This window comes from Nannospalax galili, unplaced genomic scaffold (assembly GCF_000622305.1).
Source record: "Nannospalax galili isolate Female #2095 unplaced genomic scaffold, S.galili_v1.0 scaffold592, whole genome shotgun sequence".
NCBI classification, from domain to species: domain Eukaryota; kingdom Metazoa; phylum Chordata; class Mammalia; order Rodentia; family Spalacidae; genus Nannospalax; species Nannospalax galili.
In genome coordinates this window covers 1183193-1245986 of record NW_008331650.1, presented here as the reverse complement: position 1 = coordinate 1245986, position 62794 = coordinate 1183193, and the positions used below count along the sequence as shown (strand labels likewise).

The 62794-nt window shown below is 40.5% G+C and overlaps 1 protein-coding gene across 2 annotated transcripts; it reads left to right on the top strand.

Annotated features, from left to right (window-relative positions):
• Window positions 1-10836: 10836 nt before the first annotated feature.
• Window positions 10837-39268, top strand: Lyplal1 (lysophospholipase like 1). 2 transcript variants are annotated; one of them, XM_008826803.3, is made up of 5 exons: window positions 10837-10987; window positions 15567-15666; window positions 25287-25456; window positions 37441-37556; window positions 38326-39268. In XM_008826803.3, the coding sequence occupies exons 1-5, from the start codon at window positions 10894-10896 to the stop codon at window positions 38563-38565; spliced, it is 720 nt and encodes a 239-aa protein (XP_008825025.1). In that variant the 5' UTR covers window positions 10837-10893; the 3' UTR covers window positions 38566-39268. The 2 variants fall into 2 exon arrangements, with proteins under 2 accessions (XP_008825025.1, XP_029416325.1); XM_029560465.1 differs by lacking the exon at window positions 10837-10987 and adding an exon at window positions 11010-11268.
• Window positions 39269-62794: the final 23526 nt, after the last annotated feature.

Here is a 62794-nt window from a genome sequence, read left to right as displayed (position 1 = left end):
TTTTTATGACTATAGCTCTGTAATACAGCTTAAAATCTGGTATAGTAATCCCCTCCCCCCGGCATTGCTCTTAGAGCTCAGAGTTGTTTTGGCTATCTGAGGTCTTTTGCGCTTCCACATGAATCTTAGGATTTTTTTTTCAATTCTGTGAAAAATGTCATGGGGATTTTGATTGGCATTGCACTGAATCTATAAATGGCTTTTGGTAGGGTGGTCATTTTCACAATATTAATTCTTCTAATCCATGACCATGGGAGGTCCATCCATCTTTTGATGTCTTCCTCAATCTCTTTTTATAAAGATTTAAATTTTTAATTGTAGAGGTCTTTAATGTCTTTGGTCAGGATTATTCTGAGATATTTTATTTTTTTTGCAGCTATTGTGAACAGGAGTGTTTCCATGTGCTCTTTCTCTGATTGCTTGATATTGGTATATAGAAAGCCTGTAGACTTTTGTAGTTTAATTTTTTAACCTGCCACTTTACTGAACATGTTAATAATTTCTCGGAGTTTTCTGCTGGAATTTTTGGCATCTCTTAGATATAATATATCATCTACAAAAAGGGATAATTTGATCTCTTCTTTTCCAATTATTACTTGTTTAATTTCCTGCTCTTGTCTTATTGCTCTTGCAAGAGTTTCAAGCACTATGTTAAAGAGAAGTGGAGATAGTGGACAGCCTTTTCTGGTTCCTGATTTCAATGGGAATGCTTCTAGTTTTTCCCCATTTAATATGATGTTGGCTGTGGGTTTGTTATATATGGCTTTAATTATGTTGAAGTATGTTCCCTCCAGTCCAATTCTCTCTAGGACTTTGAACATAAATGCATGTTGAATTTTGTCAAATGCCTTCTCTCTGCATCTATTGAGATGACCAAGTGGTTCTTGTCTTTGAGCCCACTTATATGATTTATGACATTTATTGACTTACATATTTTGAACCATCCCTGCATCTCTGGAATAAAATTGACTTGATCATGGTGGAAGATCTTCTTGATGTGTGTCTGTATGCTGTTTGGAGTATCTTGTTGAGAATTTTTGCATTTATGTTCATTAAGGATATGGGTCTATAGTTTTCTTTTCTGGTTGTATCTTTACCTCGCTTTGGTATTAGAGTGATGCTGGCTTCATAGAAGGAATTTGGAGGTTCTCCCTCCATTTCTTTCTTTCTGAATAAATTAAGTAGTATCGTATGTAGATTTTCTTGAAATGTCTGATAGAATTCTGCGGTCCTGGGCTTTTTTCAGTCTGGAGGTTTTGTATTACTGTTTCAATTTCTTTTTGTGATATGGGTCTGTTTAAGCTGTTAATCTCTTCTTGGTTTAGTTTTGGTGGTTCCCATGCCTTTAGATATCCATCCATTTCTTTTAGGTTTTCAAATTTAGTAGCATATAGGTTTTTAAAGTATTCCCTTATAATGTTCTGTATCTTTCTGGTGTCTGTTGTGATGTTTCCCCTTTCATCTCTGATTTTGTTGATTTGGAGGTGCTCTTTCTTTTGGTTAACTGGGCTGGGGGGTCTGTCAATCTTGTTTATCTTGTCAATGAACCAGCTCTTGGATTTCTTGATTCTTTATATTGTTTTGTTTCAATTTCATTAATTTCTGCTCTGATTTTTTGTTATTTCTTCTTGTCTGCTGGGTTTGGGTTTCATTTGCTGTTGGTTTTCAAGTGTCTTGAGTTGCCTTGTGACATTTGTTCCCATTGGCAGATCATGAGACTGATGCCTAGAGCTCGCCACTCCCTAATTACCACCCTTGAGAGCCCAAATTGCAACACCTAGACAGACTGGGTCATGTGGTTCCCAGGAAACCAGGCCCCATAAGGAAACCAGAACCTAAGTAACCAGAAACCCATTATGCTAATGAGGTGTCTGACTCATGATGTCATGATAGGACACAGCCCTGCCAAAGATCCGAGTTGTAACTTCTTGATTGGCCCCCTCCCCTATATAAGCTTGTGCCCTTCTACAATAAAGTAGATCTGCATCACTGAACCTGGTCTCCTGTGTCTGAATGCGGCTCCACTGACACAGTCTCCTCACCAGGCTTGGGGTCAGGGACTGGGCAGAAGTAGAGATGATCAGAGGCAGCGCTGGGGAAGCAGAAGAGCGGCCCTAGCACCAGGCGAGCAGAAGAGTTGCCTCAGTGCTGTAATGAGCAGAAAATCGACCACAGCTTGCGGCTGCAGCAAGGAGTGAAGGGCAGCACCTCTGCAATCAGGGGCAGCGCCCAGAAGGTGACGCCTGTGCAACTGCAGGCGGCACCGTGATATCGGAGGCAGCACCCAGGAGGTGGCTCCCCTGCGATTGGAGGCAGCTCCTGTGGGATCAGAGGCGGGGCCCAGGAGATGGTGCCCGTGCACTCACAGGCAGCGCTGGAGCGAGCAGAGGCGCGGCAGCCAGAACAGCACCCAGCACCAGAAGAGTGGAGGGGTGGCTACAGCTGGCAGCGGCCAGCCACAGTGCCCCAGTATATGGTCAATTTTGGAGAAGGTTCCATGGGGTGCTGAGTAGAAAGTATGTCCTTTGGTGCTTGGGTGGAATACTAAGTAGATGTCTGTTAAGTCTATTTGATGTATGATATTGTTTAATTCACATGTCTCTCTATTAACTCTATTGACCTAATGGAGACAGTGGGGCATTGGAGTCCCCTACTATTAATGAGTTGGGATTAATCTGGGTCTTAAAGTCCTGTAGTATTGTTTTAATGAAGTTGGGTGCACCAGAGTTTGGTGAATATATGTTCTTGGTCAATTGTTCCTTTGATAAGAATGAAGTGGCCCTCTTTATCTCTTCTGATTGGTTTTAGTTTGAAGTCTATTTTGTCAAATATTAGAATTGCAACACCTGCTTATTTTTAGTGTCATTTGCTCGAAATAATTTCTTCCATCCTTTCAACTTAAGGTAGTGCCTATACTTGAAGGTGAGATGAGTTTCTTGAGGACAACAAAAAGATGGAATTTGTTTCTTAATCCAGTCCACTAGCCTGTGTCTTTTATCTGGAGAATGGAGACCATTGATACTTAGAATTATTATTGAAAGTGATATTTAAAGTTATTAATGAAAGATATGTATTCAATCCTGTCATTTTTATTTCTGTTCACATTCTTGATATAGCTGTGCATTTCCACAGTTATACCTTCATTGAATTTTTTCCCATCACCCCTTGTGTATAGTCGCTCTTTCTTCAGTTCTTTGTATTGCTTCAAGAACTCTCTGAATGGCTGGTTTTGGGGACATGAATTCCTTCAGCCTATTTATGTCATGAAAGATTATTCTTTCCCCTTTGACTATAATAGACATTTTGGCTGGGTATAGCAATCTGGGTTGGCATCTGTGGTCATTTAAAACTGGGAATACCTTGGTCCAGGCTCTTCTGGCTTTCACAGTTTGTACTGAAAAGTCAGCTGTAATCCTAATGGGTTTTCCTTTATATGTGACTTGTTGTTTCTCTTTTACGGCTTTCAGTATTGTCTCTTTGTTTTGTCCATCTGGTCCATGTCATTATCTTGGGATTCTTCTCCTTCCTGTATGCCTATGATTCGTAAGTTTGGTCTTTTTATGGTGTCATACAATGCCTGCATATTCCTTTCTTGTAATTTCTTAAATTTTTCATAATCTTTGCTTGAGTGGTCTAGTTTGTCCACTTTATCTTCCAGTCTTGATACTCTGTTTTCCATTTCATGCATCCTATTGGTGAGGCTTTCTCCTGTCGTTTCTAATTGGCTTACTGAGTGTTTCACTTCCTTCTTCTTTTCAGCCCGAGTAGTCTTCAATATTTCTAACTCTTTTCTGAATTCATTCAAAAGTTTATCCCTATCTTCCTTTAGTTCTTTGATTTATGTGTTGTTTAAATTCACTGAATTCTTTTATCATGTTTATAATTGCTCTTTTGAGTTCCATGTTCTATGTTATTTCTAGGGGGCTCTCATTGTACTCCTCTAGAGGACTATTGGTATTTGGTGGGGATATGTTATTTTGGTTTTTCATGTTATTATTTTTTCTCTGTGATTTTGACATGTGAATTTCTTTTGTAGTTTCTGACTCTTCAAGTTTAGTTCTGCTTCTTTTATTTTTGAGCTTTATGTGTCTTTGTGGTTTACTTTTTGGGCATGAAAAGCTGGTTCCTCTAAGCTTCCGGTTCTCTCTTTTGATATTGTATTGGAGTGGCCAGATTGCTTTTGTCTTCAGGAGTTCCCACAGAGGCCCAAATCAGATGAGGGTTAGATGCTCTCAGGCTTTCTCCTAAGGTCTGGTTCCCTCCAGGAAAGATTTGGCCTCAGGAATTTGGGGATTGGACTGGCCTGGAAGCCAGGCCCAGGAAAGATGCTGGTCTAGGGCAGCTACTGGCCATGCCACCCAGAGATACAAAGGAAGATGGGGGTGGCAAGCATCCCCAATGGCTCCTGGGGACTGCACTGAGGAGCTAGGTTGGTCTGGATGCAAAGGATCAGGAAGAGGAAAGGTCAACCCCAGCGTCCAGGTCCAGGAAAGAGGCTGGGGGGTCATGCAGGCCCAGGGAAGTAGAGGGAGGTGAGGGAGAGGCCAGGCCCAGAGTGCTACTGGGGACCCAAGAAGGAACTGAGTTGGTCTGGATGCCAAGGATCAGGAAGCAGTGGTGGTTCCCCAGGTGTCTGGGGTGCCAAGACAAGGAATGGGACATAACCCAGGCTAGGAGGAGAGACCAGCAGGGGAAATGGGAGGGTGAATGAGGCTGGGGGAGTCAAGGTACGGAGGGCAGGATCAACTCACCCCAGAGAGAGAGGCCTGTGGATTGTGCATGCCCCGGGAAGGAGAGGGAGGTGAACTTGACATAATTTTACAAGAAAGTAAAATCTTTAAAAGCCTGGTCTGAAAAAGGAAACATGTTAATTTGACCTCACAATAAATCAAGAAGAATTTTCAAAGCTGCTTTATTGTCTTAACATAGATTTACAATGTTGTCCATAGACCAGTTATGATACAAGTACACCTATGCACACACACACACACACCTTGAAAATAGTCCACTTCTGAATAAAATGCACTTTCTTTTGTAAAATCACAAAGATTATTTTCATATCATCTATTCTTTCTTTAGTCTTCTTTTAAGTTTTAGAAGCTTGGTGTCCTAGTTCGTTTTTCCATTTCTGTGACAAAACCCTCTGACCACTACCAATTTAGGGAGGAAATGGTTTATTTATCTTACATCTCCCAGGTCACAGTTCATCAGGGAGCCCAAGGTAGGAACTCAGGGCAGGAATCTGGAGGCAGGAGCTGGAGGACAGGTCATGGAGAAACTTTGCTTAGTGGCTTGCTCCCCTGGCCCCTGCTCAGCTTGCTCTCTTATCCAACACGGGCCCATATGCCCAGGTGTGCCACTACCCACAGTGGGCTGGGCCCTCCCACATCACTCAAAAATGAAGAAAATGCCCCACAGACATGGCCACAGGCCAGTCCAATGGAGGCAATTCCCCAATTGAGGGTCCCTGAACCCACATGTGTCAAGTTGACACTAAAGCTATCCAGTACAATTGACCCCTTGCCAACTTTACACACAGACACATCACTATTAAATCATAAGCTTTCCAATTTTTATCCCCAAGACACAATATTAGTATTAATATCACAACATAAGACAGTACAAACTTGAACACCCCCACAGTCCTTAAATAAATCCAAACACTTAAAAGTCCAGTCTCTTTTAAAAGTCTCTTAGCTATGGATGGGCTTCTGTAAAATCCAAAACAAGTACTGTCTTATTTCAATAGGAAGAATAGGGCACACCTAAGCAAAACCTAAGTCCAGCAAAGTAGCTCAAGGCTGGACATCTGGGATTTACTCATGATCTTCTGGGCTCCATAGGGTTCTAGAAGCTCCACTTCTCTCACTCTGCCGTCCACACACACAGCTTGTCTCCCAGACCCAGGCCAGCTCCATTCCATACCTAGCGCTGCCCTTGTTGGTTGTCCCACAGTCATGGGATCTCCAAAAAGCTGGGGTCTCCACTGAAACTGAGGCTATACCTTCACCAATGGCCTCTTCTGGCCTCTTGGGGTGCAAAGCCTCAGATTCTTTCCATGACTCCCTTCAATCCCGGGGTCTTCGCTGCAACTGAAGCTGCACTTTCACCTATGGCCTTTCCTGGCCTCTCATAGTGCCAAGCCTCAGCTGCTCTCTGTGACCCCTTCACACTTTCAACACCAGAACTGTGCAGGAGACTCTTACACATTACCAAGTCCTGCTTCCAGCTTGAAATAGAGGTGGGAGTCCCCTCTGTGTGCTGACCCTGAGGAAATACCTCCCAGAAGACTCCACCACAGTGATGCTGGCATCTTGTTACTTACAGCTGAGTTTTCAGCCCCAGCTAACCAGCATCAATTGTCCCAGGAAAGCAAAGGTTTTGCTTTAGGTTCTGGTCTCTTCTTAATCACAGCTGACTCTTCGGCCCCAGCTGACCAGAACCCACAGATTCTCAATTCAAAATATTACAGGAACAGCCCTGATAGTCTCTGCTTCCCTTTGAAGCTTCACAAGCCAGGCCTCCATCGTCTACAACTCTTTCAGCATAACTGTTCCAAGTTCTACAGCAACAAACTCTGAGCACCCAATGACTTTTCCAGCCCAAAGTTCCAAAAGCTTCCACAATCCTCCTTATAACACCAAGGTCGGGTCTGTCACAGCAATATCCCACTCTCTGGTACCAGTTTCTGTCCTAGTTTGTTGCTCCATTACTATGACAAAACACTCTGACCACTACCAATTTAGGGAAGAAAGGGTTTATTTATCTTACATCTCCCAAGTCACAAGTCATCAGGGAGCCCAAGGTAGGAACTCAGGGCAAGAACCTGGAGGCAGGAGCTGGAGCACAGGCCATGGAGTAACTCTGCTTAGTGGCTTGCTCCCTGGCCCCTACTCAGCTTGCTCTCTTATCCAACACAGGCCCACCAGTCCAGGGATGGCACTACCCACAGTGGGCTGGGCCCTCCCACATCACTCAACAATCAAGAAAATGCCTCACAGACATGGCAACAGGCCAGTCCAATGGAGGAAATTCCCCAATTGAGATTCCTTCAACCCAGGTGTGTCAAGTTGACACTAAAGCTGTCCAGCACACTGGGGCTGGAATGGTTAAGAGCACTGGTTGCTCTTGCAGAGGACCCAGGTTCGGTTCCCAGCACCCACATGGCAGCTAACTACCATCCATAACTCCAGTTCCAGGGGATCTGACACCCTCTTCTGACCTCCGTGGGCATTGCACGACACAGGTGCACTTACATTCGCGCAAACAATACACTCATACACATAAACTAAAAATAAATAAAACATTTATAGTTTTAGAAGTCACCATGGGAAGAGTGTAGCGCTGAATGTGTGCATTTTTTCCACAGTCCAAAAATCACAGAATTCTAAGGTTGTCAAGCCTAGTTGAGAAACATGTCCAGTGAGACTCGGTGTCCTGCCTCCTGGAACAGCTGTGCTCTATGCACTGGACTGGAAGCTCCTTGCTCCCATTGTAGCATTTTACTATTCCTAGACATATAGAGCCATAATAAATGAATGGAGCAAAGTATGGAAGTTCAGCTGCCTCCTCTGACCTCCACAGGCATTGCAGGACACAGATGTACTCACACACATGCAGGCAATACACTCATACACATAAAAATAATAAATAAAATAGTCAAGAAATGAACAACCCAACCAACGAAGAAGACAAATGCAAGACTTACAAAGGAGGAAAATAAGAAATGCAAACCTGTGATGTTTGTGGAACGGACACAACCTCACAGAACCTCAACTATTTGAAAACATAAACTGCATTTTCCTCTAAGCAGCTACACCGTCAAGCTTTTTGTGAAGAGAACAGGTGTGCCCTAAAGAATGTCTAAAGACACAACAGAAAAGGAAGCTAAACTTGGACCTTGGATGTTCAGAACTGTAAATTTTGAAAATTAGAAATATTTTGGCTTTTGTTCCCTTTTTTGTACTTGCCTTTTCAGTTTAGAAATAAAGTTATTAGAAGGGGATGCATCAGAAGTGGACACAGACCATGTATAAAAGCTAGGCTAACAGCATACAAAGCTAAAAAGAAATTAGAAGATATACAAAGAGTAAAAGAATGAAGGAACAATCCCTTCCCAAGTCAACAGGAAAAGACCCATCATAAAAGAGGCAGGCAGCCTGAGACCTAATTACATTTCAAAGTATGACAATTCCACAAAAGACACAAAGCATCCTGTTCAACAGTATGCCTACCAGATGGCATCTCTAAATATAGCAACAAAAAACTTTGTTGTTCCATAAATAAAGATGAAAGGAATAACAACAATGGTCCACCACTCAAATCGAAGAAAACAAAGGAGGTTTGGAAGAATCTGGTTCAATGGAATAGTGACAATGAATCTGAGACAGGTCAAGTTCCAGGTGAAAAGCCAAATCCTAGCTGGAAGGTAGGAATCCACTCCCCTCTTCTACCTGTTTTGATTGATGTTCATTCACTTGTAAGAACAGACTAGGCACTAACAGCAAGCCACGTGAGGAAAGTCAAAGAAACTGGAGTTCTAATGGGCCACGATTCTAAAAGGCTACAGTTTGGACTCCGGAAGGTTGGTTAAAAAATACATAGTTGGTGTTCTAGTTTGATTTCTGTTGCTGTGATAAAACACTCTAGCCAAAAACAACTTAGGAGAGGAAATGATTTATTTTGGCTTACACTTCAGGTCACAGTCCAGCACTAAAGAAAGTCAGGGCAGGACCTCAGTCAGGAACTTGAAGCAGAAACTGTGGAGGAATGCTTCTTGGGGTCTTACTCACAGGTTGTGATTAGCTAGACTTCTTATACAGCCCAGGACCACTGCCCAGGAAATGGTGTATCCCACAGTGGGCTGGGCCCTCCTATATCAATTAACAATCAAAACAATCTCCCACAGGTATGTCCACAGACTCATCTCATCTAGATAATCCTCAGCCGAAGTTCCTTCATCCCAGGTGACTCTTGGTTGTGTCAAGTTGACAGTAAAAAGTAGCTAGGACAGTTGGGATATGCCCTGGCTTTACTTTGTGGGTCAGGTTGTGATTAACAATTAAGAACCTAGACTCTGGGGTCACACACAGTATGTTAGTCAGGCTCTACACGTGACTGGCTAGCTAGTCTTGAGACAAGTTCCTTATCCAGTGTGCTAAGGAAGGCAGGTCTAGAATCCTGCCTTCTATCAGGGTACAGCACATCACAGCCTGAGCCCCTCAAAGACTTTACTCTGGGAAAGCTCAGCTGCAGATCTATGAGCTCTAGAGAAATTACCTAGGGTCACTGACATATCTCAGTGGATAAAGGCTCTTTTGCCATCAAACCCGAGGGCCTGAGTTTGATCCCCCGAACCCCTATGGTGGAAGGAGAGAACTGTCCTAAAAGTTGTCTTCTGACCTCCACACATGTATTGTGGCACACATGTGCAGCCTCATGTACGTACACACACACACACACACACACACACACCACATATCTAAATAAATATAGAAAAATATTCTAAAGAAAATAGAACTGACTGGGTTTCTTTTTAATCTAGCTAGTTCATGTGATGTAGAACAAACCCCATTAACAGCATTAGTACAGAACTGTGAAAGCATGAAGCCTCTCCTAACAACTAAGAATTGCTGGTGAGCAGTTTAGTCACTCAGGGCAGAGTGAATACTTAAAACAAGTAAGACAATATGTAGTTCCTTAAATGCTCTGGATATTAACATGAAGGAAAGGTTGGTTGTTAAAACACTTGAACTTCTGATAGGTTGTTCAATTTTACATGAGGAAAGAGCCACTTGCTGAGGCTACAGTCCTATTAGTAAAAGTTACTTATGTTTGGTCCTCTATGCAAGAAATAAGTTCATTTTTTTTTCTGGTATCACAATTTTGGTGGAATGTACACAAAATAAAATTTATTATTTTAACCATTTTTAAACATACAGTTCCATGGTATTAAGTATATCAATAATAACCACTGTCCAGAAAACTGTCACTATCCCAAACAGAACTTTGTGCTGATTTAATAATGTCTTTCCACTGCCATCTGTTTCTGTGGTGCCTTTATGAATCTGCTCATTCTACAAAGGGCAAATGGACGGAGACAGTCAACGTTTGTCCTTCTAATCTGGCTCATTTAATCAGCACAGCGTTTTCAAGGCCAGTCTATGCTATCCATGAATCTGAGCTGCCTCCATGTCAAGGTGAATACTCACTCATGAATTCCTTTGTTGATGGGTGCTGACACAGTTTCATCTTTTGCCTAGCCTCAGAGTCCCTGTGTCATTTCTTTTAGGATGTGCCTGGGAATAGAATTGGTGGATCATAAAATTCTACATTTAATCCCACATTCCTTCCCACTTCCATCAGCCGTGTACAACGAGCCCAGCTCCTACACCGCTTCACCAAGATTTATGTCCCACATTTTTATCACAGGTATCCTACAGACTATGAAGCTCTAGCTCATTAAATTAGATCTGTTAACTATTTAAGGAAAAAGAAAACACAAAAAGAAATTATTATATGCTTTGTTTACTCTATATGCAAAAAAGCTAGGAACATCTGTTGTGAGCCCCAAAGTGGATGGTTATAAAAAAATGTGATTATAACTGTTAAATTTCAAATGCTGTAATACTTCTCCAACGGGGATACAGCGAGTTTTCAAATTTCAGTTTCAAACCTGCAGCATATCCTCAGGATAGCTTGTTCATCAAAGGCGATGGACTTGGCAGGCAGGATGCCATTCTGCGCACACCTGAGCTCAGGGTAACCCCACATCGAAAGGCTTACAGGCCCCGCCGCGCATGCGCACCCCCAGGCGGCCCCAGCGCAGCGCCTGCGTGCGCATCCCCGCGACGTCTGGAGGCGGGGCTGGTGTCTGGGCCTCTGAGTTCCGCCATGGCTGCAGCTGCCGGCTCTGCGCGCTTACGGCGCTGTGTGGTGTCGCCGGCTGGGAGGCACAGCGCCTCGCTGATCTTCCTGCACGGCTCAGGTGCACGGCCGTCTCTGGTCCCCGTCCCGCTTGCTGCATCCGCAGGAGCGTCCTCCTCTCTCCCCTGGCCCCTCCAGAGCTCCCCAGTGCAGAAGGCCCCCTGCGCCGGGGTGGGGAGGGCAGCTGTCGCCTCCCGGGCCTCCCTGGAGCTCTTCCTCTTCCTCTGTGGTCATCACTGCCACCTTCTGGCGTCCCTCCATTGTGTCCTTGACCCCTCCACCCCCTGCAGCTGGGTGCCCAGGGCGGCCCTTTCCACCCCACTCCTCTCCCCAAGTTAGCGGGTAAGTCTCCTCCAGACACATGGATCGACCAGTTTCCAGGTCATGGCCCTTGCCTGCCTTCACCTGTGTCATAGACAGTTGACCTTCTTTGGATGAGTTTACGGGGGGAGGGGGCGTCTCCTATTTGGCACTGCGCAGGAGCTCCGGGGCACCTGCCACCTCACCTCTTTATGTGCTGCCATCTTAATCCTCGTTTCCCTTTTCACTAAATTTCTGTGGTAAGAACAAAGTCAGCTTAGTCCCGGGCTCGGGGACTGCTTCCTAACCCCTCATTCTGTGGATCGCTGTTCTCATCTGTAATTACTTTCCCCTGAGTGCCTTGTGAGCACCCTTACGAGAGTACCCTTGTTTTAATTCTTGCATCCACAGTGCTTGGCTGGCCCAGGGTAAGTTCTCAAGAAGACAAAACAAAAATCTTCTTCCTTTTTTTTTTTTAAAGAAATGATATCCAGCCCATGTCCTCAGGGGGCCTACCTAAATTTAAAAGGAAAAACAAGTCAATTAATTAGAGTCATGAGAGCACAGGACATCACAAGATGGTGCATGACTTACTGCCTAGAGAAAAGTAAGGGAAGAAAAAAACATTGTGGTTAGACATTATTAAGGCATTTGGAAAGTGAAGAGCTGGTCAGATTTTTCCAAGAAAGTGGTATTTGAGCTGAGACTTGTGTAGGCTAAACATGGAAGGGACTGGAAAGATACAGCATTCAGAGCCACAATGGGAGATAATGCTCCTCATTTGGAAAAGGAGGCAAGATGAATGCAACAGCCTGTCCAAGTTCACTTGCTATTACTGTGGGGCCAGGGAAGCTGGAATTTGAACCTACATTTCTCTGACTCCAGTTTCTGGGTGGGAAGGGGAGGAAGACGCTGAGACCCTGAACTGCAATACATCATTTTGGAAAAAGGGTCATGATGCTTAAAGGGAAGGACTGATGGATTATATTTAGAAGGAAGGCTGTGTAAATGGCTGCAGTACATCATAAAGAGGCAAACTAGTGGGACTATTCAGAGGATCCCAGGAGTGTTCACTGATAAAAGTAATTCTGTAGTTGTACTATAGTTTTGGAATAAAGTGCTTTTAAAACACTAAAACTTGGGGCTTGCAGAGATGACTCAGCAGTTAAGAGCACTGGCTGCTCTTGCAGGGGATGTGGGTTTGGTTCCCAGCACCCACATGACAGCTAACAATCCTCCGTTAACTCCAGTTGCAGGGCATCCAGCACCCTCTTCTGATCTCGGCAGGCATTGCACAACAGAGGTGCACTTACACACATACTGGCAATACACATAAAAATAAATTTTAAAAATATTAAAAAAGTACTGTTAGAGGAATCAAAGTAAATCGTAGCTTCATCAACTTGGTTCAGTCTTCCAGATTAACTCACTTGGTTGTTTTTCTCTTGGGGACACTAGTCTTAGTCCAGGATGTATGCCTTGTACTCACCTCAGTTAATGTCTAGCTTGTGAGGCTCATCACAGCCCACACCACATGTGTCTTGTTAGTAGTTTTTCTCCCTATGTATTTTCTTCAAGAGATGACTAAGTTGCATTTTCTTGATGTCACAAGTAACCTGTGTCACTAAACATAGTGGACATTTTCAAACTTCCCCTTACTTGAACTGTTCTGCTAGATCCTTTAGGTTTCTTTTGTTTGTGGCAGGGCAGGGATCGGCTGTTTGAGACAGGCTCATTCTGTAGCTCAAGCTGGTTTCGAACTTTCTGCTTCAGCCTCCTAAGTACTGGGGTTCCAGGTATGAGGCAGTGTACCTGACTCCTGATTTCTTTTGCAAAGCCTTCCTCCTCTACCTGACCATTAATGGTGGGGTTCCTCAAAAGTTAGTCTTAGGTCTTCTCACTAAATTTTTACCCCCAAGGTGTAGTCTGAAGCCCATAACTTTGTTTTTACCTATAAAAATGTCTGCCTCCATTTTAGACCTCCTTTGAGCTCTAGACCTGTTCATCCAGTTATCCAATAGCATTTATTCATTAATCTTTTCATTCAAGAAATGTATCGCTTGGCCACTGTGTTCAAGGGACTAACTGTTCTCAGCTCTGAGCATGTGGCAATGAACGAAACACAAAATCTCAGCTTTCGTGAGCTTACATGATAATGGAAGAGATAAATACTATCGTAGATCGTACTGAAGGCCCATGAGGCAGTTAAATTCAAAGAGGTATAGAAAGTATTAAACTGACATTTTGAATAGATGATGAGGGTAGGCCTCATAGGATAATCGCTCAAGCGGCTGGACTTAGGGGAGGGCATTGCGTCTGTACCGGGTTGAACTGTTCTAAGGGAAACAGGCTGAGTTAGGTTTTGGGCTAGTGTTCATTGGAGAAGAAGAGGTAGACAAGATGGACACAGCATAGAGGCATCCAGCTCTGCAGAGCAAGGGTTCATAGGCTCTGCTTCCAGTCACATAAGCCTGTTAGGATTGGGGAAACAAAATTTCATTCATTTTCCCTTTTTCTTTTTTTCTTTTCTCTGTGTTTTCTAATGACTTGTTAAAACTGAAAAATTCATTCTTAGCTCATGGTCCGTAAAGACTGTAGGCTGGACTTTTGTCCTCCTCCAGGTTGGCTGGACTTCAGTGAAGTATCCACCAGTGACCCATGACCCCTCATAGCTAATCTATTGCCAATTCCTTTTGTGTCACACAAAATATCTTTTGATTTTTCTCTGCATGAATACTGCCCTAATCTAAGCATCTGCAACCTGAAGTCTCTTTACTGAACCTCTGTTGCAACTCCCCCCATCTTCACACAAATTCAGAATGTTCTTTTAGAATCCTGCCACCCTGTGCTTAAGTGGCAGGCTTGTCTACAGACCCTTGGGTTCCTAGTTACTAGTTTACCTTCTCATTCTCCCCTCGTAGGATTTAGGTCTTACCACCCTGCTCCTTTCTTGGTCCAGCATTTGCTTACCTCTGCCTTGGTTGATCTTTGCTTGTTTCTGCACATCACTTCTCACCCCTTGTAGATTTTACCTCAAAGCCTTCAATTACTCTATCAGATACCCAGCCTGGGTTGGAGCCTTTGTGTGTGGGTGGTATACAAACAACTTAGTGGCTACAGCCAACAGAAGCTTGCCTTGAGAGCTTTCACTCTAGTGTTCTGGAACTTGTTAGCTAGATCCATTCTGAACATAATGAACCCTTACAGCACCAACTGCTTCCTCTTCAGTGGTTACATTTGTCTTTCACATTTGTCTTGTGGTTACCTGACTAATGCCTGTTTGTCACAATGAACTAATATTCCCATCACTGCCACGCTAGCAGAGAACAGAGTCCTGCCCAGGAAGAGTTACTGGAGAGATACTTTAGAATTGATGTCTTAATGAATTGATGGGTTAAAAATTTCAAGTTGGGACTGGGGAGATGGCTCAGCTGGTAAGAGTACTTTCTGTGCAAGCGCGAGGACCTGAGTTTGGATCTCTGACACCCACATAAAATCTGTGCATAGCCACACATTCATGCCACTCCAGTGCTGCTGGTGGTAGGGAGAGACAGTAGGATCAGCCAAACTAGCAGAAAAGGACAACCTCCAGGTTCAGTGAGCGGCCTTGTCTCAAGCAGATAAGGCAGAAAATTATCAAGTAGGACACCTGATGCCTTCCTCTGGCCCCTGCATGGTGCACATGGTCATGTAGACCCCCCCCACACACATATAAAGTGTAAAGTTGTGAACTTTACAGTTTGCTCCTCTGTAATACCTAAGACATAGATGTCCTTTTCATATCACTTTGCAAGCATTAATGCTTTCGTGATTCTTGATGGTTTTTTGGCTTCGTGTATTTAATCACGCCAGGTCATCTGAACCTGTCAACACAGTTAAAATATGATTTCTCCAAGTTAAAAGTAGACCGAATACCCACCTTTTAATAAGTTATTGTGTTTACCAAGAAAATTGTGTTATGTTACTCCAGCTACAATGGTGTAACAATCACAGTAGGATTTAAAACAATTTTTTAAGAGTACAATGAAAAATGAGTAAATATCAGATAAAAATAATTCTTCCTTAGAAAAAAACCTATTTTTATTATAATTGAAGGAAACAAAGATTCAAGTAAGGAAGGTCTTCCAATTGGTTAAACAATAAACCCTACTAAGTAGCTAATGCCTGGTCAGTTAATCTGTCTTCCCACCTTAGCCTCTCACCTTTTTTTTTTTTTTTTTTTTTTTTAATGTGGAGATTTTTTTGAATTCTTCATTCCAGCCTCCATGTGACCTGAAAAACAGACTGCTTTCAAATGTTACTGTGATGTTTATCTTACTGTAGCTTTTGTGATTCATCAGGTGATTCTGGGCCAGGACTGAGACAGTGGATCAAGCAGGTTCTAAACCAAGATTTAACATTCCAGCACGTAAAGATTATTTATCCAACGGCTCCCTCCAGGTACACAATGATTCATTTCACTTCTCAGTATAGTGATGGCATAAGGTGTGTGTGTTGTGTGTGTGTGTGTGTGTGTGTGTGTGCCAGCTAGATGTTTTGATGTTTAATTCTGTATATAAGATTCTTAAATTGGGGAACTTGCCCCACCTCAGGAACGCAGGAATGCGTCCTTTACTTTGAAGCTCCCCTCTTTGGCCAGTGATTGCCAGGTGAGTAACTGTCCCTCTGCGAGGCATTCCCTGCAGCTCTGGCTATACTGTGCCCCAGCCCATCGGCCCACAGTTTGCTTCCTCTGACCCTGACCCTGTCCATTTTCCAGACTCCCTCCTTCTTCTCACCCCCCCCATGGAAACTTAATCATATCCACCAATAAAATTTTTCTAATAATTTAGTTCAACCAGAGTTTATAATCCCTGGAAAAGAGTTTTGTGATTCTCTTTCCAAACTTCAAAAGATGTAGATATAATGTTAGGCTCTTTTCAGTAAAGCAGAATATAATTGTGGGACAGATTACTTAACCAATATTTAGATTATGTTTATGTATTTATATCATGTATCATCATGATAGGACTGGTGTAGATTGGAGGGCAGAAATTGCTTTCTCTAAAGAAGCATGCATTCTGTCTTTTATTGTGAGCCTGTGCTTTAAACTGGATTTGCACACTTCCACATAAGCAAAATCGTGCGCATTATACAACCTAACCTGGTTTCTCATTATCCGTTCTTGCTTTGTTTATATTATGTACTTACACAATGCTTGACTTTATTGTCTCTGTCAATTTAGTATTAACGAGGAAAAGAACCAGGACTTCAAGGAAATGAGTTAAGAATTTATTTCTCTCCTTGGTAGACTTGAGAGGTAGAACAAAAATTATAATGCAAAATAGATGATTCAAAAACAGTTACTATTTGAATGCAATTAAGTTTAGAGGTTTGGTATATATAGTCAGACCCACTGACCAATGGATGCTGTTTGTGCTGGGAGGTGACTCTCCTGGCAGTGAACTGCCAATTTGTAATTGGTTTCTAGATAGGTGGAATTCGGAGGGAATTCTTATATTTCTATGGAAATGTGAAGGATGGTGTGTTTCAGTCTACATGTAAATTGACTAAATAATAAGACTTTGAGAAACATGATTCTAAGAATTTAATATTTTTTTCTCTTGAGTTTCATGCATCATTAGTAATTGAAACATGAATTCTGGGTCTGTGTTTCTCAAACTTCAGATCAGAAGTATTTTATAGAATGAATACCCTTAATGAACCAAGTATTAATTGTGGCAGCTTACGCTGGCCTGCAGTAATGTGTTGGGAAGTGTTCCTTCCTCTCCCTCTTGAGTTTGTATTATGACTTTTTTAAAAGATGTTTAATAACATTTAGAGAAATCACCTGAACCTGAAGCTTTGTGTGAAGATATGGATAATGAATTTAATTTTTTTTATGAAACTAGGGTTTTCAGATTTTCCGGTTATTTTTGAGTTAGTGTCAGTGACTTATGTTTTTCAAGGAATTTATGTCTTTGATCTAATTTGTCAACTTCTTTGACATGAAATTTTTCATGATATTTCTTTTTAGTGCTTTAATGATTCCTGTTTATGCATTTTATTTCAGCTAACATAATAATATTTTGTCCTTCATCTTTTGAGGAGGGGTCGTGCTCTGTTTTGTCATGGGTTGCCAGTTTTGCTCATCCTTCTTAGAACCAAGTTAGGCTTTGCTTTTTTCTCTGTTTGGTTGGATTTTGGTGATGGAGTCTTACTGTGTAGTCCAGGCTGTCCTGGAACTCAGGATCCTCCTGTCTCTGCCTCCTTAGTGCTGGGATTTCAGGAGTTTAGCACTTTATAATACCCAGCTCTGTTTTCTCTCTTACGTTTAGGTTTCTGTTTCATGTCTATCTATTCATAAATTTCTTTTCCTCTCCTATTAATGTTAGAGTAATAATTTCTTTGTAACCACTACTCTAGCTGAAATAAATCTCCCTAATTTTTCTTTAGTTTTATTTATACTGGAATGGTCTTTATCACCTTCATGTTCCCAGTATTATTTGGTGTAAAAACCACCTCAAGCAGCGCTTTTATTATGGTCACAAATTTTGTGAGTTAGGAATTCAGAAAGGGCACAGTTGTGGTGACTCAATTCTCTTCTGTTGTTTTTGGGGCCTCTCCTGGGAAAGCTGGAATATTGGGTGTGGCTCAGGACTTGTCTTCTGGGGCCTGAGTCCCTCATCGGCAGGCTTACTCACATAACAGGCACTTAATGTTGGTCATTAGCTGGGACCATCCTGCTGTCTTCCCACTGTGACATGTATGTTGGACATCACCCTTTGGGGTCTTTTGAGTGTATACATGTATGTGTGTATGATGTTTGTGTTATTTCTATGTGTGCATGTGGGGCATGTGGATGCATGTGCATGTGGAGGCCAGAGGTTGAACTCACGTGTCTTCCTCCACTCTCCACCTTAATTTTTGAGACAAGAGCTTTCACTGGATCTGCCTCTCATTGGTTGGCTAGACTGGTTTGACCAGTGAGCTCCAGGGACCTGTTTATCACCCCCAGACACTCCTGGCTTTTACATGGGTGCTAGGGGTCAGGACTCAGGTCCTTATGCTTACACAGGAAGTGTTTTGCTGGTTGACCCATACCCCCAGTCCACCCTTTGGAATTTTGAGCTTTGTAGTATCATCTAGGCAGATTTCCCAGAGCTGATGTCCTCAGAGAACAAGGAAATTGTACTGTCTCCAAAGACCTAGAGTCAGTGATTTCATAGCTAACAGAGAACAGCTCAAATTCAAAGAGAGTATGGGGGCTAGAGAAATGGCCTACCTGTTAGGAGCACTGGCTGCTCTTGCAGAGATCCCAGGTTTGGTTCCCAGCACCCATATGGTGGCTAACAACCATCTATAACCCCAGATCTAGGGGATTTGACACTCTCTCTGGCCTCTGCCGGCATCGCAGACCAAACACTCATAGACATAAAATAAAAATAAATTATAATTCTGGCACATTTGTAACCAGCAAGCTATTGGAACCCTGTTGGAAATGCCCGTGAATTTAGGGTTGCTGTAGATATCTTACAGCTGCTGGTGTCTAATTTCATTTTGCTGTTACCAGCTAATGTTTCCTGCACAATTTCAGTCTTTTGATACTCACTGGGGGGTTTTATAGCCTAATACACAGTCTGTCATGGTGAGTGCTCTTGGGAATTTTTTAGGTACAGAGTTTATAAAAATATCAGTAGCTCAAGGTGGTTGACAGTATTACTTAAATTTTGTAATATGATTTTGAAAAATATAATTTTGAAAGTAATTTAAAAGTAATTTTGAAAAATACTTATTCTCAGTATTTTTAAGTGCTTACCAAAGAAAGAGTTTTTAAATCACCAGCTATGATTTTAGATCACTCCATTCCTCCTTTTAATTCCATCAGTTTAACTTAATCTGTTCTTAATCTGTGTTATGAAGTGCATGTGGGATAATTATTTTCCTTATTACTACCTACCTTTCTTTTACTAACTGGTCATTTTTAATTTCTGATAACATCCCAAAGTGTAATTTGCTCAATAATTATATAGCATGCATCAGCTTTCGTGTGCTTATTTTAATTATTTTTCATCTCTTTACCGTGTTTTTATTAGTGTACATAGTGTACCTCTGTATTTTTACTTTTAGGCTGTCTACATCGATTACATTTAACGTGTGTTTTTTATAGACACATAGATGGGCTTTGTTTATTTCTTCAACCAATCTGGCTGTTTCTGTCTTTTAAATGATTTTTTAGCCATTTACATTTAATGTAACATTGAATTTATAGGTTTGAATTTAGATCCATTGCTTTTTTTCTCCCCTATATTCTGTTTACCTCCTTTTTGAACTATTTGAACTTCTTATTCAATTTAAATTATCCATTCCTTTTCTTATTGTAGTAAGACACAATACATATTGCAAACATTTCCCCATCTTAGAGTAAATTGTACCACTTTAACTGAACCATAGAACTTCCAATTACATAGGTCACTTTTTTCTCTTCCCCCTTGTATTTATCTTATGTATTTCATCTGCATATGTTAAAAACCACCAAACAAGGTTATAATTTTTATTTTTCTATAGTTATATATACATTAAAAACATAGAGGGGAGCAGTGATCTCTTGTTTCTATAATGGTCTATCATATTTTGATTAAACTGAATTACTGTTTTGTTTATAATATTCTTTTTCCTCCACTATAAGTCAGCTATGCAAAAGTGTAGTAAGTAGAAGTCAACAACAGTTTTCTGTGCTGATTAAAATGGGAAATATAGCTGTATTTTTTCATTATGTTAATTTGACCTCTGTAATTAGAAGTAACTAATAAAGATTTTTATTTTTGTGACATGTTTTAACTGTATTTGAAATTGCTATTAGAATTTCCATTAAAAACATAACAAATATTGGCAATCCATTTATAATTGTAATGATACACTTTCTCTTGGTGATCTAAAGTTTCCAAAACTATTCAGACTCGTGTATATCTGTACTTTTTTGCTTCACCATCTTCCCACACAGTGTGGTTACTTATAATTTTCAGTAAATATATACTCTAAAGTAGGCTTAGCTACTTTTAAATTTTATTGATATTTTTACATGTTCACGTGAGGGGCACATTTGTAAGAGTGTGCACATGGAGGCCAGAGGTCAACCACAGGAGCCTTCAGTTGTTACCCACCTTGCTCATTGAGCCAGGGTTTCTCATGTCTGACTGGCCAGTGAACCCCAGCGATCCACCTGTCTTCACATCCTCAGAGCTGGAGTTACAAGTGGGCTCCACCATACCTGGCTTTATTACATGGACTCTGGAGATGGAACTCAGCCTATGAGCCACTTCCCCAGGCCAAGTGAAGTCCTTTTTGCTTAGGCATAGTAAACTGTGGATTTATGAAACACATCAGGAGACTGCCGGTCAGGACTACTAACAACAGTTATTTTCTGAAAATAATTTGCGTCTGGTAAGCTTTTTAACTGGTATATTTAAATATTGCTTAAAACTTGTTTTATTGGAACTGTGGTTTCTTCTTTAAGCAACAAAAGAAATTATGTTAGGTCTTTTATATGTAGAAGTCAAAACTTCAAAGGTCAGATAAAGTAATTTTATATACTCTGCTGTTTCTTACTGAAATAAACCACACTAAAGTGGCAGATGATTATTGATATCATCCAGCAAATGATAATGTAGCACCCACTGTGCGTCAGGTTTTGTTCTTGACTGTGGAAGTGATAGGTTTTGCCTTTGGGGAGTTCATCTACAGACTAAATATAAAAGGGAAAATATTATACTTTCAAATAATGCTGAATATGAGACAGTTGAGTAAGGTATTGAGACGGAGTCTATGTTGCAGAGTAGAGGGGCCATGGGAGTCAGTGAAACTGCTCTGAGGAGGGGACATCTGCGCTGTGACCATCAGTGGGAGCTCACATGCAGAAAAATGGGAAGAGTATTCCAGGCAGACAGAGATCCAACGCAAAGCTTCACAGTCACTATGGAGCTGCTCCAGTGTGACTGTCCCAGATCATGCTGGGGACGTCAGGACACTAGGACAAAGCGGATAACCAGAACCAGAACCAGACTGTTATCTCATAGGTTGATATGATCTCTTAATTTTTAGGGGCACACAGATCAAAACAAAACTGGTTATTAAGTGGAATGTCTTCTTATTTTTTTAAAAAAATGAACTTTGGACATTTCTTCTAGTCTAATAGTTTACCAGTGTGGAATGGGTTGATTGATTGATTGATTTAGGAGTGCACAGATGTTCTTTGCTGAACATAGTTGTTTACTATGGTAATGTCTGAGCTGTTTTACACCAGCTAATAAAGTGATTTATTTGAGGAAGAAAGTGAATGAATATAACACGTGTGCCAGGTTTTTTAGCTGTTTAAAAAACAATCTTTTATGCTTTATTTAAAGGTTATTCTAACATCTTAGGAGATTTATGTACTTTTGATTTTTTTTTAGCAAAAATGTTTGAAAGTCTTTGTGTCCCATTAAATTATCCTGATTACTCCTTTTGAACAGAAAATTTTAATTTTCTTAGAGAAACAAGGGACCAAAAAGCTCCAGATGAGTAAATTGGGATTTATGTTGGGGTCTTACCTCTGTGGAGCATCTATCTAAAGTCATTAAGTGAGGCATTGCCAAAGGGAAAATAGTTAAGTCAGTATCATTTTTTTTCCATTAATGGCTGCGTTCCCAGAATGATTCACATTTTAGCCTATGATGTCATCCTTATTTAAGTGCTTAGACAGACAAATAAACACTTAGAGAAACATCAGAGGCAATTGGAAGTGGGGAGAAGTGCCTCGACAAGCTAGCCATCTGATTGAACGTAGAGCGGGTGTTGTATGTCCACTCTTGAGTAATCCCTTCACTGTGATTTCAGTGACAGTTTAAATGCAGCTTGGGTGTTGATCTTGTCTGATATAGACTGTGAGGAAAGCACCTGCTTTCCTGTGCAGTGGACTTGGAAGAAGTTTGCCTTATGTGTCAGGGACCCCACCTGTCTATGAAAGGTGCCTTTCTCCCTCCTTCCCTCTCTTCTCCTCTTCCATACAGTTACCTGTTCGTATTGAATAAATGAATTTGAACCCTTAAGTCACACTATATATGAAAAAGTTCCCTCTAAATTTAAGGCGTGAAAGTAAAAATGCAACAAAGCCATAAGATAACTAGAAGGCTGTATGTAAAAACCTATGGGTTAGGAAAAAGTTCTTCAATCCAGAAAACTGGAAATTTAAGCATTGAATGAAGACGTATCAAATGTAAAGTCTTTTATCTGGTAAAAGGGATATTTTGTATGCATGCCGATATGCAAGAAATAAATTTGGGATAAAGATACTTGAACACAAAAGACAAATATTTGCTAATACTATACAAGCATTCTAAATTAACAAGAAAAAATCAAACCCCAATAGAAGAAATAGCAAATGTCATCAGTCATTATTTTCATTTCTTTGAAATTTTAGAATAGGCCAAATTAGTCAATACTGATAGAAACACTCAGTGGTGGTCTGTGAATTGCCTATAAGGGGTCAGATGGAGTTTCTGAGCCAAGGGATTGCTCTGTGTGGTTGTAAGACGGTGGTTGCATTGTTAAGATTATTATATATACATACATATATATGAATACTCTTATACATGTTAGACCTCAATAAATTTGATTTTAAAATTTCAGTCAATACATTTAAATGTTGACACTTTAAACTCCATTAGCTCTAGTTCCTTCTTTGTGGTAAAACCATAACTTTTTGGCCTTTATGGAAACAACTTAGAAACATGTATTACAATAGAAATTGTACCATTTAATCCAGCAATCCCAATTCTTGATCTCTGTTCCATAGGGATAATAGTCCCACTACATAAAAACATGCATGTTCTTATTGGCTAGAATCTGGGTTCTAAATGAATGTGCATCCGTGGGAGAGAGGGTAATACAATTGGAAAACACCTTCATCCTAGAGGATAGAATAACCATGTGAATCTGTTGGAGAGGAATGTAGGCTGGTGGGGGAGGGAATGGGAGACGGACAGAACTGCATAGTGTACATGTATGAGATTATGAACAAGCAACGTCGACTGATGGAAGAAGAAGGAAAGACAGGTGAGGATGTCGGACGGGTGTCCGTGCCATGCTGAAGGAAAAGAACCTGACACACGTAACAAAGGCAGGTGGGCGTTTTTCAGCTTTGAAAGGTAATCTTGCTCCAGAGGGAAAAAAAGGTCTGTAAGGTTATTTTTTTAGCATATGTGTAAAGAGTATTGAGAGAGATATTTCCTGATCATTAACTGTTCACCTAATATGGAGAATAAGATTCGTAAGGGAACAAATGAAGAGATCAGTGAAAATTAAAGATTTATGTTTCAGTAGCTAACAGTATATATGTATATATAATACCACAGCTTTCAGGTTTTTATAGGTATACACGGTCGAGAACACCCAGTGTTTATGCACAGACAGAAACACTCAGCATATGCACTAAACATTTAGAAAGCTTGTTGCAAAGTGATATTTAGCGCATGATTCTGTGTGGGAGTCAGCAGAAGCTCCTCTGCGGGATTTTTGTTAGATTTGAGTCAGAGCACCTTTCTCGTTTTAAGGTCTTTCAGCTCCTCCAGAAAACTTTCCAAATTTAGTCTCTTGACTCTCAGCCTCCCAAATTGAATATTCCCTTATTTTCGAGTAGCCTATCAAAATGGAAAAACAGTGGCGAGCACCACCCATTGGCTTGAAGGTCCCCATGATGAGCACAAGCTTTTTCAGGTTGCTGGCTGTACTGCAGTTCACCTGGGCTTTTCAGTGGAGATGCAGAAAGTGTGTTTAGATCTCAGCTGGGGTCTGTAGCCTCACGCTTCACTTCTTTAAGCTACACGTTTCATGCTTTGACCTCCCTGGCTTTGGAGACTTACATGCTCAGTTGAATCTGAGATGGCAGTGTAGAAGGGGTGTGGATGTATATGCCCATGTCTGTGTGCTCAAGGAGAAAGCGATTGGTTTAGATCCTTCCAGTCACGATGGGTCTTTTGTTACTGGCCAGCTTTGCTATGGCATGCTTACATATAAAGCAAACCATGTTTTCAAAAATTAAGAAAAATAGAGCTTGCCCAGTGATAGGTAGCATCTCTGGTCCGACTCCCTGTCCCTTACCTTGGGCAGCCCTTCTCCCATGTTTTTTCAATGGGATCCCCTGCACTTCTTTGTGGTACCCTGAAGTGTCTCCAGGATTTTCTTCATTCCCCTTTGATTTACCTCTGCCAACACAGAACCTGAGCACAGAACCCCTTAACCGCATTGTAATTGTTAAAATGGTATTTGTAACACTCAGATAACATACATGTATATTATATATTAAATTAGCATTGTGCTGCAGAGCTTTGATATAGATAAATGGGCTAAGATTCATAGCACTGTAATTGTCCTACCTCCTAAAAATAAAAGTTCAAGGGACAGGTGAGATGACTCAGAGAGCAGGGCATGACACCAAGCCTGAAGACCCTGGTTTTATCCCTGGAACCCACGTGGTGGGAGGAGAGAACTGACTCTTGGAAGTTGTGCTCTGACCTCCACACAGCATGGGTTGTGCCTCTCATTCATTCATAGATAGACAGACAGACAGACAGACAGACAGACAGACAGATAGATAGATGATAGAATAGAATATGATAGATCAGATTAGTAGATAGATGATAGATAGATAGATGATAGATAGATGATCGATAGATAGATAGATAGATAGATAGATAGATAGATGATAGATAGATAGATAGATAGATAGACCTCTCCCCAACAGATAAACTCTCCCAAATAGATAAGTAGACAGATAGACCGATCTCTCCCCAATAGATAGATTGATAAGCCTCTCCCAGATTAATAACTATAAAAACTAGACAAGTAAAGATGATGAGTCGACTTTAGTATATGTTAATAGAGTAAATATGACTTGATGTAATATGCATGGGGCATTTCTCCTATGAATTCTTTAGCATACAACTCAGAAAAAAAATAATCAGTTTAGTACAGTAATCTTTAAGAAATTAAAGCAGCCATTCTAATATTCTTTCCTCTCTTTTGCTTTTGTTTGTTTTAAACAGGCCATACACTCCTTTGAAGGGAGGAATCTCCAATGTGTGGTTTGACAGATTCAAGATTTCTAATGACTGCCCAGAGCACCTTGAATCAATTGATGTCATGTGTCAAGTGCTCACTGGATTGATTGATGATGAAGTTAGAAGCGGCATCCAGAAGAACAGAATTTTAATAGGTGAGGCCTTAAACATTGGTGGCATGAATTTTTTAATTTGTGTAATTACATGCATCAGATTTTTATTTTGCAGCATTCCATAGAAGTACTTGCATATTGTTTGACCCATTCACAATTTTAGACAAACTACATAGTAAGATTTTCAAAACTATGAGAGTTGTAAGCAACAGCTCCTGAAACCTTCCTTGATTCTCTTTTTCAATAGCCATTTATCTTGCCTCATCTGTTTTTTGGGACAAAGTATTTCTTTATAACCAAGACTGCCCTCACACTCCTGATTCTCCTTCCTCTACCTCCCATGTGCTGAGTTATAGGCCTGTACTACCATGCCCCGGGTATTTTGCCATTTTTAATGACAGCTAAAATTCTCCTAGTTTTATTTTTTACTAATATTATTCATTTCAATTTAAAAATATTTTTATTTAGCAGTGCTGATGTCTGAGCATTGAACTACTCTTGTATATCGATTGCAATGTCAAATTTGTGACAATTAAATCTTCTAAATGAACAGTAGGACATTTTGTTAAACTTGTCTTAGTGAGTCGTGTTCCGAAGGTCATATAAGAACTTTATGTAAGCTCTTTAGTAAATACTTTTTCTATACTCATCAGATACACAACCTAACAAAATTTCCCGAATAAATACAGTAATATATAGAAAAGTGAAATGAGATGCACAGAATGTGAATTGATATAGGACATTTCGGTGAAAGTTGCATTTGCAAATGTAACCGATCTGTAATAGCTGTATTGGATGATGAAGTTAGAAAGCAAATTAAATATCTCCACAATGTGCCAAATCACAACAAAACACATGCCGAATCTTTTAGAGACTGGGTTTGAGTACCTTACTACTACCCATGTCCTCGGTTGTCCACTGAGGTTCTGAACTGTTGGGTGAGTCATTGTAGCATAGTGTGGTGAATGGGTCCATTCTGTCTGCTCACCTTCCATTTCCACTGTAGTTGTTAAGAGCCTGTAGCCTCCAGTCCAGCACATCCCTCACCTGCGTGATCCTCATTCTCCTTACTTTTGTCTTAGCCTGTGTTGCTATGGTTAGCATAGACGTGCAGCCCCACTAGAGATGTGCACAGAGCATTGTGGGAGACCCCAGAAGAGCAGGGGATGGGGCCCCAGCTCAGCCCAGAAGCTTAGGAAATGGAAGACAGCACCAGGCACAGTGTAAACCACAGGTCTACAAGGGGAATGGTCATGTATTATTCCTTTTAAATTTTCCCCTGAGGATCTATCCTAAGGCCTGGAGCAGAGTACATGCTCAGAAAATCTATAATGAACAGTATGGCCTAATCAGTAAACTGGTGACTTAAGTGACCACAGATGACAGGACCGTAGAGAAAGAGGCTGTTAGAGGCTGATGGGAAGATGGCGGCAGCGCTTGAGGGATATGAATTGCTAGAATTTTAGCAGTTGCAGTGTGTAGGTGTAGGGCATGAGACACATGGTGAAGTAAAAGCAGGTAAAGGAGCACCTATTGTTTTGGTCTGCCTGGCGTGAGCTGCCACAGAGTTAAGTATCTCTCTGACTGGGAAGGCCTTCTGACTATTAACCCCAAAGTACAAGACAGTAGAGCTCGGCGGGGTAGTGGTAACACCAGCGTGTCCAGGACTGAAGGCCACTCTTAGCTCAGCCATCACATATCTCCACACATCCTGCACAGCACAGGTAATAGAACTTGTCTGTTTTGTAGGGGGATGATGCTTGTGTTTGGCTCATTCTAGGCTCTTAGCAAATCTTGTTCTGTCCCCTCTTGACCCTATTCTGTAGGTATAGAGTCTTGTATTTAATTAGAACTTTGCTTTGGGGAATTCATCCAAAAGGAGGAAAAGTTGTAGATGAGAAACCAGTTCTTGAATTTGTCACTTAAGATAATGGAGCCTGAAGGAGTATGGTGACAGAAGGACAGGATGGATGAGGATGAGCACTGCAATGAGATCTTTGTGAGAACCGTGAGGAGTGCTGTGAATCCTGTTCAGGTGGATGCGTGTTGAAGAGCTCGGCACCAGACACGATGCCCCTTGTTTCTTGCCAGGTTCGGGTGGACGCATGTTGAAGCGCTTGGCACCAGATGCTGACGCCCCTTGTTTCTTACCAGGCTTCTTCCCACAAGTCTCCAGATCTGATACTCTGTCTATATCATTTTTCGGTGTTATGGAGACAGTGGACTTTGTTAGGGCTGGATAACCAGTGAGCATTTTTAATCTAGGTTTACTCCATGTAAAAATCCATGGTTGGGGCTGGAGAGATAGCTCAGCAGTTAAGATCACTGGCTGTTCTTGCAGAAGACCTGGGTTCAAATCCCAGCACCCACATGGCAGCTAACAACTGTCCATAACTCCAGTCCCAGGAGTCCGACAGCCTCTTCTGACCCCCACAGGCATTGCATGACACGGGTGCACTTATCTACCTGCAGACAATACACACATACACATAAAATAAAAATAATAAATAAAATTAATTAAAAAAAAAAATCCATGGTTATGGGGGCTGGAGTAATGGTTCAGTGGTTAAGAACACTGGTTGTTCTTGCAGAGGACCCAGGCTTAGTTCCCAGCACCCATGTGGTGGCTAACAACCATCCATAACTTCAGCTCCAGGGGATCCAATGCTCTGTGCCTGACGCTGGTGCGCTTCCATACATGCAGGCAGTACATTCATACACAAAAATAAAATAAAGCACGCTTTAAATCCCAGCACGTGGGAGACAAAGGCAGATGGATCTCTGTGAGTTCGAGACCGGCCTGATTTACACAACGAGTTTCAGGCCAGCTGGGGCTACAGGAAGATCCCGTCTCTAAAAGATAAATAAACAAACAAACAAACAAACAAACAAATAAATAAATAAATAAATAAATAAATAAAAATGTAAAAGTCTATGATTTAATTAATTAATTTAAAGCCCATGATTCTTCCATTAAACTGAATCTTTTAAAGATTTCTTAATACTTTTGAAAAGCCTTCCACAGTAGAATTATACAGTATCTGTCCCTACCACCTGTGTTAGAATGTCTTCCTTACATCTGCATTGACTAAGCCAGGCATGCACATTTTTGCTAAGGATAAGTTTAAACAGGTAATGGTGACTAGTTTTAATTTGCATTTCATTTTCTCTCCTCCCAGTTATATTTTAGTTTCCCACTAAAGGCTTCACTTCCAACAGAATCTATTAGATCTAATGTTTTTTCTACAATTTATTTTTATATTTAATATTTTGTTCATCCGGAATTTAGTTTCTTTTTCTACCATTACAATGATTGTTTAAATTATTTCCTGTAGCAGCAAAAGAAATGTTAAAGATTATCTTATGTGTAATTCTAAGCCACTTAGTCACCAAGTCAGCATTTTATCCAGGTTCCTTCCACTGTATCGGAAAAAGATGTGTTTGTGGAAGGGTTATAGATTCTCTTCTGCAGTTATAAAATTTGAAATTTATAATGAATCCATAACAATATATAGAAAAGTGTGAGTAAAAAATCTAAAATTGAGAAAGAAAAGGTATGTCTTTAGAATTGTCAGATGAGCCAGGTAACTTCAGTGAAATGTCTTTCCCACCTTGAGAGACAAAGAGAGATCACAGAAATGTAGCTACAGCCCTGTTGGTCCCTGTTAATTATCTAGTTCATTTTTTGACCAGCTGGTAAAAGTAAGTCTTTTGTAAGAGCGCTATGTAGAGGATGCATGTCTCATAAGATGCACATCATTCTTGACTTCTTGTACTTGGAAAAAATCAAGCTGTATCAGCCCCCTCTGTGTGCTGGATTCTTCCCGTACATTAGTCATTTATGCAGGAAGCATGTGCCAATGTACCTCCACATGAAGGCTTTGTTGTAGGTGTTTGAACTGCTGATCTAGCTGAAATCTCTCCTATATTCAAAAGGTACAGAGGTGATTCAAAATTATTTGTACCTGCAGCCTCTGAGCCAAGAACACCCCAGTGGCAAACACACTAGCACAGCTGACAGCACGTAGCACAGGGAAGAACTCAGCTCTGCGCTTAGACTCCTGACTTCCCTTTTGTAGGTGTACCGGTCTCCATAAGTTCTGTGTCCTGGATGGTAGTTGGATGTCCCTGCCATGTGGAGCTCAGATAGTCAAATGTGCCAGTTTATAATGAAATACTTAGAAATGTATCCAGCTCTTACTGCTTGAAAGTTATCAAAACAAATAGTTGTAAGAAGGTAGAAAACTCTAAGATTTGAGAGGAATAATATGAAGGTAGTAGGTAAAAAATCGTTCTCCTCACTCTGTGTGGTGGTCATTAGGGCCTCGATTTAACATCAGATGATTTGTGTTACTAGCAGCATGCATGTCTCAGATTACAATTGTAACCTTTGAAACTTTGTAAAGAACTAATCTAGATTTGATGCACATGACAGCCTGTTCTTTCTGTGTTTAATTTGGAATGGTGCTGTTCTATTCTTAAACTCAGTGTTAGAAACAGATCTTTGTATTGACTATGCTCTGTCACCTTTTCCAGGGAGTCTGTCTTAGGATGAAATGATATTTACACTAAATGTTATTGTAAGTTGTTGATAACAGTGCTGCAGTATTAATGCCTCAGGAAGTCTAATGGGGATGGAGCAGGCATTTCAGAAAGCTTAGACACACTGTACATGGAGGGCTGATGAGTATGCAGGTTAGACCGTCATGTATGAGGCTGATAAATGTGCAGGTCAGATCACTGTGCTGTGAAGAGCTGATGAATAGGCAAGTTAGAACATTGTGCTGTGGAGGGCGCATGAATGGGTAGGTTAGATCACTGTGCTGTGGAGAGCTGATGAATGTGCAGGTTAGACCAGCAGGAAGGTAGATGTACTGGAGGAGTGCACTCATGCAGCATTGAACAACACACCAGGGTTTAAGAATGCAGGAACAGAATTGTACTAAAGAAAATTACAGTTCACTGTGCAGTAGGCTATGAAAAGTCTTCATTTTCCAAGTTTTATATAAAGAACACGCAGTTTTATTAATAGAAAATATTAATGCACTTCTGTTACGAAGAACAAAGGTCAAAGTTTCACTGTGCATGCCAGAATGATACACAGAGCAGTCAGTGACAAATATCCCGCAAGTGTTCCCCGGGGATATTTGTGGATCCTCACATGGTACATTCAGAACATGAGAAAATGTTTAATTTATTAAATGTTTTTCATACCTATGAGTCTATGAATGACATGATAAACAGAAGCACATGCATGGCATTGCTCACTATTAAACTACTTTCTGAAAGTTGTCTGGATAGTCTGGCAGAGCAGGGTTAAATCCTGTACTACGAAACCATCAGCAGCATGAATTAGTGCCGTCCTCCTCTGGTATGTACTGCAGGTGCCCTGTACGTAAAATATAAGCATAGTTCATAGCCAGCATGCTCTCTTGAGTGATACAGTCTGCTTTAAAACTTCATCTCCTTCTATGGTTTTGGTAAAGATGAGAAATCAAAATGGGGCGAGGTTCCGGTGTACATTGTTGCCACTCAGAAAGCCTAGAGGATGACGAGGCTCATAGTCAATGCTCGCTTAGCAACAATAGCTTTTACATGGCCGTTATATGTCAGTCTTAGTTTAGATAGTGTTTAAATCATAAAACTCTCTTTCATATGCATCTCTGTTGTCTGAACCTTGCAACAAGCAACTTGGGATATGATTGATCATTCCACAAAGAAAGGAACTGAAATTCAGAGATTATTGATGACCATAGGTGGAACCTAGAACTCAGTCCCTCCATGGAGACCAGAACTTCCTACCATGATCAGCATCCATTTATGACCACTAGGTGGTGATAACTTGTTAAGGGAAAATATTGATATAATTTAGGTTTAATTTTGATCTGGGATGTACAGAATCTGACAGTGATATGAACAATTGATCAGAATGTTGATTATATGAGCATATTGTCCGGATTTTGTAGGAGGGAAGAGCAAGTGCTTATGGGACCACACTGAAGTTATGTGGATGACCTAATACCCATCATGAAGGGAACAGTTAAAGCAATGATGGTCTGTTCATAAAATTCAATATTACACAACTATTAAATACAGCATCCATACATAGAAGACTCCCAGTGAGTGCATATCCATTTTGAAACGGTAGATTTTAACTTCTTATATATGTTTTGGAATTCTGTGGAAAGACTTCCCAATCAGGAATACGCATAACAAAGAGGAAGATATAATGTAGAAAGAAAGTGTTAAAATCAATATTAAAAGTATATTACATTTAGGTTCTAAGAATGCAAACGGCCGATTTTCATTATTTGTTCCTCTATGGAGGAAATACTTTAGAGGATGTGGATATATTAAAATATTGATGTTATAATAAGATTTAAAATAAAAATGAAAAATGAAGGGGCGGCTGGATTTCCCAAGATGAAGCCTAGCACCACCTTCTGGTTACCTATTCCTGAAGCACGCTGGGAGCTGGCATTTAGCATGATGACATTCTTCCTTTAATTGTGTGTGTGTGTGTATGTGTGTGTGTGTGTGCGCGCGCGCGTGTTTATTAGTTAAACCACTCATGATTCTTTGAACAGATATTCAGATCTCAAAGGCTTGGTTTGGACTCATCCCTACAGTTTTCTATAGAAAAGTATAAACATTTTGTGCATCTTATAAATTTTGTAGGAGTAGAAATACACAAATAAGCAGTTAATCTGAATTTGGATATTCCCAAATCTTTTGAGCATTTATCACACTTAAGTTTGAACAGTAATTAGAATATTATATCAATGAAATGGAAGAACTGAAATTTGGGGTGGTAGCAGATTTTATTATTTTTAAGATCTTGTTCACTTGATAAGCAAACTCTGTTTTTTGCCCCCTGAGGAATATGCTTTGAGATAGAGTGTGTTAATTTTCCTAGTATAGATTTTTTTAATAGATTGTTTCTGTTTTATTTTATATAAAGAGTTCATAAAGCCAACTTTATTATTTTTAACATGTTTTATTCAGCTTGTTAATCTTAAGAGTATGTTAAATTGTTACCTCTTAACATTTTAAATGCTTCACCAGCAACTATAAACGTCTATTACAGCCATTACCTACAATGGATTTACTATTTTCTATTTACTTACTGAATACTATATACCATGTATTGGAGTTTAGACTCCAAAATGGAAAACTGAATCAAATAACTGGTCCTTTGTGTTCACTTTTCTTCTTTTAGGAAAAACACACAAAGTTCCTTTTCACAGTAGTGTCCCATGCTGAGGATGACTGTCAGTCAGTTAGAGAGGAGCTCTGGATTACCTCACAGATTGTAAATGAGTAAAGGACTTGCATTAAATCTTAAAATAGTAAGACTTCAGTAGGAACTTTTTCTTCATTGTAATGTATGAAACACGTGGGGTTAAATGTTTACACAATACCTTTGTGTGTATTCATAAAAGCACTTCGTGGGTGGGCAAATGTCTTCTTTTTCTCTTTTCTCTTCCTTCCCTCCCTCCCTCCCTTCTTTCTCTCTTTCTTTCTTTCTTCCTCTCTTTCTTTTTTTTCTTTTCTGTCAGGCTAGTCCCATCAAGGGCCGCTGAAACCACATAAAATCACTAGATTTTTTTTTTTTATTCAATAAAAATGAAATGTTGGAAGGCACTTGCTATAATACAATTTTTGGGTTTTATAATCAAACCTATTTTGGCCTGTAAGTCTATGTTACTTACACTTTATCTTCTATGACCTTTATCTTAGCCTCATAATTATCTTTTTATGAGCTGTTTGCTGTAGAGGAATTGAGTTTTCATACCTGTTTGCACTGGCACAACTCAGGTCCTCAGTGTTCAGCATAGATGCCACCGAGGCATGTGGCCCCGTAGCTTCAAGTTTAAGCTCCTTCATAATTAAATAAAATTAAAATTTACTTTCTCTGTCACATGAATTGTACTGTAGATAATCATGAGCAAAGTTGAAGTTGAGCAGAAATATAATTTAAGCTCTTAAACTTCCCGGCAAAAGCATAGAGGCAGGCGGGTCCCTTTATATCATGACCACATGTTCTCTTACCCATTATACTTAGTTTTGAGTTACTTACCACAACACCCGTGATTATCAAACATCTAATTTTATGCCATAAGACCACTTAAATTAGACATGTGATGAGATTTTGTAGTGGGTCTGGGATTGAGTCTCAAATATTTTTGAGAAGCCAAATTAGAATGCTTGGGCAGGAGCATGCCAATCATCCAGTCCAGACTGCCTTTTCTAGATGGGGTCCTTGTTACATAGTTCCAGTTGACCTCAAACTCACACTTCTCCAACTTTTCCCCCGAGCACTAAGATGACATGTATGTGCCACCACATCCCACTAAGAATACAAGTTTGTGCCACCACGTCCCGACTTCAATGCTAGACAGTTTTTTAAAGCTTTGCTATCATATCAAATTAAATTTGCAGAAAGCGCAATTTCCTGCTGATATATTTGTCTCTTGCAGAGGTACCATCTTCAAACTCCAGTTTACATTAGCTTCATTTGTCCAGTGGCTCTTTAGGAAGCTCCTGCTGTGTGCCTAGCCCTGTCTAAGCATAGGGAGATCTTCAGTCTCAGGTGAATGGCAAGTCCTTGTGCTCTTCACTGAGAACTTTACTAAAGTGTCAGGAGCAGTAGTGACTACTACACATAGTGCCTGGTTGTACCTTTATGTTTAATAAAGATCCACTTAATCAGTTCCATCAAGAAATTAAATGCTAGGAAAAGTTCCTAGTATGATTGACTAGGATTCCTTCTGTGAGAGAATATTGCCTTGCTACAGAGAAACTGTGAGATCCAGGTACGGCTTTAATTATTGCCAACATGGTGAGCTAGCTCCTTCCCCTCCTTCTCGGCCTCACACTTCGTCCAAATCCCAGCTCTCACATTCTGTCTTTTTTGTCTTTCTCTGTCATAAGTGCACACATGCACACACAGAGCCATTGTTAGAGGCTTAGTTTATGGTTCACGTTGTGTTCACCTATACAGTTTGGCAATACAAATGGGTAAGGAACAGAGGAAGAGGTGAAGGAGGTGAACACTTTCCAGATGGATCTGTGAACTTTTGGGAAAGCCGCAATTGTGTTCTGAGAGATGTTGACTCATTCCTAAGCTACAAATGGGTTTCTGTATTTATTCTAATTGTAAACTTGGAACGCCTTTGAAGATTCCAGTTTTAGAGCTGATTGTCACACGTATTTGAATGCTTGACGGGAACCTTTGAGATCATCTACTCTAACTCTGTAATCTTGCTACAAGGTAAGTCCTAGATATTAATTCATTTACACAGACATTCAGGCAAGATGCCTCAGAGGCAGAGCTCAAAGTGAGGTGCCCATGTTTTTAGACTTGTCTTCTTTCTATCAATTTTAAGCTAGAAAATACTGTTTATGTCTTCATAGTAATGAAAGAGCTTTGGAAATTATTCCTTTTATCATATTATATGTAGTTTCTAAAATGTCAGTTCTAACAGACTTGTTTGGGTTGTTTGTTTTTGACATGGGGTCTCATGTGATCCAGGCTGGACTTAAACTCCTGTTCCTCCTGCCTTCATCTCCTATGTGCTGGGATTACAGGAGTGTGCCACCACATCTAGCTTCAATTATATGCCACCCTGTGCCAGGAGCTGTACTCGCACTGGGCATGTGAAGATGAGGCTGGTTCTTGCACACGTATAAAAGGAGGGCAGAGACGCTGCTCAGCGGCATGAGCAGGCCACCGAACTGTTGGCTGGAGAGTCATTTCTAACCCCTGAGGGTTTCAAAATCTAGAGAATGACAATGTATTCAGTAAATCAAAATGAGAATTTTGCCTCACACCCACATGATAGTTGCAGTGTAGAGAAACTTCAGAAGAAAGACTTCTGTAAATAGAACTACAGCAAAATAATAATAAAATAATGAAGCTTAGAATTTCTTCTGCATCTGTGGTGAATGTTTAAGTACCAGATATACTCATCTGGTCTGTGGTGAGCTCCTCCTATGCAAATGGGACACGTCCAAGATTTATTTTTGCACAAATTCACAGGTAAGATAGCCTGTTAGCTTTTATGTCCCAGTAAATTTGACATGCTATTGTAAGATATCCATGTCCCCTCTCCCCCTATCAAGCTCATTCCTGAGCCCAACTTAGATGCATCTGCATCTGAGGGTTGGGGCGGGTCTGATGAGAGATCCTTTAAAATGGTTCCTGTCCAAGATGGGCCACTGCTGCAGATGATTATTTCTTATTGGAATGTTGAAAATTGTAGGTGTAGAAACTTAACTGGACATGGTTATTATTTACAAATTATGCCCTTTTAAAAAAGAAATTTTAACTTTGTAGTCTGCTGATCCTCTTTCATATATTTGTATCCTGGGCCCTAATTAATAACAACTGCCTTCCCCAAGAGGAAGAAATCATTTTTTAATTGAAGTCAAAGGATGAGAGAAAGCACATTAATCTCTGTTGTAAGAGATCTGGATTCCCAAAGTCCTTACTCTGTATCTAAAATTAAGAGTAAAACTTTGAACAGGTCACCCAATCTCCTTGGGCCTCCGAACACTTTTATGTATAAAGAAGGATCTTGTAGGAAATTCAAATGGATGGTCTCTGAAGGCTTGACTTTTTACTCTGCTAAGTGAAGTAAGCCAGTAGGCTGGAAATGAGATCTGAATTGTGTACCAAAGTGTACTTTTCAAATTTCTGCAATATATGTGGCCACATGGTTTACTTTCCTTAAATATTTTTATAAAATATAAATGATGCCTTTAACTCTTCTTCAAGGCTACGATGCCACACCACACCGAGTCTCTGACCTCTGGCCAGGTGTGGTGCTGGCAGCTTCTCCGCTGTGTCCCAGCATGCCATCTCTAATCTGTGATGACATGTTTCCTCATCAGAGGGCCCCTCATTAAGAGGGTCTACATATACTTTAATATGCATATTTCCAGTGACTAACACAGTATTCTGCACATAAGGACAGTAAAACTCAGGAGTCTGAGGCAGAATGATCATGAGTCCAAGACCTGCCTGGGTTATATAGGAAGACCCTGTCACAACAAACCAAGGGCTGGAGAGATAGCTTAGCCCTGGAGCACTTAAAGATTGTTAAGTAAAGAAATGTTTTCCATATAGGCAGGTTCGTTTATTCTGTCCTGTCAATTTTCAAAATATCATAATCTAAAAATGCTCACTGTGTTAGTTATTTTTTGTTGTTGTTGCTGTAAACACCATAACAAAGGCAATTTATAAAAGGAAGAGTTTATTGAGCTTAGGTTCCAGGGAGATTAGAGTCCATCGTCATGGGCAGGCATGGCAGGAGGCAGGTGGAGCAGACAGCTGAGCACTCACAGCATCAAGTAGGCACAGGGAGCAGAGAGAGCCACTGGACGTGGGGTGGGCCTATGAACTCTGGAAGGCGCCCTCAGTGACTGCTTCCTTCCAGAAAAGCCACACCTTCTGAACCTCCAAAAAACACCACCGACTGGGGCCAAGTGTTCAAATACTTGGAACATATGGGGGACATTTCTTCCTAAGCGCCATACTCACCATTTTATCATCATTCCAAATTCAGAGCTGACTAGGCATCCTTTACGTGACGGACCCTAGAAACTCAGGACCTTGCGGAGCTCATGGTTCAGCAGAGGAGACAGGCAGGGGCATGGCGCTGACTGCACTTGTGGTGAAGGTTACTGTAAGTGAAAACTAAACAGACAGACAGAAGTTTAAATCACATTTGTACTATGACTCATATTTTGACTTATGATAAATATTTTTTCTTGGCAAACGTGATTTCTTTCTTAAGTCCGGCTCCTTTTATAACATCTCTTTACCAGTGATGTCATAGATTATTACTCACAGCAGGATTTGGTCTGTGAGACCTGAAGGAGACTAAATTTCTTTTGAGCACTACACCTCTTTCATGTCTCCCAGTGTTTTTCCAATGTTTGTCAAGATTAGCACACACCTCTCATTCTGAAATACCACGTACATTCTGCCCTTTCATTTAAGTGTGTTTTGCTTCTTTCAGGAGGATTTTCTATGGGAGGATGCATGGCAATGCATTTAGCATATAGAAATCACCAAGATCTGGCAGGAGTATTTGCTCTCTCTAGTTTCCTGAATAAAGCATCTGTTGTTTACCAGGTAAGTTCCAGATTTAAGAAGCAACACACAAAACGATGTGGAGCTCAGATTTATTGAAACTAAAGTCTCTAATTAAGCAGTAAAAAGTATGAACAGTTCATCAACCCTGGATTCATGGCTAAACAAATCTTGTTGATTCCAGGCAGTCCTTAATGTTCAGGAAGTGCTCCATGAAAATAGTTACAGAGAAACGATGTGTATGTTCACTGTATATGTGTCTATGTGTGTCTACATCCTTTATACAAACTAAAAGTGTGGATGACTACTACAGTTAGATTCGCTCATCATAAGCTACTCCCAGAATCATTCAGAAGGCTAATACCTGCTTCCCAGCAATCTTCTAGTTTATGCAGATTATATCATAATAGATTACATCATAATAGATTACATCATAGCACCACAGCCCCATCACAAGAACAAGTAGAAGTGAGAAAACAAAATAAAAATAAGTCAGAACCCCGCGGTCCCTGTGGGTGGGCCTGGGCTGTGTTCTTCTCCCTCGTGCTCTCTGTCATGAGAGTCTGCCTTCATGCACCACTGGGTTTCTTGAGGAAATGCTTTGTCCACCTGTGAGAGAACCTTCATGGAGGAAGTGCAGGCCACACCCCGCACAGCCCTCAGCAGCCTACAGGGAGGCCTGTCCAGGCCATCAGTGCGGTCTTCACACTGTAGCACATCAGCATCCTCTTCTTGACCGAAAGGAGCTTCAGGAGAACCCGCCTTTTCCTCTCCAATCGCCTGGGTGGACCTTTCGCATCTTTCTCCCCAGGCACTTCAGGAAGGTGACAGCATGCTTCCTGAGTTATTCCAGTGCCATGGCGTGGTGGACAACTTAGTTCTTCATTCTTGGGGTGAGGAGACAAACTCGACTTTGAAATCTCTCGGAGTGAGCACCACGTTCCATAGTCTTCCGGGAGTTTATCACGAGCTCAACAAGACTGAGCTAGAAAAACTGAAGTCATGGGTTCTTACAAAGCTGCCGGGAGAGATTGAAACACACAATGAGTGAATTGTGACTGACATATGGGTAATTTATCTTACATTTTCTTTTTTATTTGATTTTCATAACATTTAAGCTTATATAAATGGCAATGTATGGCATTTGTTTTTCCACTCAAAAATTGTTTTGCAAGTCATCCATGTCACACATGCCAGTAGTTCATTTATTGTTGCTGAATAATATTCCAATGTATGGATGGACTGCATATGTGTATCCCATTCACCATGGACTTGGGTGGCTTCCAACGTGGGGCTATCATAAACAAAGCTGTTTTGAATATGTAAACATCTCTGCCTAATTCCTTGTCCTCACAGTGGAATGACTGGGTAACTGTGGCATAGGTAAGTATGGAACTTTGCCAGAAACAGCCTGTTTCCCGCTGTGCTTTTCAGTCAGCAGCAGTGTGCTCCAGTTGTCCGGTCGTTGGCTAGGACTCAGTCTAGGTAGTCCTTCATTTTGCTGGTTCTGGTAGGTGCGTGGTGGTATTAACGTGGTTTGATTTTCATCTCAGTGCCAATGATGTGAATCAATCTTATGTGCTCTTAAAAAGCACCAACTCTCGGTGTGAAGAAAACGTTTTCTGGAGTATGTTCACATCCTTGTCAAAAGTCAGCTGACTCCTCTCAATCTGATTCTGATTCTCTTTGGGAAAGTGATTTTTTTACTACCAAATTATAACAACAAATAAAATAGTAAGGAAAAATTTACTGAACTTTGTATTTTTTACTTTATTATTATTTGGGGATGTTTTATTTTCATTTTGGTATGTTTTTGAGATAGGGTCTATCTCCATTTAGCCCCAACTAGCCTAGAACTCACAATGTAGATTAGGCTGGACTTGATCTCATAGAGATCTGCCTGCCTCTGCCTCCCAAGTGCTGGGATGAAAGGTGTGTGTCTGACCCTATTATTTTTTTATGTGTATGAGTGTTTTGCCTGCAAGTGTATAAGCATACCACATGCATGCAGACCAACAGAGGCCACAAGAGGGCATCAGATCCATGGAGTTAGAGACAGTTGATAGCTGCCATATTGGTGCTTGGAAATGAACTTGGGTCATCTCCAAGAGCAGCCAGTGCTCAACTGCTGAGCCATCTCTCCAGCCCCCAACTTATGTATTTATTAACTACTGAAATGCCTATTTACATAAAGAGTAATATGATCTTATTAAAGGTAAAATTAGTTTAGATGAATATCTGTGCATTGTTTTTCAGATAAGCTATTAAATAGTTAAAGACCTTTTAAGTACTTAAACAGTCCATCTTAAAAAATGCAGTATTCTGAACCAGTAACATTTCAGATAAACATGAAAGCTTTTGGTGAAATGTGATTTAATTTTTCTGACCACTTTCTTTAGATTAGCATTCCATAAGCTGATACTTCAACACCAGACATCAACTTCCAGTAACCACGTGACTAATTTCACAGAAGAGAAGGCAGCCTTTCCTTTGGACTTTAGGTATTAAGTCCTTTTATCATGTAACAGGGCTGTGAGAAGTGGATCTCTTTAAACACTTCAAGAGCAAGCCAGGAGAGATGGCTCAGTAGTGAAGAGCTCTTAAGTGCTCTTCCAGAGGATCTGAGTTCAGTTCCCAGCACCCATGTTGGGTGACTCACAGCCACTTCTACCTCTAGCTTCCTAAGGGACCTGAGAACCTCTTCTGGTCTCTTTGGGCACCTGCACATATGTGGTTCATACATACACACACATGTGCATGCACACACACAAATAAATCTTTAAAACTTCCAAGATCAATAAACATTCAGGTAAATTAAAAGAGCCTTTTAATTACTGTTTAATATTTTTATTGATTTGAGAATTTCATATAATGTATTTCAATCATAATCAGATCCCCCCTTTGTACACCCACCTTCTACACACCCCCATTTCCTGTCCTTTTTATTATCTGTGATTTAAAAGGACCTATCGAATCTGTTTTCCAAGTGCTCCTGGCTGTTGGTCTTTCTCCTGCAGTCTGGTCAACCTACCAGATGTCACGCTAGTAAGGAAAACTGACTCTTCCATCAGTTGCCAATAGATCCTTGTATTAGTCACTTTTCTGTTGCTGTGATAGAAACACTGACCCAAGCAATTTATAGAAGGAAGCATTTATTTGAGCTTACAGTTCCAGGGGAATTATAGTCCGTCGTGGCAGGGAGACATGGTGGCTGGAGGTGGCTGGAGCAGGAGCAGCAGAAGCTAAGCTCTCACATCATCATGCAGGCACAGGAAGCAAGAGAGGGACTGGAGATCTGGCAAGGCTTAAGAACTCTCTAAGCCCACCCCCAGTGGTGCTTCCTCCAGGATAGCCACACTTTCTAAAACCTCCCAAAACAGTGCCATCATCTGGGGACAAAATGTCCAAATACTTGGAGCCTATGGGGGACATCATTCAAACCATCACAATCCTCAACCAGGGCTGGACTCCCTCCTCCATCCATGCTGAGAACCTGTCTGGCTTGGGTTGCACAGGTCTTGTGCACATTGTCATAAGTGCTGTGGGTTCATACATGCAAGTACCCTGTGGGGTCCAGACAACAGTTCCCTGATATTCATCTACCACCTGTGGGTCTTAAAAATCTTTCCATCTACTCCTGTACAGTGGTTCCTGAGCGTTGGAATGAGAGGTATGATACAGGTGTCCCATTTAGGACTGAGCTCTCCCCAGTCCCTTATGCTCTGCACATTGACCAATTATGCATCTCCATGCTAATACCCACCTGATGTAAGAACCTTCTCTGCTGAGAGTTGAGAGGTGCCTTAATCTGTTGGTATAACAAACAGTCATTATAAGTTTAATATTATGTCTATTTAGCAGAATAAGTTCTCTCCTATGGTCTGTGACCAATCTAGCCACAAGTTCTTGGTCCTAATAACAGTGTCAGACATGTACTCCATCTTGTGAGGCTCTAAATCCAATTAGAAGGAGGCTGATTGCTCCCATAATATTCTTTTTTATTTTAATTTTATTATTTTATGTATATGAGTGTTTTGTATGTATGAATATAAGTACGTGCAATGCCCATGGAGGTCATAAGAGGGCGTCAGATCCCCCGGAACTGGAGTTATGGATGGTTGTTAGCCACCATGTGGGTGCTGGGAACTGAGTGCTCTTAACTGCTGAGGCATCTCTCCAGCCCCTCCCATAATATCTGTGCCATTATTGCACCGGGGCATGTTTTGGCAAGTGAGTTGTAGGTCACAGCTGGGTAAAGTTGGTGGATACCTTTGTCAGTAAGGTAACAGGTACACCTTCCAGTACTATGTGAAGCTAGCCAGCAGAGATGTAGCTTTGAGGTCAACACCAGCTTGATTTCTCCTTGTTTGCTCTGTGATTCAGGTATGTAGTGTCTTCAGCAATAGGATCTTGCCATACAATTCTGGCCGGTAACCAAGTGCAGTGGCAATGGCCAGTATTGTTTGAGGATCTTTGGGATCTCTCTGGTCAACAACAGCAAAAGAGGGAGGTCCATTCCCAGAGTTGAGTTTTTAATTTGCTAGCTTGTGTTGTCTATTAGGGCCACTGACCCCCTGTTACAGTAGTTATCCTGAAAGAGTCTGTTGAAATAGCAAGTGATGATAGATTATTTTCAAATAGTAGCTGAAATGCATGTTTTGAAATCTTAATCATTCTATGAAATGTCATGAGTCTTGGGGCAGCTGATTAAGCCTGTCCTGCTTCTGCCATGGAATTCAGTAGATTTAGCATCTTCCATTGCTGGAAGTAAATCTAGAGACTATTGCTTTACACCCATGGAAAGCTGAGGTCCAAAGAAACACAGTGGCACACTCATGTTCTGAACACACAGGGTCAAGGCATACTTCCCCCGACTGACCTATGGCTGTGCCACCTGCCACAAAGACAGCAGAAAGTGTGGATGACGTTCACATGAAATCAAGGCACTCTATAGACAGAACTATTTCCTTTCTACTGTGAGTATTTTATAATCGTGGAGTTTGGGGGATCCATTTTTGTTGACTTACCAAAGGGTGAGCGGGGTTCTCTCCATGACCTCAGTGTAATCAAAGCAGGTCCAACCTACATTTATAGTCATGATGTAGATTTGCATATAGGGGTTCTTAAAGATTATTAGTCCTTTCTCTTGGAGTTCTCATTTTCTAAGCACCATGGCCTGCTTTGGTATTAGCATTCTGTATCTTTATAGGATTTGACACTTTGATTACCCCAGACTCCAGAAATTCTCACCTTCCAGTCTGCTTGTTAGTCTCTTGAGACTCTGTTTCCAGGACTCCTTCATCATCTTCATCATCATTCTTGTACTGTGGAGTCAAAGGCTCCTACTAGTTTTGGTCTCTGTCTCTGTCGTCTCTGCCTCTCTCTCTCTCTCTCTCTCTCTCTCTCTCACACACACACACACACACACACACACACACAGGCACACACTAAAATTCCTGAGACATGCCAAACCCTTTGACAGCTTTTCCTGTAGCACATTATTTCCTCTGATTGGAATGCTGTCATCTCCAACCGACAAACTCTCAACCTTCAGACATAGATTTTGGGAGGCCCAATGACTTACCCACTTGTTGTGGGCAGAAATGACTCATGCTCCTCTCTGTCCTGCTGGCTTCTGTGTTTATCTTTTTTGTATCACAATCATCCATTCACTCCAAATTGAGTTGAAAGACAATGGCTAGAGTTCTTCTCCTTCTGTGTGCCTGGTAAAGTGACTGGTTCAGAGTAGAAAAGCAGTCATGATGCCACCAGCAGTATTTCTTTCTGGATTTTTTAACCATTTGATCTGTCTTCCTGTCCTCTAGAATTCATTTCCTAAGAATCAGGGATGTGCTCCTAACTTTGTCTGGTTAGATTTTATTTTTATTGAAGCAATCTTGTACAGTTGAATGTCAATCAAGTGCTTAACTGAGCTCCCACCTGATTCCAGGCAGATACAGACTATTAGTCAAACCATTTTCACTTTAGAAATCCAAGGGGTTGAGTCACACTCTCCCCAAAGTAGCTGCTTCCAAATGAAGGTAAAACTTTGGGTGATAACAAGTAATCAGAAATCAGAGAGAATATTGGATTACTTCAAATTTTGGTCCAGATTTTTTGTTGACAGCCTTGAGATACAGATGCATAGAATGTCACTTTGTATGACACCATGTGTACCATGACTATCTAACAGTTAATCGCTGATTATTTTATTAGTAATTAATTATAAACCAATACATTAATAATTAAAGTTATTTTGTTAGTAATTGCTTATTAGTTATTATTCACTGCTCTGTTATTTTTTCCTTACTTTTCCTATTCAAATAATAGGGCCATTTATTCCACACTACTTGTAATGGTTGGTGTACAAACAAAAATAATGAGCAGCCAGGGGGCATGGTGCACACCTTTAGTTCCAGCATTCAGGAGGCAAAGGCAAGTGAATCTCTGTGAAACTGAGGCCAGCCTGGTCTACATAGTGAGCTCCAGACCAGCTGGGGCTACAGGAAAACCTGCAATAATAATAATAATAATAATAATAATAAATATGGAATGTAAATGTTTGCAATGATATGTAGAGAGCAGTATCATTGAGTTACAGACTATGTGTAACAAAATAAGAAACTTGCAAGAGTAATATCTAGTGATTGTGTTACACCACTGAGCAGGTGGAATGTCCCAGTATCTATTTTCAAACAATCTCTAGCTCATATTTGAAAAGCTGCTAGTACAATACACAAACCCTTTTTTTCTGACCTATTTAAGCAAATGCTGACAGAATGCTCTATTATCTCCAAATATTTTTGTCTGTTTCCAATAACAAAGACCATCTATTGACACTATAATCATAATAAGGAAGAAATTCCAATACCCTCAAGTCTCGTTCAATTTGTTCTAGAGGCAGCAGAAGCGCACAGACCAGATTCAAACACCACATCCACTCTCCTTTGTCCTCATTTGTCAATTACTGGTAAACTGTTTTCACTTAACAGTCATGAAGACTTTAGGAAAGCAATTTTCATAAGCTGCATCTTCCAGATCTGTCCTTAAGATTGTATTGAGGCTGATTTCACCTTTTATTCAGGCCTGTGGTAGGAGGGATACACTGAAGACCCCTGCCTTCCCTTTCTACGATTGCTGGAGAGGCTCATTCCCAAGGTTTCTTGCTGTAAAGTTACTTTTTGCGTTTTGCACTTAGTGTTTTAGTTGGGATCATGACAGTACTCAGTCTGTAGTAATTTCATTTGCTTCTTTTAATACTTCAGAATCAGCCCATAGGTGTTGCTTCTTGTGTCTGCTTTTGACTGCGACTCTGTGGTGTTCTTCCTGGTCAATATTTGTCAGTTTGTGAAATGAATTTGAGCTGTTTCTTATTCGTAAATGTGAACATCTGCAAGGGTGTTTTTGCATCTTTTCATTTAAGGATGTGGAGAGCTTTATAGCCTTGCAGCCCGCCTTCCTTAAATTGAGTGTGTCCCATTTGAGAAGAGATGTGTACTTTACCTGAAGCTGTTACCATTCAGCACTGCTTTGGCGAAACGTGTCAGAAGCGATCTTAGGTTGGAGAAGACTAGACATCAAAAATAATTGAGGAGTATATTAAATATAATCCTTGGATTTTGATACCTAAGGAAAAAAGGAGGAAGTTTAAAAAATATCACCCTGTCTCAGTAATATGGCTTTTAAAAAGAACAGTATACTTAACTAAGTAATAATGCATTCCTTGATGTCTGTTTTAAAAAAGACACTCTGTCAACTTGAATGCTTTGGAGCAGGATTTAATAGAAAATGCAGACTCAAACTAACCTAAGAAATAAATGTGTTACTCATATAACAAAAAACACCCAGAAGTTTGATAAATAAAGGAGGAAGGTAACTGAACCCTAGCGTTCATCACCTCTGCTTCCTGGCCAAGAATGTCATGTGACCAGTTGCCTCAAGTTTGTCAACATGGCTTCCCTGCCGTGTGGAACTCAGAGCCAAAATCACCACTTCCTTCTTTAAATTAATTGCTTTTGTGAGGATATTTTATTAAAGCCACAGAAAAATAAGACGTTTTCAAGACTGTGATTTTGAGAATGGCCATCTTTTGGGATCATGACCCAAACTGGTCAAGGACGCAGGTGCTTTCCTTCTCTGATTGTGCCACGTGAGAAGGCTAGTTTTGCTGATCTTCTTCATCCCTACCAGTGAGCAAGGCCTCCATGGTTCTAGGTTCACAGCTCTATCATCAAGAGGGAGAGGAGAACTCATTTACTTTGGACTCTTTCTTGGAGTGAGCTGTCTTCCACAAAGGTTCTGCATAGATTCTCTTACAGGTCATTGGTCAGATTTGGTTCACATGTCCCCCTCCAAACCAATGACCAACGAGAAAAAGAAGCGAATAGTGTGGTTTGCTGAGCTGAATCAGGATCCATTCCCGGAGCTTGAATTTGAACATCTTCCCATGATGTCCATGGCTGGGGGAAGCAGCTACCTGGGCAAAACTGGATTCTGCTGGAAAGGTAATTGGAATGAAGAGATGCCTGTCAGGTAGGCAACCATAACCCCTGCAACGGTCTCCAACAGCACAGAACATCCTTCTTAAGGAGCACAGCTGCATCATATCATCTAAGCCAGGTATGATTACCTTTTCTATATGATGGAGCTTAATTTCTTTTTTGTTTGCCTCAAATACTTGTGTGTTCACAAGCTCTCCAAGAATAGGACACATGATTAAGGGTTCAATGTGTGTCACTGTGGTAACAAAATTTCTGGTAACAAATTTTATCCTAAATGTATATATAAGAACTTTACACATATTAACACTGAATATTCACAGCAATCTTTTGAGGCAGGTATTGTCTTTGTTTCGGTTTATATATAAGGAGACTGACAACGATGTGCAGTTTCCCCACCATTGACTGGCTATTAAATGTGTCCTTAGCTAACTGGAGTAAGAAGAGACAGCAATAGCTACCAGTTCAATACCTTTGACTTAAAACTAAAGGCACTGAGGTATTTTAATTGTACAAATCAATTTACATATGTGTGTATTATATGCATATACATATTTTGAATGGGAGTACGGGGGATAGAACCCATGGCCTTGTGCATGCTTAGGCGAATGTTCTAACCCTGAACTACATCTCCAGCCCCAAACTGATATTTTTGAAGGGGGCAAAATTCCCTTTTAGCAGTTGGAAATAATACCTGTCTTCTAAAAGAATGAAATGTAAAAAATTTTTCTTTATCACAAAGGACACACAAATAGCCTTTTAGTCATATGAATAAAAATCAAAAGATGAAGCTTTTGAGATGATCTAGTTGAAGAAATTAAAATAATATGAATTTGTTCCATCTGTGCCATAACCATTTCTTTTGCATGTCTATCCTGAGCTGGGGCCCTGAGTAGATGTTAGGGACACCAGGCTGAACAAATGTGGCTCCCACTCTCACTGAACCGATGGTCTACTGGAGAGTGTATTACTTTCAATTGTTGTGATAAAACACCATGGCCAAAAGCAGCTTATGGAAGAAAGTTTATTTTGGCTTAGAGTTACAGAGGGAGAGTCCATAATGGCGGGGGAGGCATGGCGGCCAGAGGCAGGAACAGGAAGCAGATCGAGTGAACTGGGTGAAGCAGGGTGAGGTTATAAACTCTCAACCTAGTGACCTGTTTCCTCCAGCAACACTGCACTTCTTAAAGTTCCCATGACCTTCCCAAATAGCACCACCAACTGGGGACAAGTGTTTAAATACTTGATCCTATGGGGCGGCGGGGGCTGGGGGGGGGAATTTCTCATTCAAACCACCACAGAGAGGCAGAAAATATACAATCCAACAACTGGCAATAAATCTAGTGGAATTTTCCTATTTTCTTGATATTATTCCAGATGTTTTAATTCTGAGAAAATAGTAAATATATATATATATTTGCAGAAGGATGTTCATTACTTATCTTTTCTTGATATTATTCCAGATGGTTCTAATTCTGGGAATTTTTTTTAAAAATGTATTATGTATTTGCAGAAAGATATTCATTACGTTTCCAAATAGAGCCACTGTTCTCAACATATTCTCAGGCAACGGTTATAAATTTGGGACTGCTATAAGTTTGAATTAGTGGTGAATACCTTCAATAAGAAGACAGCAAATTAAACAACTATTTTGTGAAGCAGGGTCTATCTGTATAGCCCAGCTGACCTTGAACTTGCAACCCTCTTGTTTCAGCCTCCTGAGTGGTAGGATTATAGGTACACACCACCACACCCAGATGAATAAGATAATTATTAATTGCAGATAGTTCAGGTCACACAATGGAAGAACTGTAACCTTAGAACACTATAAATTTAGGTCTGAGTAGTTTATGTAATCAGAGTAATACAGTTTTCACTGAGGGAAAAAAAAAATATGTACAACAGGTCCTTGACTTCAGTGGGGTTGTGCCCCAATAAGGTGAGTGTCGTGAGTGCACTACATATGCCTCATATATGACTTTCATAGCCTAGTGACTCAGTCAACTACTGTAGACAGAATGCAGGTTATGATATGTGGCTGACTGAGATCTGTGGCTGTTTGTCATTAGAGAGAAGATATTGTTAACCTTGGAAAAGATTAAAGTTGAAAACTGAAAGTACAGAGTTTCTACAGAATAAAAAGAAGGGTAAATAAAATGAAATCAAAGCGAACTGCACGTGAGAGTATCATGTGATTGCTAAGATACGCGGATCACACCACGTGAGAGTATCTTGTGGTTGCTCAGATACGCGGATCACACCAGTACTTTAGACACTGGAATGCTTTGCAGAAGTCACTGTTCATTGGTCCAGAGAAATTTAGCCGTGGCCTTTACTTCTGGCTTATATCTTAATCTGTGCTTCTGACTAACTTTTTCAAGTTTACCCTGTGGACTACCTGGAATCATTCTGTATGCAGCCATTTTGAGCAGGCATAGAGGATTTGAGTTGCCTTCACACTACCACTTAACTGCCCAAGAGGGTCCTGTTTCTGTGGACTAACTCAGCAGAGCCAAATCTTTGTCAAAGGAAAACTGGCTTAATTAGTCTTCCAGTCTCCTAGTTCATGATACTTCCAATGGCGCTTCAAAGCGCGATACAAATGCAGTACTTGTGAACTAGATTGTATGACCTCAGTGACTGTAATTATAACTAAAGTACAGCAGACAACCTCCAATCCCCAAATGCCCAAATGTAACATTCTTTCTCCCTCTGCAAGCTGACTCTGACACTATTCAGTGCTTCAGTATGTCTCAAACCTCAGGCGTTGTTAAGTCCACGTTTGCTTGGCTAAGATGCCTGTGAACTACTACTGAGGCTTTTTAGGGTAATGGTAGGAGGTATTTTCAATAACAGGAGCTCTAGCTGAAGAACTGAACTCTGTAAGTGAACACACCAGAGCAGGTCTCCATCCAACCTGAAGCCAGACTCACAGAATCCCACTTCACCAACCAAAAAGGATGGATGATAATATCCAGACTCAGAAGTTGTTCTGGAAGACTATGAAACGACACACAATGGCAACTTATGGTATAGGGCATTTTGAAGGAAATGTAATTCCACGTTGAGATTAGTCCCTCCTGCCAGTATGTTGAAATGCTTGGAATTTTAAGTAAATCATCCTTAAGACCCTTAACAATTCCACACAGATGGGGGATGTGTGGGTGAATATCTTGCATGCATGGAGATGAGATCCAGATGATGAACATGAGGACAGGGTTGTTTGAAGCTTGTTACAGGAGAGCACTGAAGACGTTAAACCCTGACTGTAATAAGGAGCATAAATACTGAACAGTGCAATGATGTGGCCTATCAAAACCCATGGTATCTTTGGTCAATCTCCCTCTGAACTAAACGCATTCATGTTTTATCTCAACATGAGATTAGCCTGAATATATAAATACATGACATATGAATATGCAAATACGCAAATCTTGACACATACACATATTACATGCATTTGTTCTTTGCATATAACATGTACATGAGCATTTACATGCTTTCATCAATTAATGATGAAAAATTGTCTATTATTCATTTTCGTTTGAACCCTAATGTTTAAATATGTAAAATTGGAAGGGGTGACTTTTTAAAAAATGTATTATATTATTTTATTTTATGTGTATGACTGTATTGCTTACATGTAGGTAGCTGTCCTGCAATACCTGCAGAGGTCAGAAGAGAGTGTCAGATCCCCTGGAACTGGAGTTACAGATGGTTGTTAGTCACCATGTGGGTGCTGGGAATTGAACCCTGTCCACTGCAAGAGCAGTCAGTGTTCTTAACCGCAGAGCCCATATTATTGTTTTTAAAGAACATGTGTACCTTTGTGTGTGTGGAGCCTTTGTGCATACTTTGGGCACACTTACCTACATGCAGGCATAACACTCATACACATAAAATAAAAATAATAACTAAAATAATTTTTAAAACCAATAATATGAAGTTAGACTTTTATTTTACTTAATTTACAATTGTTAATTTTAAGTGGAACATAAGACTCAGCTGTACAATGCTTAGAAGAGAACATAAAGAGGGATTTTCATGGTTCCTTGGATATAACAGCAAAAGCATGGACGACAAAATGAAAAGAGAAGTTAGACTACATCAGAGTTAGAAACTACCAAAGTCACTGTCAACACAGTGAAGAGCAATCTGCTGACTAGGAGAAAATATTTGCCAGTCATGTGTCTGATAAGAGTTTAAATGTGGAATAATGTATGATCAACTCCCATAACTCAACAACTACAGCAACCAAAGGATTTAAGTGGAAACAGAGGAAATGACTTGAGCCCACAGTGCTCCTAAAGAGATCTGCAGTGCACAGCAAGCACATGAAGAGTTGCAACACAGCATCATTGGTCATTAGGGAAATGTGAATCAAAGCCACAAGGTATCACTGAACACCATTAGGAGGACCAGCACCCAAAAGAAGCAAAAAGTGTGTGCAAATTATGGAGCAATTGGAACGTCTCTGCATTGCTGATAAGAATGTAACTTGATTCCTTCAATGTGGAAAACAATATGACAGGTCCTCAAAGAATTAAAATGAGACTTTATGAACCATTGATTCTTCTAGGTGTATATTCAAACAAAATGAAAATAGGATCTTCAAGAAACATCTGTACATCCATGTGCATAGCAGCATTCTTCATAATGATGCAAACGTATATCAATAGATATATAGAAAAGCAAAATATGATATGTACATATGGAAGGACATCCTTTTTATTATTTTTATTTTATGAGTGTGTGGCCTGCATGTATGTAAGCACACTTGTGACATGTAATGCCTGTGGAGATCAGAAGAGGGCATCGGATCCCCTGGACCTGGAGTTACAGACAGTTGTAAGCCTCCATGTGGGTGCTGGAATCGAACCCGGGTCCTCTGCAAGAGGTCTTAATCTCTGAACCGGCTCTCCAGCCCCAGGAAGGAAATTCTTACACATGCCCCAACACAGATGAGCCGTGAGAACACTAGGATAAAGTAAAAGAAACCAATCACAAAAAGGTAAACACTTACAGGAAGAATAAAGAGCAGCCAAAGTCATAGAAACAGAACTTAGAATGTAGTTTCCCAAAGCTAGAGAAGAACTGACTGCAAATTGTTTAATGGGCATTGTTTTCATCAACTTTTCATTGCTGTGACAAAATATCAAGAAATTCAGTGAAAATGAGGAAAGATTCATTTGGACTCGTGATTTCAAAGTTTTCAATCCATGATCACTGTTGCCTTATGGTTCTCTGTAGAGGCTCACCATCATCAAGGGTAGCATGTAATAGAGCAAAGATGCTCACCTCATGTTCTAGTTGTCACCCCAAAAAAGATGGGAGCATAAAAGAGAGAGAAGATTCTCCCCATATTTTGTAGGAGAGAGGAAAGAGAGAGAGAGAGAGAGAGAGAGAGAGAGAGAGAGAGAGAGAGAGAGAGAGAGGAAGAAGAAGAAGGAGGAGGAGGAGGAGGAGGGGGAGGAGGAGGAGGAGAAAAGGAGAGAGAAGGACAGAGAAAAGAGCAGAAGAGGAGGGGAGGGGAGGGGAGAGGACGGGAAGGAGAAGTCAGATCTACAGTGAAAGTCACCCTTCAAGGGAATGCCCTCAGTGATCTGTTTCTTCCAACTAGGTTCTGTCTCCTTAAGTTTCTACGAACTCTCAATAGCCATTAAATTATAAATATTTTTTTTTTAGTTTCTTCTCTGGTTTCTTTGATGAAATACCAAACCAAAAAAGCAACATAAGGGTGGAGAGGTTTGCTTTCACTCATGGTTTGAGGGGTTATGCTTCATCAAGGTGTGAAAGGCATGGTAGAATTGTGAAGACGCTTGCTCACATCTCAGTGGATCAGGAAGCAGAGACCTGGAAGCGGCTGTGCTCCACTGGCTTTCTTCTTCCCCTACTTCTATCCAGTCTCAAACCTCAGCCCATGGGATGGTGCCACCAACATTCAAGGTGGTTCTTACTACTTCTGTTAAACCTCCCTCTCCATAGGCACACCCAGAGGCAAGTCTCATAGGTGATTGTAAATTTAGTTAAATTGCTGATGAAGATTAACCTTTAAATCCTTCAATGGATTGATGAGATACAAAGTCTCCTCTCTGCGCTGTTGTATTAGGGACCCACCCATCAACACATGAGCTTTTGTTTCACATCTAAATCATAACAGTTATAGAGCTTTCATTCTACAGTATGAAAATGCAAACAATGTGCATATACCTCAGATTATTGAACTGTATGCCTAAATTTATTAAGATGCTGTTTTATGTGTATTTAAGCACATTTTTTGAAAATAAATAACATACAAAATGCAACCAGATATCAACAGTGGAGAAATGCTTTCTGAAAAGTGATAATCTCTTCCTATAAATGCTGGGGTAGGTGTTCTGAAGGAGAGGTGGGACGGCAAACGGCAGTGGGAAGATGATGGCATCTTGGATAAATATTACACTGAGTTTGAACCGAAGTGACCTTTGCCATTCTAAGCCTAGCTCTAAAACTTCTTGTCCCTTATGTTCTCTATTTTAAGTGAAGGCAATAATATCTAATATTAAGATTATTTTGAGTGGGGCCAGAGTGGCAGCTCAGTCTGTAAAGTGCTTGTCTCACAAGCATGTGGACTTGAATTTAGTAACTTTCTGTTGCTGTGATAAAACACCATGACCAAGACAACTTATAGGAGGAAGACTTAGAAGTTTATTGGGTTTACAGTTCCAGAGGGATAAGAGTCTATCATGGTGGGGAGGCATGGTGGGAAAGGTGGCTGGACCAGGAGGTGAACACTCACATCTTCTAGCATGAATAGAGAGCAGAGACAGAAATACGCAATGGGCCATAGTGATGAACTCTCAAAGCCTGCCCTCAGTGAAGTCATTCCTCCAGCAAGGCCATACCTCCTAGGGATTTCATGACCTTTCCAAAACAGCACCAGCAGCCGACCAAGTGTTCAAATATTTGAGCCTGTAGGGGACACATCACTCAAACCACCACACCACCAGAACTCATATAGTTTGTTTGTTTGTTTGTTGTTTTTTTTAAGCCAGGTGTTGTAGCCCACACTTGAAATCAGTACTGGGAAGGCAGAGATTAGAGGATATCTGGGGTTCACTATCCAACCAGCTTAGCCTGCCTGATGTGTTCCAGCCCAATGAAAGTCCACATCTTAAAAGAACAAGGTGGACTGCTCCTGAGGAGTGACAGCTGAGGTTATCCTCTGAACTCCATATGCATGCTCACACATGTGCGCATATGAACCTTCACACCAGTCAACATACACAGACACAGGGCTGTTTTGATAATGAATTAATAAATGGGTGTTTGTTGGTATCTAATACTATGTCTAGAATAAAGAACATGCTAATATATCATTATTAATAATATAATTTGGACTCCTTTATAAGACACAGTGTGTGACGAGTAAAGAAGCTTCTTAGCTTTGAGGAGCTCATGGAGTAGCTAGGACAAGTTATTATTGCAAACAGACAATGGATAGTGTATGTGGAGCTTCTAGTTTGAGAGTCGGTTGAGAGTTACACCTTTTAGTTAGATGTTTAATGTTACTCATTTCTTTATCCTAGTATTTTATGAATGTAAGAATGGAGCAAAAATCAGAGCCACTTAAAGTAATTTTAAAAAGTGATATTTTTTTTCATACTGCCTTTCAATATGTATCTTCACTAATATGTGATCTTTCACTTGCATACATCTTAATTCCAAGGAAAAGACTAATTGGAATATTATTAGGCTTGGCTACAGAACATATGGTTGTAGCTTGCTGACAAGACGCTTTGAGAGGCCAGAGTAACCACACCATGAAATCACACGCTGACCAGTATATCTGCTCTTGGTTACTTCTGTAAGCAAAAATGTGAACATCTGAAACCCAAAGGTGACATTCTTGAAACAGAAAACTCCTTTTACTTGGAACACACGCTTGCTAAAGTCGATCCTGAAGCATCTTTGATTGCTACCAGACCCCACTGAGTTCGAAAGTGAAGTTGTCAAGCCAAATCTTTGTTTACAGGACATAATCTAATTACCTGTGGATCAGTGTAGGAAAACCTAACTCAACACCAGCATCTAACTCAACACCAATGAGCTTTCAGAACTGCAACCTATTTTATGTCCGGCCTTGGAGTATGCACGCCATGACCAAATTGTTTTTGCAGAGTTGCAGAGAAACCAGATTGCCATTTTTACATATATAGCAAACACATACAGTTGTGTTCAAAAGGAAAATTACTTACTTTCTACATGGTTTTCTAAGACATATTCATTATGTGTGAGTCCCTGAATTCAAGTATAATCTTGGCATTGGGAGGACTTCTTGACGCCAGTGTGTGGAGATTAAGAGCACTAGGATGGCTTCATATACGAATTCCCAGCATTTTAATATAGATCCTGTGTACCTTTGGCATGTTTGCGCAAGGAGCCAAGAGAATAGGTTGACACTCTGTAGTTCTGTTCTGGGAAAAAGGACCAAAAGTATGGTTCTCAGGTCCAGCATTTGTTTGGAGTTCCAACAATATTGCTCTCATTGTAATGAGCTTAAATAAGCATTAGCAGTCTTTCTATCAAAGAAATTAGTCTTTATGTGAATGGCCTATAAATAAAATTGCTATACAGTGGAATAATAGGAAAGTGTATTGAAACTTGACTTCCTTCCAAACAAACATATGGACATTAAAAATGAAAAAAGGAAAATGTGTTCTCGATGGGTCCCATGTGGGATGGTTGGAGTCATCCACTAACGGGTGTCTGGATTCTATCCATTTAGGAGCACCAGATTCTTCTAAGCAAGGGACTGCTCTTCCTGTCTAGGGGTGTTGGATGTGAGGAGATGTGGTTTCCTGTGGGGTGGGGGAAAGGGTATTCAACAGTTACCAGGCTTTGTTCAACACGTTTTATTAGACGGTGTAATTCTAAGCTTCATGACACATTCTTAAGAATTACAGCATTCATTATTATCACAGAGCAAGCAAGGAAGCCTCCCATTTGTACGAGTTGCCTTAGAAATAAATCCTAGTGTGACTTCATTGTCTAAATTAGACACCATGTTACTTACCGATACTCATTTATTCAAAATATTTATTGAATATCTATAACATTAAGTCTAATCTTAAAAGTATCTCTTTGATTACCTTGACCCAAGCAGTCCACTGATTTTCACAATTCAAAGAACCATATTTTTTTTATATGCCTCAAGGTACCCTCAGTCTTTTGTAATCATATACATACCCAAATATTGCACCATGTTACAGCTGAATAATCCACTGGGACTTTTTATAAGTTTCAAAAGCAGTGGAAAGCCATAAGAGATTACACATTTAATTTCATAATTATAGCACTTAAAACTGTATGTATGGGTCCTTAGAAAATGCTAAACAGAATGTATGGCTGTTAACTTGCAATTTCCAGCTAAGTAGTTTGATTATAGGAAAGAATGGGCTAAAATAACAAAAAGTCAGGCCATCACAAGTAAGTATTCAGACTCATTGGATGTCCTCTAGTATACATTTAAAGTTCAGAAAATTTTGAATGTGCTATTTGGCTAAACAAATCATTGACAGAATATACAAATAACTGTTAGTTTCAAATGCTTAAATATTTGGTGTTTTTCAGTACAGCAGAGAGTTGCTTAATTCTCCACAAATAACACTAATATATTATCTAAGCTATGGCTCTTAGCAAACATTCAAACTGTGTGTAAAAGACATACATGGTGCAGAGACGTTTTCAACAGCTACCAACAATTTTGTCAACACATTTTTTGGATATTGTGCTACCAAGACTCATGACACGGGCGGTGTTAGTAACTGTGACATATGGCATGGTCTCAAAGCAGGAACGATGACTTGGCTTTGGATAACAGATCAGGTCTCTTGTTGCTGTTTCACTTCCATCATGAAGTCTCCACCGTCTATACCTCTTTGCAGTTTGTTTTCTAAGAGGTGGTTTTGTTGATCTGGTATTCATCTGTTTTTTTTTTTTAAATTTCAATTCAGGTTTCTCTTCTCAGGAGCTGAGAGCACAAAACATGAGGTGAGCTTAGCACCAGTGAAATCTCTTCATTGCCCTTAGTTTATAATTCCCTTGGTTATAATTCCTTGTTTCTTATTCTGTCTGTTCAGCTACTAGCTCCCCAATGTGTGCTCCATTCAGGGAGAACTGTATTGTTTGCCACTATGTCCCCAGCATCTAAGACAGTCCCTGGCACAGGATGCCTAATAGATGTTTGCTGACTGTATGAAAAAATTAGTGAATGGGAAATTGATCATCTGACTTCTAGACCTGACCATTAAGCACAGAGCTTTCTGTAAATCAGAGAAAATAGCTCAGCCTTTATTTCCTCAAGTTAAAGATGAGAGATGTGGGAAAAGCAATTTCTAAAACATTTACAAAGTAAGTGTCCTGGTTTGTTTCTTCATTGCTGTGACAAAACATTCTGACTACTACCAACTTGGGGAGGAAAGGGTTTATTTAGCTTACATATCCCAGGTCACAGTTCATCCGGGAGCCCAAGGTAGGAACTCAGGGCAGGAACCTGGAGGCAGGAATTGGAGCACAGGCCGTGGAGGAACGCTGCTTACTGGCTTGCTCCCCTGACCGCTGCTCAGCCTGCTTTCTTATGCAACACAGGCCCACCTGCCCAGGGGTGGCACCACCCACAGTGGGCTGGGCCCTCCCACATCACTCATCAAGAAGACGCCCCTCAGACATGGCCACAGGCCAGTCCAATAGAGGCAATTCCCCAATTGAGGCTCCCTCAACCCAGGTATGTCAAGTTGATACTAAAGCTATCCAGCACAGTAAGGTTTTGAATATATCTGTGTAAAGTTGACTATATCAGGAGTGGTCTCTCCTTCAGAATACCATTTTTTTTTTTGCCTGAACAATGTTTTTTTGAACTCCATGACCCATGTTACAGCTGAATTGGTTTTAACAAACAAATTGATAGGTAATTCCCAGATGTGAGAATCTGTTCAATTTCTGAGGAAAGATTTCGAGTTATTTACAGACTTGGTACATATCTGCTTCACACAGCTGAGACCATCAAAGAAAACCAAATGGTAAATGATAAAATAGGGTCCTATATAACTCATAACAGCACAGGCCTTATCTCATTTGGAATCACCATTATCTTGCTGGACATGGTGGCACAGGATTGTTTCCAGTATGCAGGGGGTTCTGGCGTGAGGTGGTGAGTTCAAGGTCATCCTGGGCTACCTGTAAAACCCTACCTTAAAAACTTAAATGAATAAGCAACATAAGATTATTGGACTGTAAGGAATAACATACAACCTCACCATTATTACTTATTACATTGTGTCTATATGACTTCTATCAGACATTCATCAGAGAAAATATGATTTGAAAGAAGAATATCACAGCTGTATTATAAATATGCAAACTATGATCTTGAGAAAGCAATCAAAGTTGTATCAATTATATACTGGTCAAGTTTATCCAGGGAATATTTGAATTTCAAGATAAATCATTTTAGTTATTATTTTTATTGTTCTTTCTAATCTCCTGTCTCAGACCTGACCAGGGAGAGACCATCAGATAATAATAACAAACATTGATTCAGAGTTTACTGTTTCAAGCACTGTTCTAGGAAGTATATTGCTATTTGCAATGCCGAAATTTAAAAATTATTAAATACAGGAGTTTGGCCTTGAATCTAGACTACCCAATCAAAACTCCAGAAGGGTGATACCAATGTGCTCCATGTGATTCCAGCATGCAGGCTCGTTTCTGACATGCAGTAGATTCTCAGTTTGTCTGTTTTATGCATTTTATGGGACTGGGGATTGAACTCAGGGCCCTGTACATGCCAGGTATGTGCTCTATCAACTAAGCTATATCCCTGACCCCTTTATTTGATGTGTATTGAGTTAACAAATGTGCATACAGGTAGTTTTCATAAAGAGAAAAGGAGGCAAAAACGTGGAGACCGTACGGGCACCTGGTCCATGCAATGCAATTCCTTTTATCCACTGTCTGGGGATCCACTGTCTGAGCACCTAGGGGAAGAATTTAATCGCAGATGAGTGTTTGTCATTCAAAATGTGTGTGTGTTTCTGTTGGCATATAACAGTTTAAATATAATAAATCCTAACCCTAAAGTGAGATTTAGATATTATATTGCAATTTACAGCTAAACTAAATGTGACAGAATGTAAACTCCTGACAAGTAAGGATTATAATGGAAATCTTGGCAGACATTCAAGAATGCTACTAGAATACATCATAATATTTTAGCTCTATCCATATTTAGGCCCGGAATGAAGTTAAATTAGAACTTTATTCCCTACAGGCATTTAATCTAATAATTATGATAGAATATATTTAGCTCCTCATATTGATCTAGAATTTTCCCTACTTGTCAGAAAGTAATCATTGAGTTTGCAAGAAGATTTTTAGGACAAAGCCTTTTTAACCAGGGCAAGAAAGTGTCACAGCACTCTCACCGTCCTCAAATCTTGTCAGACAGCAGGCTGCAGCCTGAAATCCTCGGGTAACGGTTATATGACAGACATAGGGAAAACATGAACTTATCTCAGAGCACACGACACAATCATTGTGTCTGTGGTTTTTACCGTGAAGCTGAGAGAGACTAAGTGATGAAAGCCTTTAAAATCACTTGTTCCCTTTCTAGATCCAGGAACAGCAGTGGAAATTAGCGATTTGTGGCATGAAAATTGCGAAGGGGAATACAACCTATAAACATCTACATTGAAAATATAGGCTCTTGAACGAACCTTGGAAAAACCTGAGTACTCTCAAGTCAAGGAATATACATTGAAAATGAATCTGTCCCCAAACCTCAGGTGTAGATTTTGGGTTGTACATGTGTCACTTAGGGTTGGGCACTTCAGAATTACTTGGAGTCTATGTTTGACCAGTTGAGGAACTTTGTAATAGTCCACATATGTCGCTAAAAGCAGCTTCTTTGATGCGTGCTGCGAGGCATACTTGTCTGTAAATGTAAGGATACTCATTTAGAATACATTAAGAGATAACATTGGTCTAGAGATGTAACAAAAGTAATTTTTCTCTACTTTTGAGGCCTGTGACCTCTCCACCCATTTGTGCTTGGCTGTATTTAAAGAACCATGCATGATGTCCCTTCCACTGAGTGGGCTTCGAGTTCCATTAGACAGCTGTTGATTACCTGCAAGATAGAGGTGCCACTAGTTTGCTTGGCTAGTCTTTGTTGTGGTTCATAGACTTTACAGCTGGATGGGATCATTGATTGGGGTTTTTTTTTTTTTTTGCATAGTACCTTTTGATACTATGAGAGCTGGTCTTCAGGGAGGAGGCTTCCAGGTTAGTTCCAGCTCAATTGCTCCAAGACCTAAGTCTAAAGTATGTTGTGTCTTCAGCAAGAGGGTTGTAACAAGTTCTGGGAGGCAATCAAGGGTTTTGGCAATAGCCTGTTATTCTGGGCATCTCTTGGACCACTTTGACCAACAACTCAACAGGAAGTTTCCAGTGACTGGCATTATGAATTTAGTTAAATAGTCATTTGCTATGCACGTGTGCACACATTTATACGTATGTTCTTCAGTAAGCTTGTTTGTAAATACTGCGTTTCCCTTTGGTTTTTCACATCACTTAAGCATTATTTATCTCTTTCCCCTCTCTGCTCCTGGATAGCCCTCCCTCTTCCCACCCCAGTTAAAGTTCCTCCATTTTCCACATTTCCCCATTTATAACTTCTGTTTCCTGCTCTCCCCCTCTCTTGAGCTCGGGAACTTCACCAAAGGGGATTAAAGGAATGTAAAAGCCAGAGGAACAAGACACCTGCGGCCAGTTAATACGTCCTAGACACGATAGGGAAGCTTTACCCGTGAAATCGCTGCAGTGCTGTAGTCTAACAAGATCTGCATAAAGACAAAACCAGTTGGCGTGCCAAGGTGGGTGAGGGGAATTGTTTCAGGTCCCGCCTCAAGAGGAAGAGCTGTAGGTAATCAGTGGGTGTTTAGAGAGAATCCGTTCTCTTCAGAGGACATGAAATTGAGAGGGATGACGGGGAGCATGGGAGGAGTTGATGGTGGACTGGAGGGATGGACGTAATGCAAACACAATCCTCATCTATGAAATGCTCAAAAATGAGAAAATAAAAATATCCCCACCAGTTTAGACTTCTTTGGAGCTTTGGGTCATCTCAGAATATTCATATGTACTGTGATTAAAAGATGATCAAACCAGGACCAAGTCATAACATGAGCCAGAGGCAGAATGTGTGAATGTGTACGTATGTATAATATATATATATATTATATTCATACTATATGTTAATATGCATATATCCATATGTAAAAATCAAAGATAATGTAGACAAATATACTGAAATGACTGTAAAACAAAATAAGAAATAGCCTGACTAGGGATGGAGCAATCACTTTAAGTATCTCAGAAAATGATAGCCCACAAACACATATTCTAGATACATCACAGTCATGATATCGAGAACTAGATCATTTCGTTGCTGTTTATATTGAAGACGTGGAGAGAAAGACGCACATACTGTGGTGGGACAACGCTAAGAAAGATGGCAAACTTCCCAGCAGGAAGTATGTAAGTCAGGAGACGAGAGTGGTTGGTGTAGAAAAGAGAAAGGAGAACACTGTGAGATCAGAATTCTGTATCCAATGAGACTGTCTTTCAGAAGTAAATGTAAAATAGGACTCTTTCAGTGAACAAATCTGAGTATAGAGTAAGACAGCAATCTTTGAATGCTCATACTATTCCCATCCTGAAAACAATGGCTGGACCAGAACTGATTCCTGGGAGGGAACCTGTAGGTCCAGGGAATATCCCTTTAGAGCCTTGTACCTTGCCAGGGCATTTATGTGAGTTGTGTGGTTTATCGTGGGGGCTTAGGGACACATTGAGGAAACTAAGACCTTGACTATTTTGTCTCTACTGACTTTGTCCCACTAAAAACCAAGGCTCAGGTTGACCTCACCAGTTGACAACATACAGGATTCCTAGGAAAATCAAGCGTGTCTGTGTGTTTCTTCTGGGAAAGGACTTGTGGAAATTTGTTCCCAGTCCCCACTAGACTCAAAGCCTTTTATCTTTGTTGATGCATCGTTTTCATTTCAATAAACTATAAATCTAAAAGATGAGATCGTCATGAATTCATGGACTTGAGGCTTTACCCAAGTTTTAAAAGATTTTATGAGAAAGAATTGTTGTCTTGCATAGTGGCACAGTGTCACCCAAATGCATACATGGGAACATGTGCATATCTTTAAAACTATAACATATAGGATGATTATCACTTTACATTTCAAGCTATCTGACAACACTGTTAAAATATAAATAGAATTATAGCAATGTGAGAAAATAAAAGTGGAAATAACTTTTTACTGTAACTTTAAAAGAGGACAGCTAAATTATACAAACTGAAAACCTTTCAGCATGAACTTAGCTCAACCAAGAGCCTCTAGCTTGCCATGGGGTAGCTTCCCAACTATCTAATCTCATCTCCAGTGAACCCAAGGAGCAAAACAAGGAAGGAAGAACTTGCTGGAACAAGGCCTGGGGTCACGCCGAATAGAGGATATAAAGTGATTGCTACCAGGGAACAGAAGTTGGCCCCATGCAGAGCACTTCTAGCCTTCCACAGTGACAAAGGCTGTGGCTATCTCACCACAGGTCATCACTGCTAGGGAAAAGTAAGGGCTGTTACAAATTAGGAGTTTTAAGGTGAGAGCTCTCTCCCAGGCTTCAGCACCAAAATGTTAGGAATAGGAGTTTTAAGCAGAGAACTCTCTCCCAGGTTAGAACTGTCTCCCAGGTTAGAACTCTCTCTCAGGTAAATATTAGGACTAGGAGTTGAAAGAGTCACAGGTGGAAAAGAAAAGCAACAAACTTCATACAGTCCAAACTGACCCTTGTTAGTCAGTGAGGGAGACTACTGACCAGGAGGAGTCTGCAGTAGCCACAGGGGCCAAACAGCAGGGCAGCTTCCGTACCTTTGTGTATGTAAGCAGAGTCTTGCCAGTTGGGTAGGGGATTTAGGGCATGCATTCCCCCCATAAGGGTATTGGAAGAATTTGTCTACAAAGCAACACCTGATTGCAGAGCTTTATGGTCGGGGTTTAAGGGGCTCTGGGACAGAGAATTGCTTTATGGTTGGGCTTGTGGAGGTCTCCCTTCAACTGCTGTGTCTTCTATTTTCTGAACGGGAGATTTTAATCATGACTTGTCTTGTGCCTCTGAGTCAATGTATATTAGTTGGTGGAGATTATAGTAGCCACAGACTGACTCCAATAAATCTTTCTGTAAGAACTATTAGAGTTACTAAAATCTGGACCTGGAGTGCCCCCCAAAGCCTAGGTGTTAAAGTCTTGTCCCCAGACTTTTCAACCTTCCTGTTGGACATTTTGTCTTTGAATGGGACTTGGGGGGCCTTCCACCCTTCTCTTTTCTCATTCATGGTTTTGCTCCCCCACATACCTCTGCCATAGCGTGCTCACCTCTCCACAGACCCAAAGCCGCAGAGCAAATCCCCATTGTGGACTAAGAACCTCAGAAGTTGTGAGCTAAAACAAGGCTCTGTGTAAGCACATTGTTTCAGGATGCTCCATCAGTGATGGGAATCTAATACCAAAAATTTACAACAGAGAAAAGAGAGACATATTCAAGAAAAATAAGGATATAAAAATAGTGAGAATATGGACAAAGGGACTCCCAGATAGTGACCCAGCACAGAACTGGGAAAATGGACAGCAGACCCCAGTCTTATCCAAAGGAATATTGACCACTGATTGC

What these genes read in the sequence shown, in the direction of transcription:
- Lyplal1 (XM_008826803.3), top strand. Translation starts at nt 10,894, where the DNA reads ATGGCTGCAGCTGCCGGCTCTGCGCGCTTACGGCGCTGTGTGGTGTCG. An exon ending in GATCTTCCTGCACGGCTCAG is followed by an intron (nt 10,988 to 15,566) that starts GTGCACGGCCGT and finishes GTGATTCATCAG; the next exon opens with GTGATTCTGGGCCAGGACTG. An exon ending in AAGCATCTGTTGTTTACCAG is followed by an intron (nt 37,557 to 38,325) that starts GTAAGTTCCAGA and finishes CTTTCTCCCCAG; the next exon opens with GCACTTCAGGAAGGTGACAG.